Genomic DNA, 71090 nt, shown 5'->3' with positions numbered 1-71090 from the left:
GATCACAACCCCTTTCACTGGTCCCCAGAAGCCGACAGGGCATTTAAAATCCTAAAAAGGAAGCTGATGGAAGCTCTAGCCCTGGGTCTGCCGGATCTCTAACGAAAAGGGGTGGCCCTGGGAGTGCTAACCCAATTGTTGGGGACCTGGAAACGTCCCGTGGCTTATTTTTCTAAGCAACTGGATCAGGATGCAAAGGGTTGGCCGGCATGTTTACAGGCGGTTGCAGCTACTGCCCTAGTGCTTGAGGAAGCTGAGAAGCTAACGCTGGGAGGGGATATGCAAATCTATACTCCCCAAATGGTCCGAGCCCTGCTAGACACGAAGGGTGGGCTCTGGCTCACCCAGGCTCGGATTGCTCGGTATCAGGCTAAGCTGTTAGAGAACCCCGAGGTCACCCTGCAGCCTTGCCCCTCCCTTAACCCAGCCACCCTGTTGCCAGAAACAGAGGAACAGGAACACAACTGTTTAGAGATCATAGATGGCCAATACTCCAGCCGCCAGGACTTAAAGGATCAGCTGCTCCCAAATGCAGATTATCAGTGGTACACTGATGGTAGCAGCATTGTCATGGAGGGGCAAAGAAGGGCGGGTTATGCTGTCGTGACCCTCCATGATACCGTGGAGGCCGAGAGGTTGCCTGCTGGGACCTCTGCCCAGCTTGCCGAACTAGTAGCCCTGACCCGTGCACTTGAACTGTCAAAAGGGAAGCGAGTCAATATTTTTACTGATTCAAAATATGCTTTTGGTGTGCTGCATGCTCATGCTGGCCTGTGGAAGCAGAGGGGAATGCTGACAGCTTAAGGCTCTCCAGTAAAGTACGGGCCCCAAGTTCTCCGGCTTCTAGAAGCAGTGCAACTCCCCTCAGAAGTGGCGGTGATACACTGTAAAGCCCATCAGAGGGAGGATGAAGATGTGGCCAATGGTAATGCTAGGGCAGATAGAGAGGCGAAGCGTGCTGCCACCCTGACGTCCCCCCAGACTGAGAATGCCCATATGCATGCCCTTAACCCATCAGTGGGGGAGCTTCCGACTCCTCAGTACTCTAATGAAGAAAAAAAATTAGCTGACAAACTCGGTCTTCAGGAACAGAAGGGATGGCTCCATTCCCCGGAAGGGAAGGTCCTTCTACCAAAGGGCCTGATCCGGCCAGTATTGCAGAAACTGCACCAGACCACTTACGCTGGCAGGGAAGCACTTATCCAACTGATGGGAAAATACTTCCTAACTTCTGGACTGCCACCCCTGGCTACCCAGGTACAAGCTGACTGTTTAGTCTGCCAAAAGAATAACCCCTGACCAGGACATCCAGTGCCACCAGCTGCCCTGGAACCCGCTCCGGGCCCCAGACGGGTGTGGCAAATAGACTTTACCGAGTTTCCCCGGACCCAAGGGCTCAAATATCTCCTTGTCATAGTGGATCGATTCAGCGGATGGCCAGAAGCCTTCCCCTGCCGTAATTGTACTGCCAGAACAGTAGCCCTCAAGTTTGTTAGGGAAATCATTCCCCGCTTTGGACTCCCCCAGTGGATGGAATCTGACAACGGGATGCACTTCACATCAGAAATCATTCAAAGCATCTCACATGCCTTACAGATCCCCTGGAAACTCCATACGCCCTGGAGACCGCAAGCCAGTGGGGTAGTGGAGCGGACCAATCAGACCCTTAAACGGCATCTCTCAAAAGTGTGCCAAGAAGCCTCACTGCGATGGCCTGATGCTTTGCCCCTCGTCCTGCTCCACATCCGCGCTCTCCCTAAGGGTAGATTAGGGCTTAGTCCCTTTGAAATTATGTTTGGAAGGGCATGGCCTATGAATGGGACACCGGTTCTGGCAGGGGAGTGGGAAATGGGGTGTGGTTTTTTTGTCTCAGTACATGTGCTCTCTGTCTGCTGTTCTCTCTTTTCTCCACAGGTATACCAAAGACTTCCAGCCTCATCCCTTGGATACCCCGTCCATTCCTTGCAGCCAGGTGACTCTGTGCTTGTTCGTACCTGGAAGGACGAGCCTCTCCAAGAGAAGTGGAAGGAACCCCACACCGTCCTGCTGGTTTCCCACACGGTGGCAAAGGTCAAGGGACACAAAAACTGGATCCATTACTCTCGCCTGAAGGTGGTGTCTACTCCTCCACCAGTGGAACAGTGGACCGTCCAGCCCATCACCACATCACCCTCCGACGATTTTGGACTCAAATTATTGTTTAAAAAGACATAAGCACAGGGGGGCGGGGCTACAAGGGCATATACACCATGAGGTCCCTCATAGTGGGTGCCATTTGCCTGGTATTCCCCGTCTCTCTTTCTCTGAAGAAGGGATGGATGGGGACGGTTAATTTGAATGTAAATACCTATGAGGCCCTCAAAATTGCCTTTGCCTGGGAATTTAATCTGGCCCACTGCTGGATATGTTCCCAGATCCCCTACCATGCAGCCAGCTTCCCTTGGAGGGCAACCCCCCACAACTGGTCAGACCTCTGTGAAGGGTGGATAAAAGCAAACGCCACTCGGTTGCAAACGCGGCCCACCTCCCATCAGGCCGTCCCTGACATTAACAGTCCCTGTATGCCACCCCCGAACCCATTAGTGAGGAAGATAGATTCGGTATGATCCTCCTCCCAGCATATGGGGTGGGTAGATTAGCCAAGCTCTATCGCCAGCTCTCTGTATTCCTCACCAAGTTCGCCAATGATACCTTGGCCATAGAGAGGAGCCTCAACACGGAACTGTATCAACTCCAGTTGTTGTCCCTGCAAAACCGCCAAGCCCTAGATTATCTTTTGGCTGCACAGGGCGGGGTGTGTGCCCTGATTGGGGATGAATGCTGTACGTATGTCCCAGAAAATTCATAGGATATTAACAAGCACATCCTGTCAGCCGAACAGGCCCTTAACCAGTGGAAAGCCCAGGAAAGAAAGCCCGCTATCTTTGCCTCACTCTGGGGATGTCTGCCCGACCGGGGGGAGGCATTGTTTGTCTCCTGGTCACAGGTGCCGTGTTGTGTATTATCATTCTCCTCTTGCTTGCCTGTTGTAAAGCACTCATATACAAGATATGTGCCTCCCGCTCCACAGAAACCCCATTATATCCTCTTGTTGAGGATTCTAACGCCTCAGCGCCGAATCACTTATTGTCCAGGGAATATGAGCAGACTCAGTTGCAAGCTTGTTGAGTATTCTCAAAGGAGGGAGTTTTTGGGGACACTGGGCACTACACTAGGTAACTCGGGAGGGTGGAAGACCACGAGTGTCGATGAAGCCCTCCTGCTCTAGGCCCGGATAAACCAAGGTCCCTTTGCTTCTTGAACCCTCTGTGATCCTGCATAACACTGAGGAAGCTAGCACACAAACAGACAGGTTTGCACACGGCTCGCCAGCCAAGGCCAGCTTCGGCCTGGGAAATAGATAGATAAGGCAGAAATGTTTAGCAAAAACTAGTAACAAATAGGACCAAATAAGGCAAGGCTCGGGCAATGCTACTGAGGAAAAACACAACTGGCTGCTTTAGCTGATTGGCTACGGTATTGTACGGGGCAACAGGTAATTGGTTGCATAAGCTTGTGTAGTGAAGTAGGAACAGGTATAAAATGTATACTGGAATCTGCTACACTGGGGCAGAATTTGAGACAGCTCAGTCTCCCTGCGCCCTATTTGGAGCTCCAAATAAATCTTTCTGCTTCTCCACCCCGTTCTGATTATTGGGTGACGCATACCGGGCAACGAACCCCTGCTGTTGCTTGCCTCTGGCACTGGGTGCCGGCAACATTTCGGTGCATCGGAATTACACACACAAAGCAGCTGACGTGTACATGCATGTTTGGGCTTCACACCCACAAAAGGATTTCTGTGCATAAATCCCAGTGTAATTATTGGGGTTACTCTGTACCCCAGACCCAAGGGTGCCAGTAGCATGCCCAGTGTACTACATTTTGGAGGCAAGCGTAAAAGGTGCTTTAGCAGCTAGGCTTTGTAGGCACTAGCCCTGGTGGGTCCCAGTAACCACTCAAACACATGGCTCAGGGCAAGGTTTTATTAAGGCTGGCAGGAAAGGGAAAGGTCGCAAACATGCTAGGTACAGCGGCTTAAACCGTTGCAATTCAAGGTGAGCAATAGCCATCCCTGTGTGGGTTCTTAGGACAGACCCATGGAGAGTCATGGCTCTGCAGGCCTAATGCCTGGGGTGCTCTCTCTAGTCCAGTCTTTGTTCAAGCAAATAAGCATTTATGAGTTTCCAAGCCAGGCTCAGTTAGTGTCTCTCACTGGGGCCCCTTTGCACTGGCTCCCAGCCCAACCGCTGCTGCTCCCCATAAATCCCACCCAGAGCTGCACCCAGCTGTGGTGTCCAGCAGTCACAGTCTGTTCCACCTGCAGCTTTGGCCACACTTCTGGGGCGTCTCTCCAGCTCCCTGCTGCCATGTGGCCCCCACTTCCAAACAGAGCCCTGGGCACTTCCTGGTTCAGGATCTTTCCCCATACCTGACCACAAGGACTGGGAAGTGTAATTGGGAGGGGGCTGAAGGGAAACGTAATCCCTGTTTACCCAGTAGGAACTGGATGTAGAATGGGGAAGGGGCTGATGGGAGTTGTAGTGCCCTGCTTTGCAGAGCCACCACACCAGTTTGCACATATACGCATCAAGTGTCTTGTATATCAATAATAAGACAGAAAATACCATACTGCCACTATATGAATCCATGGTACACCCACACCTGGAGTGCTGGGTGCAATTCTGGTCACCCCATCTCAGAAAGGATATATTAGAATTGTAATAAGTACAGAGCAGGCAACAAAAATGATTAAGGGTATGGAACAGCTTCTGTATGAGAAGAGATTAAAAGGACGGGGACGGTTCAGCTTGGAAAAGAGAGGACGCAGATGGGATATGATAGAGGTCTATAAAGTCGTGACTGGTGTGGAGAAAGTGTTTTTTACCCCTTCGCATAACACAAGAATCAGAGGTCACCCAATGAAATGAATAGGCAGCAGGTTTAAAACAAACAAAAGGAAGTATTTCCTCAGACAACACACTCATTGCCAGGGATGTCATTAAGGCCAAAACTATAACTGGGTTTTGAAAGAATTAGATAAGTTAATGGAGGACATGTCCATCAATGGCTGTTAGCCAAGATGGGCAGGGATGCAACCCTACGTTCTGGGTGTTCTTAGTCTCTAATTGCCAGAAGCTGGAAGTGGACAACTGGAAATGGATCACTCAGTGATTGCCTGTACTGTCATTCCCTCTGACGCACCTGGCATTGGCCACTGTCAGAAGATACTGGGGCTAGATGGACCTTTGGTCTCACCCTGCATGGCCATTTTTATGTATACACTCTTTACAATGTGGGCCTCCATAGCAGAGCTGGAATTAGAGTTCAGGATCCCTGTCTCTCACTCTAGTTCTGGACTCTGCCGGCTGGGGACACAGGAACTTTGTGGAGGTGATAGAACAGGTGTGATTTTTCTGCAATTTGATTTTTCATTCAGGCTTGATTTTTTGGCCTCCAAATTTTCCTTCCACACCAGGCCCAGACAGTCTGCTGTGGAGACCAGCTCTACGCATAGGCACTGCTGCACGGTTGCTCAGCTGGTTGACCGGCCAGTGCAACATTAAGTGGTGCAAAAGGCCTTGTACCAGGCCTCAGAACCAGGGTATGACTTCAGCTTTCACCTCACTGGAGGGTAAGGTGCACAAATACTATGGATCACCTTATGCTCAGGGATGGGAAGGCCCCCTGAGGATTCATGCAGCTGCCCAGGGTCCTGAGTGGAATGAACCATTCAGAAATTCTGTCCATGTCTAGAATCTAACTCAGCCCGAACTGTAAACAAGGTTGGATCAATGCTTGTTATCACTTCTGATTTCCATTCCACACCAGAAGCAAGAATAGTAAAATATTGCGGGATCCTGTTCTCACAATATCCCAGCTGAGGCTGGTAGTGGGAGCACTGGAAATCTCACAAGACATTCTGTTCTTGCCAAATGCCTATCTGCAGGGCAATTGGCCATCCAAATTTTTGGAGGTTCCATATCATTGCAGGAAGGGAGGGGAGGCAAAGGTTCTATTGTGTATTGTGCTACCCAGCTACATTAGAACATGATTTGGGTTTGTCAGTGCAGATAGCACCATCGGTGCTCCATCGATGGGACGGGAAGATGCTGTGAGACTGGACAAAGCTGTACAGCGGTGACTTTTCCCAGTTGCACCAGGGTTTCTTTAACGTAGCATCAAACCACTTTACAACAGTCTACACAGGCAAAGCCAGTTACAGTTAGTGACATGGTAGTGCACTGTGGCCCCAATCACAATGGAGACTCCATTGTGCTAGGGGCTATACAAACACAACACGGGAGGAGACAGCTCTTGCTCCAAAGAACTTACACTCATTGAAACAAAAATACAGAGAGGGGAAGCAACGTGCCCATTTCACAGGGGAAGTTATTGGCAGAATTGGGAAGAGAACCTAGTTGTCCTGGGTCTGGGTCTAGTGCTGTTCCCACTAGAACCTGCTACCTCCTGCTGAGCCCTGTTGTTGGGGAGCCATGCTATGCCCCAGCCTGACTGGAATTGTAGACAGGACCAAAAGAGGAACCCTAGTGTAGGGAGCAAACTTAATTGCACTGCACCCCCCTTCTGACAACAAAAATTACTACACGACCCGACGATGGGGGACTAGAGCTAAAGCCTGCCTGAGTCCCGCCACCCTGGTGGGGGTCCTGAAACCTGAGCCCTGCCACCCAGAGCTGAAGCCTTCAGGCTTTGGCTTCGGCCCTGGGTGGCGGGGCTCAGGCTTTGGCTTCAGCCCTGCGCGGTAGGGCTCAGGCTTCGGTCCTGGGTCCCAGCAAGTCTAAAGCCAGCCCTGGCGACCCCATTAAAATGGGTCTGAGAACCACTGCCCTAGTAGTTGAGGAAGGAGCTGTCAGCTGAGGCTAAACGCAAGTGGCCACCCCACTTTGGACAGCTGTACCCTAATACTGTAATAAAAAGTAAGAGTCTGGGTTCTTTTTGCTCCCCCTCCCTCTCCTTTTCCTTTGTATAAAAAGCCCTAAAAAGCCCTTTCCTAGTGAAGGAGTCCATGCGGGACTGTCAAATAAACACATATCCAGGAAACGTGCCAGGCTTACATTTGCTTTTTGTTTTTCCTCGGGCCACAGGGGGCTGCTTTAATTCTCTGCGTTGAAAGCTCTCTGACTTCTTCATTTGCCGGGAGAAGACATCCCCTCAGCCCGCTGTCAGCAGCGGGGGAAGGCAGACAGCTGTTTTCAGCCTATTGGGCAGGAGCACTGGCTTGGAATCCTGTGCAATAAAAAAAAACACAACATATTTATATATACAAAAGAAGTAAGGACAGGAAAAAGCTCTGCCACCATCATGAATATTTCAAGGTGCCTGAGACGCAGCGGGAGCATGGCTGCTCCCCTGGGCTGGATGCGCATGGAGCTATCAGTAATGAATTTCTGTGTATAAATGCTTTTAAAAATACCATTTCTCTTCTCATCCCGCTGCCTTGCAGCAACATGCTCACCTCACCACCTAGAAGCGCACAAAATATTCTCTTTGCAAAGGGCAGCAGCTCATCCAGTATTCCCCCCCAACCAAACAACCCCCCGACACCCCCAAATTTCAAATTGATTTTCCAGCAAAGGGAATGGAAACGCTCAGTGCAATGTGGTTTGTTTGCTGAACGCACGTTCACCCACCTCCCTCTCCCCCTTGCTGTATTAAAGAAGTAATTAAAGGAACCAGCGTACCCTGACCATCGGTAGCTAGCAAGAAAACTAAGTAGGTCTGTTTGTTTGGCAGCACAGGTATTTTGGGGGTCTGTCTTTTGCAAACTGCTTGTGCTGTTGCTTTTTGCTGCTGACCAGGTTGGGATCCAGGCTAAGCTTGGCTAAGATCAAGGCAGAAAATAAAATGTTGGCAACCAAACATTTCTCTGAAGGGGATGCTGCTGGGTGGAAAATGCAGCGAGAGGGGAAGTTGCTGGTGCAGGGAGACAATGAGGAAGTAGAATTCTGGATGCTGACATACCAGCAGGGCCCACAGCCGTGCAGAGCTGAAGCTGTGTCTTTCTGCTCCATGTAGGAAAATGCATGTGGGACAAACCTATATCTCTCCCTTCTCTGTACATAGCTATATTCTTCTCCAATATATCACCTCCTCCAATATCGTGAATGTTCAGCAATTTTCCCCCTGGTGGAAGCTTACCTTTTTTATGGGGAAGGTTTTCCTTCCTGTGTTTAAAAAAGCCCTTCTCTAGCACTGGAGGATCCCAAAGTGCTTGACACACATGAATAAATTAAGCCTCAATGGCCCTGAGAGGAAGGGAAGTAGTATCTGTCTTTTGCATATATGGGGAAACTGAGTCACAGAGGTGCTGTGGTTGGCGGAGGTCATACAGAGGGCGAGTAACAGAGTCAGGAACAGATCGCAGGACTCCTGCCTCCTGGCCTGTCTTTGTCATAAGACCACCCAACTTCCGTCATACGGCTTTTCGTTCTTGTGGAAAAAATGCGATGGGAGCAACAGAAATGCCCCACTTTCTGCAGAGATGGGCTTTTTCACTAGGAGGGTGGTGAAGCACTGGAATGGGTTACCTAGGGAGGTGGTGGAATCTCCATCCTTAGAGGTTTTTAAGGCCCGGCTTGACAAAGCCCTGGCTGGGATGACCAGGGGGTAGGACTAGATAACCTCCTGAGGTCCCTTCCAACCTTGATATTCTATGACTCTATGATTCAAATGCCGTTGATTTGGAAAGTGGATGTTTTTCTCTACACAAAGGGAGGTATTGGGGAGGGGGGCATTTTAACTTACCTGCCTGGGGTTCTGGTTCCAGTCCGTCTTCAGGGTCCTCCTCAAGGGTTTCTGCAACCTAGTCCTCTGAGCACAATTGCAGAATCCCTTCCTCCTGGTATTCAAGGGTGTCCTTGATGGTCCCAGCTGCATCAGCAGCCTTGTCGCTGTCCCTTCGGGCCCAGCAGTGTTCGGCAGCACATCATGAGCGATCGCAGGCTCCATACTGGGGGCCTTGTACAGTCAGATTCCTCCTAGAACGGGCATGTGGCAGGTGCATTCTCGGACTGGGTGTTGGAATCTCAGGCCTTCCTGTACACATACTTCGGGTGCTGCATTTGCTCCCTTCACTGAATGTCAGTACCCTGAATGTCCAACTCCTCCAGCCTGCTGGATATTTGCCTGTACAGGTGCGTGTTCCTGCTGCTCCTCATGAAGTTGTGCTGGCTGCTGTACTCCACCCAGATATTTATTAAAATCCGGGTATGCGCTTAGGGCTGACTAGCTGCTCACTGAGCTGTTGCCATTGTCCCCTGTAGTAGCAAACTTTGCAGCCTGCAGCAGAAATCCAGCGAGATGTGCAGCACACGACAACAACTGCATGCTGGGGGAACGGAAAGGTATTGAAACTTGAGACGTAGTACCTGCTGCTTACCCACATCCACACTGCAAAGCAGGCTGGGTACAGAGCCAAGCCTCAGCCCTTACCGACACCCCTTAGGCAAGCTAGATGGCTCTGCATCTGCTTGCTCTGCGACATGTGCTATATGGCTTTCAGGGTGGACCACAGGATTTTGTTTAGCACAACCGAGGGCCTGGACCAGGGGTGGGCAAACTACGGCCCGTGGGCCACATCCAGCCCGCGGGACCCTCCTGCCCGGCCTCTGAGTTCCTGGCCCGGGAGGCTAGCCCCCTCCCCCACAGCCTCAGCTCACTGTGCCGCCAGCGCAATGCTCTGGGTGGGGGGCGGTGAGCTCTTGCCGGGCAGCGCAGCTGCAGAGCTGTGGCCTGACCCGCTGCTCTGTGCTGCGCGGTGGCGTGGCTGGCTCCAGCCGGGCGGCACGGCTGCCTGTCCTGGTGCTCTGGGCGGTATGGCTGTAGCGCCGCCAGCCACCGGTGCTCCAGGCAGCGCGGTAAGGAGGCAAGGAGCAGGGGCGGGGTTGGATAGAGGGCAGGGGAGTTTGGGGTGGTGGTCAGGGGGCGGGGGTGTGGATAGGAGGCGGGGTGATCAGAGGGGGGTTGAATGGGGGCAGGGGTCCCGGCGGGACAAGTCAGGAATGAGAGGAGGGATTGGATGGAGCGGTGGGGGGGCAGTCAGGGGCGGAGAGTCCGGGGGCAGTCAGGGGACAGGGAGCGGGGGTGGATGGGGCAGGGTGGGTTGGTTGGGGCAGGAGTCCCCGGGGGGGGGCCGTCAGGGGGCGAGAAGCAGGGGGGGTTGGATACGGGGCAGGGGCCGGGCCATGCCTGGCTGTCTGGGGAGACACAGCCTCTCCTAACAGGCCCTCCATACAATTTCAGAAACCCAATGTGGCCCTCAGGCCAAAAAGTTTGCCCGCCCCTGGCCTGGACACATGGAGAGTCACCAGTGTAGACATAACCTTAGAACACCCTCTGCTGGCTGCTCTGTGGAAGTAGCACCAGCAGCCGTGGTGACCGGTCTCTGCAGATGTATGCAGGCTGACTCAATCTCCCCTCCCCTCTCTGTGGAGACAAGAATGACCATGAAAAATAGGAATCAGTAGGTGTAGGAAAGTGCCATTTTTTTCTCTTCCTGCAGCATCTGGCTCTCCCTCCATCCCTTCATGGTATACATTGCTCACCTGGAGACCTTTCAGAAAGAGGCTCTGCAACATGGACAGTCAACCCTAATGCTGACACGGCTGAATTATGGAGAGCTGAGATGCTGAACTCTCCTTCCTTCTGTCTCTGCTGGCCATGCAGTCCCTGCCATGGGAGTATATGTACATCAAAGCTCTGTGGGAGGCCATGGGTATGGAAGGTGCTATCAGGAACTAAATTCAATCCGTCCTTGTCTGGGAGACCATTCAGGGCTGGTCCTTGGGTTTGGGTTACTAATTCATATCTGGGCTGGTCCATATAATGAAGTACACCTTGAACTACACACACATAAGGAAGTACACCATACTTCTTTACAAATTGGTTGCCTTTTCCATCTTGTGCCTAGACTCTATAGTGATTGAGTACCATGTAAATGTCAAGGTTAGATTAGACACACTGCTCGATCTGGAGCGACTTGAGAGGGTCGGATTATCTATGCTATTGGGAGGAAGAAAATCCTTTACTAGCAGTTAGAGACTCTTAAGCGTGGGGTGGGGGGTGGGAGGTAGTCCTGCTCCAGCTGAAGTCAATGCGAGTCCTGCTATTGACGTCAGTGGCTTGTAGGGATTGTCAGCATTGTGCTGAGCTGAAAGGTAACCAGGCCTGGTAAGGAAGAGGAAAGGTAGCTCAGAGGGCTAAGTGGGGAGAAATGTTCTCGTAGTGCTGGGTTTATTGGCAGAGCTGGCATGCTTTGCTTGGGGAGATGTAGGCATGGAGTGAGAGAGAGGAAAGGTGAAGGAGAGGGTACATACTCCGTGGGAGATGGAATTGAATCCAACTCCCCTTGGCAATTCTGCTGGGGAAATTAGCATTTCTTTAGAGCCAGGGCAAGGGCAGAGCCTGGTTGCACAGAGATAAGTGTGCACAGCAGCCTCCCAGTGGGATTCTGCAGGTTGACAATGGGCAAAGTGGTGTTTAACAGTTTCAATGCCAGCCTTTCACAGGGAGGTGATGCATGGGGTATCACAGGTGGACGGGGGCGCGGGTGACGAGGGCCTGTGATCAATGGCATGGTACTGACACTAACAAATGTCCAGCAGTGATTACCCAGATGGGGAAGGAGGAGGAAGGATGTGAAATAACAAGAGGTTGAACAGGACAAAGGAACATAAGCGTAGAGTTTGGGAAAACAAGAATTCCTAAACCTGAAGGGGTGGTGAGGGAGTCTGACAGGAATCATTCTCCAAAGCAGCCTGCTGCATACCATGCTTGCCTCTCATTGGGGCCTCTCCATAGTTGTCCTGCCCTGCTGGCCACACTGGCAGTCCCACAGATTCACAGGAGAGATGCTCTGATGTATAGTTAACAATCCCTTGAAGGACAGAAAATCCTTTTCAGGCTGCTATCCCATTACACACAGAGACAGCCCTGCCATGATGACCCTCCTCTGAGACTGCTGGGTCTCCAGTCTGGGATACTCTTGCAGCAGCAGTTTAAGCTGCTGCCCTTTACAACTGGGTGACTCCCTGAGGCCTCACTTACAGGCCTTCTCCCTCTTTCCAGACCCCAGTGGGTTCCTCTCCACAGCCCCATGCTACTGATTGCTGAGATTTGGCCTTCTCTATGATCTATGACTTGTAGTTTCCTCCAGTTCAGCTGGGCTGCTTCTGTGATGGTGACCTTGGCTGCCCACTGACTTCCAACCTAAGTACCATTCACTAGCCCAGCCTCCTCTGGCCTTGCATTTCCTTGGGCAGCCCTGCATTGTCTGTTCAGATCTTCAAGCCAGGCAAGGTCCTCGGGGGTGGGAGGAGGTTTGCTTTAGGGCTGAGTAGACTCTAAGCAGGAAGACGTCTGCTGGGATTGAATTTTAAGGAGCCCTGGGATCTTTGTGGTCAGGAGGCAGCTGATCCCCTTCTCTCCAGAGGTAACCCTGGATAATTCAGTGGGTGGGGGAGCAGCAGGGCACCAGAAGGCTCACTCTGCTATCCCTCTGCTGCTGTCTCCTTTTTCGGAAGGACAGAAAGCTGCACCCGCTCTTTGTTTGTGTGTCAATCCTGGTGCCAAGCAGTGACCCTAGACAGAATTTCAGATGCCAGCATCATGGTTACCTGAGGAACATCTCACATAAGGGACACCTTTATATATGACCCTGGGATTTAACAGAGAAACTTTGGAGCTGGGGGAGAAATGTGCTTAAAACCAACATTTAGTTTAAACCAGTTTTATCTGCAATAGAGTGCTGTGAAAGGAAATGAAAAGACAAACAGATCTCTGGGATAAATACCAATAGGTGGATTGCATGCACTTTTTTCTATTGAACTGCCAGGCAGTATTGACAATGTGAGGTTAGCTTGGGAAAAGGAAATGAACCATCAAATCTCTCCAGAGGGCTGGAGGGATATAATGCTAGCCACTATAAGCAATACAAGTTCCCTGTCATAGAGCGAATACCAGTGGAAAGTTACGATTAGATATTTTCACACAACAGCCTTGAAAAAACAACTTAGACACACAGTTCACAGCAAAATGCTGGCAGGGATGCCTTGTTTCTTCCTACCAATCTTCATGTTCTTTGGGATTGTACCAAATTTGAAGGCTGCTGTTAGAAAATAGACACACGTTATTTCAGAGATGTAACCCCCAAGTTCTTATTACTATGAATGTTTGGAGAATGTGTTGGTTTGCTGCAGTTAACCAAAGATACCCGGTTAGAATTCTGTGAGTGCAGCCACTGACTGTATTAAATTACCATGGTTGCAGGAAAAAAATACAATCCACAGAAATAGGGTTGGCCAGAATAAAATGAAAAGAAATGGGGAGTCACTTATTCCCTCCTTTAGATTATCAGATGAGCCTTTTGAGGAACGATCCCAGATGGGATGAACTGATAAAATCGAGAAACCATTGATCTAACTTTAATAATCTATTCCACCTCGCCTCTGTTGTCTTCTCTTTTATGTCTGTGACCCTCTTTCAATACTTACATAAGAAAATAACTTGCAAAGATTCTGTAGGTCTTTAATAACACGTGAGTAACATTTAAAAGTTGCTTCTTGGAATGGTGCTTTTCCCAGCACGATTATTCTCTCCTTGACATTGAAATTCTGTATCATGTTTACATAATTCACATGAGTTCTGTAAATTTCACGCCCCGAACCCCCCTGCCCCAGTGTCATTATTAATCTCCTCTCCACGCAGCTAAAAATGGATCTTAAAAAAATCAAGCATTATTCTTCCGTTGTCTGGCCTGCCTGCGAACATGATCACCAATAATCATCTGCATAGTAGCAGCTTGTTTTCTGCTATCTGGCTTGTTGGAGATGATATATGAAGTATAAAGAATAGTGTGAGATGGTTTTCTTAAGCTACGTTAAGCCCACTGTGCTGACAGCAGCAAAATAGAACGTGGTTTGACAGGGAGCTGAGCTAATGTGACACTGAAGCGCAACACAGGAAGGATGGGGCATCTATATAGGGCTGTGGTGGTTAATTTTTCATTGTTAGGGTCACTTTAAAAGGTGCATGTTTGTTTGGGTTTTCCCCCCCTCGGTGCCCAATGCCTGTTCTTTGAGAGTTGTCACCTGCTCCCACGTTTATAAGACACTCCTGATTTTTTTTTCCCGTTGGTCCGTTTTGCTACCAGGACAACTTAAAGAAGCCTGGATTTATTTTCTGCCTTATGACAGAGCATCACAATGTTGGTGACATTGCATCTTTCTGTCGGGGTGAGGTGTCAGCAGGAGATGTTGCTTCATAACAGATTGGTGCAATGTGATGGCTTGAAGACGGTGTCATGACATGGTTCTTTTGTGCCTCAGAGCATATGCAAAGAATTAGGAGCCCTACGTGATTCTCTTGAATCAATAATCACCCTTCATCTTCTCTCTGCAAGGGAGGAATTAGTCTTCCCCAGGAGCATGGATCAGTTATGGCTTTATTTTGCTAGAGTCCTCATGTGGCAATCACTACCCCAGGAGGTCATCAAGCCAACTATCATCACCAGAGTATTAAAAGAGCTGGATTATTTCTGAGCTAACTAAATCTCAAGCTTCAGCATACAGTATAAGCTGACCACCTTGCTGGGGTCAGGAAGGATTCCCCCTCCACCCTCATAAACACATGCATTATGGGGTTTCCTTCCTCTGAAGCATTAGGTATGGACTGCTACAAGAGTCAGGATGCTTAATGGACCAAGGCCCTGATGACCATGACAGACCCTAAATCCCTATACAGAGGCTGGTCCCATGAATGGAGTCGTGAACCCATTAAAGTCAATAGGAGTTTTGCCATCGATATCAAGGGGCCAGGATTTCACCCCGCATTTGAATTCTGTCCTCATTTGTGTATCGGACAGTGGAGGATCACAACTGCTGTAGTGCATGCAGCAGAAAATCCATAGCGGGTAAAACTGCTAGTATTTAAGCAATAAGAAGCCACCTAAATGTTCTTCTGTCAGTCACAAAAGGACCACTTGGGGCGGTTGAAGGTGAGTTGAAAAGCTGTTTGCCTGCTAAGGCTTGAGTTCAGAAAGCTGTTTCTCTTGACACTAAATGAGATTCAGTTTAGCTCAGCCTCAGGGCTGTAGTAACTGAAAGTCACTCACTACCCCTGCTGCTGCTTGATGAGGGATGAAAGTCCAGTTCCCAATGGCCAGAGGTCCACATAATGAACAATCACTGCATGGGTAACTGAGCCATCTCACCAAAAAGGCTGAAAGGCTATATGCAGTATGGAGGCCTCAGCCCTTTCTGAATGAAGTTGAGACATATTGTAGTGGCGGGGGGCTGGGAAAATATGAGGGAGCATCCCCATGTGGCAATGTGTACTAAGCCAGTGATGGCCAGTGATGAGCTGCCAAAATCTTAACAACCGGTTCCCTATAAAAAGTTCTGATTTAAGGGATGTGCCCCAGTATGTATTTTTTGTACCAACAGGGTTACCATACGTCCTATTTTCCCGGACAGCGATTTAAGAACCAAAAAGCCTGATCTGTCCGGGAAAATATGGATGTATGTTAACCCTGCCTAAAGTTCTTTTTTTAAAAGATGGGCCTGAACTAGAAATGAGCTCCGTTTCACATGTGTGGGTCCCCCCCAATCCCTGGGGGTGTGCTAGGGTGACCAGAGGTCCCGATTTATAGGGACAGTCCTGATTTTGGGGTCTTTTTTTATATAGGCTCCTAATACCCCCTACCCCCGTCCAGATTTTTCACACTTTCTGTCTGGTCACCCTACGGTGTGCACATGTGTGGGTCCCAGCTGCTCCCTGCTCCCTGCCCCCCTCATTGAAGCAGGTGTGAAGGGTCACTGCCCTGGGAACTGCAGGGCACCAGTGGACGTGGAGCCAGCTGCAGACAGGGGCGTGGGGCAGGGCTAGCTGGAGGCAGGGGGTGCAGGGCTGGCTGCGGACAGGGCAGGGGGTGTGGAGCTGGCTGGAGACAGGAGGGTGCGGGGTTGGCTGGAGGCAAAGGAGTGCGGGGCTGGCTGCGGGCAGGGCAGGAGGTGTGGAGCTGGCTGGAGACAGGAGGGTGCGGGGTTGGCTGGAGGCAAGGGGGTGTGGAGCTGGCTGGAGTCAGGGCAGGGGCTGACTGGAGGTAGGGGCTGGCTGCAGGCAGGGCAGGGGGGTGCAGGGCTGGCTGGAGACAGGGGCTGGCTGCGGGCAGGGGGTGCGGCAGGGGCTGGCTGCGGGCAGGGCAGGGTTGAGGGGGTAGCTGGAGACGGGCTGGCTGCAGGCAGGGCAGGGGGTGCGCGCGGCACGGGTTGCTGGATACAGGGCAGGGGGTGCGGCACAGGCTGGCTGCAGGCAGGAGGTGCAGGGCTGGCTGGAGACAGGGCAGGGGGTGGCTGGAGACAGGGGCTGGCTGGAGGCAGGGCAGCGGGTGCGGCAGGGGCTGGCTGCGGGCAGCGGGTGCAGGGGTGGCTGGAGGCAGGGGCTGGCTGCAGGCAGGGCAGGGGGTGCGGCAGGGGATGGCTGGAGGCAGGGCAGCGGGTGCGGGGGTGGCTGGAGGCAGGGGCTGGCTGTGGGCAGGGCAGGGGCTGGCTGCAGGCAGGGGATGTGGGGCTGGCTGCGGGCAGGGGGTGCGGGGGTGGCTGGAGGCAGGGAGTGCGGGGGTGGCTGGAGGCAGGGAGTGCGGGGGTGGCTGGAGACGGGGGCTGGCTGCAGGCAGGGCAGGGGGTGCGGCAGGGGCTGGCTGCGGGCAGGGCGTGCGGGGGTGGCTGGAGGTAGGGGCTGGCTGCGGGCAGCGGGTGCGGGGGTGGCTGGAGGCAGGGGCTGGCTGCAGGCAGGGCAGGGGGGTGCGGCAGGGGCTGATGTGGGCAGGGCAGCGGGTGTGGGGGTGGCTGGAGGCAGGGGCTGGCTGCGGGCAGGGGGTGCGGGGGTGGCTGGAGGCAGGGGCTGGCTGTGGGCAGCGGGTGCGGGGGTGGCTGGAGGCAGGGGCTGGCTGCTGGCAGGGCAGCTGGAGGCAGGGGCTGGCTGCAGGCTGGGCAGGGGGGTGCGGCAGGGGCTGATGTGGGCAGGGCAGCGGGTGCAGGGGTGGCTGCAGGCAGAGGGTGCGGGGGTGGCTGGAGGCAGGGGCTGGCTGCAGGCAGAGGGTGCGGGGGTGGCTGCAGGCAGAGGGTGGCTGCGGGCAGGGTGGTGGGTACTCACGGGGAGAGCGGCTTAGAGCAGCCCGAGCAGCAGGACGCAGCCCAGGCCCAGCAGAGCAGCCGGGGACCCACCAGGCAGCAGCGGGAGCCCCAGGGCCAGGGGAGCAGCAGCAGCAACAGGGCTCGGGTGCAGGGCCAGGCGGCAGCCCACATGGCTCCACCAGTGCAGCGCCCCCGGTGGCCGGAGGAGGAATTACATCACTTCCCGGCCAGAGCCCATCAAAGCCTCAGCGCCCCCTGCAGGGAAGAGGGTTAACAACCGGTTCTAAAACTGCTTCAAAATTTAACAACCGGTTCGCACGAACCGGTGCGAACCAGCTCCAGCTCACCACTGCTGCTGGCCCAGCAATACATTTGCTAAAAGCTGTAGTAGGAAGCAGGCCTGAAACATAAGCCCATGTATCAGGGGCCTGGTATGAGGCCTGAGGCCTGGGCTAAAGTAGTAGTCAGAACTTTGCTGATACAAAGCAAAGTTAAGTTGTGAGCAAGGAGTAAACCCTGCTCACAAAATCTGGCAAGAACAGGGCTGATAGTGCAGAAACACATATTTCTAAGTAGTGCTAGGCACAAGAATATACATGCAAACACATTCCAGAAAGGTACCAGAACACCTTGATACAAAGACGCCGACTTCCCCTCTTTTCCGTCGGTGCTCAACCCCCGCCCCGGCCCTGGCCCTGCCCTCACTCCATCCCTTCCATGAGGCCCTGCCCCTTCCCCGCCTCTTCCCACCCCTTCCCCAAAGTCCCAGCCCCAACTCCGCCCCCTCCCTCCCCCTATTCCAACTCCTTCCCAAATCCCCACCCCGGCCCTGCCTCTTCCCCACCTCCTCCCATGAGCACGCCACGTTCCCGCTCTTCCCCCACTCCTCCCAGAGTGTGCTAATGCTGCCAAACAGCTGTTTGGTGGCGGCCGGGCAGGAAATGCTGGGAGGTGGGTGGAAGAGCAGGGACGTGGCACGCTCAGGTGCCGGGGGAGGAGGAGGTGGGCCGGGGGGGGAGCTTGGCTGCCAGTGGGTGCAGAGCACCCACTAATTTTTCTCTGTGGGTGCTCCAGCCCCAGAGCACCCACGGACTCGGTGCCTATGCCTCGATACCAAACACATTCCCCAAAGACATGCTGACTTATTTTAAATATAAGGTCAGGATGACAGCACAACGAGTAGAGATGTTTTGATCGAACCAACATGTATAAGGTCAGGGGCAGCCCCTGGATATGTCAGAGGGGCAATACATGACTTATTTGTATCAGTATATAAAAAGATATCTCAGAGGAAGTGTCTTTGGCTGGCCTAGGGGATAATGGAAAGTCCTGCCATTAACTAAGCTAGTCCATTGCAATGGGCATACATGTGTTAGTGTACCTGTAACGGTTGAGCCAGGGCATTAGGACCGTGCTTCATTGACAATAAACCTAACCAGGTGCCTTCGCTATGAACCGAGTCTGTGGATTTATTGAGCAGTTTGATGGGAGCCTGCAGTTTGGGCTATCTGGCCAGAGTCAGTACAGCACGTAGAAAGAACGCACACATGCAGCCAAACATCTGACCACAAAAGCCATCAGTGTTTGTGAAGCACTTCGAAGCTGTATGTGGTAAGTACTAATATCATTAATAAAAGAATTTAGGAAGCCATCTGACCTTCCTAACGCCTAGCCGCCATTCTGCTTTCATGGACATCAATAGCAAAACTCCCACAGACTGCAGCATGTGTCTATACCCAGCTATATTGCTTGTGCAGCAATGTCAAGGAGTTGCTGCTGAAGAAACACTGTAAGTTTGGGTCCTGGCAGGCAACTGCAGGAGGAAGTAGGTTTCCAAGATATAAAAATAATGTTGTGAGTTTTAGCCCTTTCATGACTTAACCAGGTTGTTGGAAACCTCCTTGATTCACCGTTCCAGGCTCAAGTTCCCATGACAAAGGAGCCATAGAAAGGAATAGACCTCTGCGTGGAACGAGCCATTAGTTCAATGTAAACTGTTAGGAGCTCTCAGTGTCCCTCAGTAATGGAAAGAGCCGATACAACTACAACTTGGATCCAGCTTAAGAGCAGAAAACACGTCAGCCGGGTAAATGCGCCCGGGATAAATGGGCCCAGCTCCGTTCACCTGAGTGAAGTCACAGCCATTTACAGCAAAAGATCAAGCTCTATCTTGTGCTAAGCCTGAGGCCTGATATCTACTTCTCAGGGAACGCCAAAGATTTTATTTTCTCTCCCTCCCCTCCCTTCTGACTTGCCAGGGGCCAGGCTGAGCACCCTTCCAGTCCTATGATTTTATGTCAGTACGGATGTGAGGAAGGGACAGAGATGGGAAATATCTGGCTCTGATAGCAGTCAGTTTGGCTCAGAGCTGGTGGAAAAAGACAAAAGCATGACCAGGTGGCTTCCCTTCTCTTCTGTGTGTCGGTTTTATGTAGCTCTAGTCTGGCTATTATCCTGTACCACCTGCTCCACAACCCTATTTTGTAATAACAATCACACAAGCGCTCTGTGTTGTGCCCCAAGTTTAGAAACAGGGCTGGTATTTACCTCCCTCTGTCCTGTTCTCTGGCACACCGAGCAAAAGGCACAGAGATCAAGCTGAGAAATTCCCTGGAAATCACAGGCACTTTGCGGCTGTGGTTACTAAGCTCAGGGTGGGCTCATGCAGGAGTGGGACTGTGGAATGCTGCTGTAGGCTCTTAGTGGACTGCATCAATGACACTTCTTTATGCTCCCTAGAAACCAAGCAGCCCTGTGGAAAAAGAGCAGAGCTTTAATAGAATGAGGCTATGTTAGTAGCCCTTTGTGAGTGTGAGAAGGACAGCTGATCCCCTCCACCCCCAATCAGTATGGTGGCTTCCCGGTGAGTTTTCTATCAGGGTTTAAAATACAGAAAGGAACCTAGCTGCTGAAGGTTACCGGGTCCTTTCCAGCACAGAAGAGGTAATGTTGCTGGGATGCTACTGAGATCAGACAATATGGCCTGGCCCCAATCAAAGCATCGGAGGTGGACGCTCTTTGCCGTTGCTGAATTTGGCCCAAAGATTGCCAAAGGTCATGCACACCAGATCTGAACTAGGCCCAGGGCATCCAATTCACCAATCCCCTGCACTAGTGTTTCACATTCACTATGCGCTGGTCTAAATGGCTACACAAGGGAAGGCAGGGCAATAGTGAATTGGGGTCAGCATGTTTAATCTCTCCAGGGGTTTCCTTCCAGACTCTCCTGCATTGCTACATAAAGATCACAACCCAAGGCTGCAGACAGATGTGTACCATTGTGTACCTGTATAACAACCTTCCTATTAATCAGTCCAACGCAGGGTTTAAGGCTTGATGCTGACTCTGGTTCACATAGAGGCTCATTGATCCCTCCTACCCAAGAGCCAAGTGGTTAGCGGGGTCCTGCTTTCACACTGATTTCCACCCCTTTCACAGAAGCATTACAAACAGAGGCAGTGCCGAAGAGCATGTGCGTACAAGAACAGGCGGCACTGAGTTGCATCTCCCGCCCCGCTTGGAGCTGCTAGTGCTGCACCAGAGTTTGACACTTTAATAATAGATTTCTTTTGTCAGCTGAAATTAATCTTGGATTATCTGCTTCACCAATCCAAACACGGGCTCCTGCATTAGCATCCTCTTTCCTTAGGCTTGAATCTTTCAGGGAATAGATGCAAATTGCAAAGGCTGCATCAGCTAACAAAACCTGTAGCATTCCCAGCTACATCACGAGCGAGTCCGGGAGGTGAAGAATGTTTTTCAAACTACTCACTACAATTTGAGAATGAATGTTGCATTCCAGTGAATTTTATTAAAGCTACAGCTTTGGAACCAAGTTTATTATTACAGGGGTCCGGTGCTTGCAACCAGCTGCCTTAATTCTGGGAGCAAAAAGAAATGCCACCTACCCCCGCACAAGGCAAACCAAATCTGCTTGGCTTCTGCCCTTTGTAATTGGTACAAAAAAAATCTTTGTTTTGAAGCATTTAGCATTGCTTCACACACAACAGAGCTGACACCAACTCAAATACAAGGAAATGTAAAGTTAAGGCAGTTTTAGGTGTCTCTTCATTGTGCAGCTAGCCTGCATATTTGGCCCTGGGTCTGAGCACCTAGCCCAGCCTAGCGTGGGTGTGAGCAGACACACCCACCCCACTCTTTTCAGTGTGCTAGTTTGAGCACCCCTAGCGCAAGTCTGTTTACCCAGGAGGGGTGGCTCACTCCCTGTGGCAGTGTAGACGTAACCTAAGAGCTTGTCACCTCTGGTCCTCCTCCCCAAGGTGCAGGTACAGCGGGAGAAACTCTACACCACAGGTCCTGCACAGCAACCTTCACTTGGTGATATTTACACTTCATGTTACAGATGGGAGTAGTCCCGTCGAGTGAGCGCATGCAGAAGTGTTTGCAGAACTGGAGCCTAAATGCCATGTCATCTTTATTCCGGAAAACAACGATGTTATTCTGGATTGAAGGTTCAGAGCACATGCCAGGCATTTAAGGGTTAAAAAGTATCACAGGAACATTTAATTGTCCAAAGAACCAAGCCTTAGAATCCCAGAAGATTTAGGATTCAAAGGAAGGATTAAAAGAAATCTGACCATGTTGGTGTATGGAAATGTTGTGCCAAAGCATCCAGCCAACCCTCACTCTGCCCTGCAGTGATGCAATTATGAAAATTTAAAAAAAAAACTTAATCTATCTTTAGAAATCATCATAATCTAATCTGGTGCTTAACACACTAGCATCATAGAATCTACAGAAATGCAGGGCTCAAAGGGACCTTGAGAAGTCATCAAGTCCAGCCCCCTGGGCTGTGGCAGGACCAAGTAAACCTAGACCAGCCCTGACAGGTGTTTGTCTGAACTGTTCTTAAAACCCTCCAGTGATGGGGATTCCACAGCCTCCCTTGGAAACCTGTTCTGAACTATCTTTATAGTTAGACAGTTTTTCCAAATATCTAACCTAACTCTCACTTGCTGCAGATTAAGCCCATTACTTCTTGTCCTAAATTCAGTGGAAACAGAGAACAATGGATCACCATCCTCTTTATAATAGCCCTTAATATATTTGAAGACTGTTATCAGGTCCCCCCTCAGTCTTTTCTTCTCAGGACTAAACATGCCCAGGTTTTTTAACATGTGCTCAGAGATCAGGTTTTCTAAACCTTTGGTCATTTTTGTTCCTTTTCTCTGGACCCTCTCCAGTTTGTCCACATCTTTCTAAAGTGTGGTGCCCAGAACTGGACCCAGAACTCCAGCTGAGGCCTCACCAATGCCAAGTAGAGCAGGACAATGACCTCCCGTGTCTTACCATGAGACATTCCTGTTCATATCCCCCAGAAAGACAGTAGCCTTTTTTGCAACTGCGTCACGTTGTTGACCCATATTCAGTTTGATCCACTCTAACCCCCAGATCCTTTTCAACAGCACAAGTACCTAGCCAGTTAGTCCCCATTTTGTAGCTGTGCATTTGATTTTTCCTTCCTAAGCGAAGTACTTTACACTTGTCTTTATTGAAGTTCATCTTGTTCAATTCAGACCAATTTTCAATTTGTCAAGGTTGTTTTGAATTCTAATTCTGCCCTCCAAAGGCCTTGCAACACTTCCCAGCTTCGTGTCATCTGCAAATTTTAAAAGCATACTTTCTACTCCATTATCCAAGTCATTTATGAAAATACTAAAGAGTACCGGACCCAGGATTGACCCTGCAGGACCCCACTAGATACACCTTCCCAGTTTGACAGCGAACCATTGATAACTAGTCTTTGAGTATGGTCATTCAACTAATTGTGCACCCACTTCATAGAAATTTCATCTAGACCACATTTCCCTACTTTTCTTCTGGGAATGTCTTAGTCCTAACTGTATGGTTATTTCAGAAACTCCAACCTGCTTTGCAGTCCTAAACAACTCACTGAATAATGCACACCTCTCACATTTCTGATTAGACAAACAGCTTAATAATGATGACAATCAGTGACCATTTCGCATTAAGATTCTGTGACCCACAATTATACAAGTATCAATTAGAAAAATGCAGATATACTGTGTCTAAATATACAAACCACCTAGGCTTAGATGATAATAATTCCAAGATCTTATCATGTATTATGACATTACAGCTTTTACACGAACAGTAAAGGCAGTGTGGTGATTAAGCATAACCCTTACATGTGTCATGTGTCTGTACAAGTGGCACAAATTTAGGCCCCAATATCCTGCAAACTCTTAACTTGACTTCAGTGAGACTAAGACTAATGGGAATTAGGCAACTACATCGCTTTTAAGAATCTGGTCCTAACCCATTTGCTTAAAGTTAAGCACCATGTATAAGGGTTTGCAGGGCCAGGGTCTCCTCAAAATTTCCGATTCCTTCATCTGTAGGATGCAAACATTGTTATGGGGAATCAACTGACAAAGATAAATTAAGAACTTGGGAGTCGGCTGCATACTTTTTAAAAAATTTAGAATATGCCCAGCCAGACATGAACTTGGTCTGAAAAGTGTGTGTGTTTGTGTGTGAGGAGGTCTGTTATCACCCCCACATCTGCCCACCCCCCTGCCTAGCAATTAATTTCACCCCAACCCCCAGTCAGTTCTGCATCTCATCCCGCCATCAATTCTGCCCCCACATCTGTTCTGTCCCACCCCCATATTTCTTAAACAACATGGTTTTTAATTAATTGTCTGAGCAAAGCAAGGTCCTATGCTCAACTCAAAGGTGTTTCTCTGTCTCCAGTGCAGTAACTTTGGAACATAGCATCTGCCCAATTCCAAAGTTTTCAGGAAAGGCATCTGTAGGCAGAACAGGCAGACGAGGGGTCAAGGGCTGTCGGAGAGTCAGGCAGGTCTCCTGGCTCTCAGTCTAGTGCCCTGTCCACTAGGCCACCCTATTTTATAGGGGCCTCCTAACCTTGCTGTGAGAGTTCTACCATGGACATCCATGGGAGGAACGTTAGACCAGTGCTGAGTGCTTTGGAGGAAGGAAGGAAATTCCAGTAGGTTGCTGTACACCTACAAACATTCTTCCCAGGTCACTCATAAGGCTTGGCCCTTTGCAGATGAGGCACATACGTACACCTGCAGTGCACAGCTGTACTGCACACCTGTCTTTGATCACGCTACAGGTGCTTTGTTTCATTAGTGTCTGTGCTGCTCTAATCCAGCGACACTCATTTGGAAAGCATTCACTTTTCCTCTTGACAGCGTTCTGGAAGCCATATTTTTTTTATAGCTGGTATAAGCTGGAAATTGAGTCCTTTTGGCAATTTTCTATAGTCACATATAATCCTCGGTGTTCATTCATGCCACTACAATTGGCCTTCAGTCTGTCCAGATCCAATTATTTCAAGTATCTCCAGGTGAAGCATCATGTCCTTTTATTTTAAAACCAAAAAAAATCACCACCCAAAAGTGATTGTTTTATCTCTCAGGAGCTGTGGGTTCAGCTCCTGGCTTTGCCCCTGATTTGTTCTGTTACTTTGTCAGCCACATTATTGCTCTGTGCCTCGGTTTCCCCATCTGTAAAATAGCACTAGTGCTCACCTGCCTTTGTGAAGTGCTTTGAGATCTGGGCTGTGCCCTCAGTGAGGGGAAAGGCAGGCACACCTGGCCCCAGACCAGTCATTGGAATAAACTCTGTAACGCCCATCATTTTCCATAGCCTCTCCTGAGTGCAAAAGGTTATCTGGAAAGGATAAATCACCACACCATATCCTTCTGCAGCATGAGTAGTGGGCTCTGAGGCATGAAATGGTGAAGAGTGGCCAGAGGGGCATGAAAAGTTCACTGGAAATTCACCATTTCCACTACTGCTGGAAATTCATAAAGTCAGGGATTCCCAGGCCTGAATGGACCATTATATTCATCTAGTCTGACCTCCTATATGGCACAGGCCAGAGAAAGACCCCAGAAAATAATTCCTAGAGCAGATCTGGTAGGAAAACATCCAGTTGTGAGATTGCCCAGTGAGGTTTCCAACAAACTTTGTGACAGACTCATGGGAGCCCCTGATATTATCATAATGGGCTGAGCAGGAGACCAAACCCCAGAGGAGAATTTTTCAAGGCGTTATGGGCAACTGAGTACAAGGTTATCCTGGAATTCCACAGATAACCTTAACTGAAGGGTCTGCTACTTCCAAGGCTTCAGTGCCCTGCATGTTGCTGAAACTAGCTGAGTGGTGTCAGGCTGGTGACCTTTTATTGTAAGTCACAAAATTTTGTGGCTCCCTTACTTATCCTATAAAAGTAAGCATAAAAAACTCTCGATAACAATGATAACCCTATGTAATTGATGGGGGGGGGGGCAGGCGGGTGTTCCGAGAACATGACCTTGAAGGGTCAGGATGTGTGGGGAGAAGGGGAGCAAGATTTTATTTGCTTTAGTTCAGCGTCTTTCAAACTTCTTTGATTGCCCCCCTTTTGTGTCTGTAGTAGTTTACATGCCCCTCCCCCCCCCAAGTACATATACCAATATAATACACTTCACTTGAATCAGTTTTGGCTTCTTTGTTTTTCACTTGAGTTGTTTTTTTTTTTTCCTGTTGCACGAATGAGCCAGTGATCTATTGTAATAAGAGCAAAAGCAAAACTGCGATTGCCGTCCGTGCTTACCATTAAATGAGCACACCGCATCATAGCAAACAGATTCACGTCCAGGTGGCCATGACTTTGTATAATGCTAGGCAAGCTTAACAAATCCGTGAAAATGCACAGCGCCATCTAGAGTCGAATGCGCAGTGCCACATGCGGACCTGATCTATCTGGAGGAAGCAGCTGTGGGTGAAATATGCACAGTTAAGTTTTTTTTCCTAAAGCTTCTCAATCCCCTCCCCCAATGCATTCTCCCCCCCCCCAAGTTTGAGAACCTCTGCTTTAGATTGTAATAACATTTTCAGTGCCTTACAACCCCCAAGCACTTTTGTAACCCTCTGACCCACCAGCTGAGAAACGCTCATTACTGAGTCATGACTTCCTATGAACATGGACCTGAACAAACCCCCTGGATCTTAACATCTCACATCTCTGACCCTTGGAAAAAGTCCCTCGCTCTCTATTTGATCAAATCAGGTGCACACCCTCCCCCAGCCACATGTGAACATCCCCCAACCTCGGGGCAGACTGGCCTGCAGTTGGCTGCTTGGAAGATTGTGCTGAGGAGGAGCCGTGCTATTTGAGTGTCCCACTCTGTGCATCCCACTCTCTGGGCATCATCACGTAGGCCACAGACAGTTTGGAAACTCCTGCCCTAAGGCAGCTGGTAAGATGTCAATCCTAAAGTGTAGCTCAGCAATTCCAAGAGAAATCAGACCTTAACACGTGTGTGTTACAGGGCTGAACATTTACGGACCTGCTTGTCCACTACCCTGCACCACATGTAGCCACTTAGCTCGACCACAATGGTAGCATTTTACATCCAGTCAGTCCGGGTGTGAATGACTACAGAAGATGCAGGGCAACAGAGAATCAGGCCCCTCATCTTCACTGTGTAGACAGAGCTCTGCAGTGAGAATTGCACTAGCAAAACCACAACCCATCCCAGTGAAAAGACAACATCTTAAAATGGGCCTGGAAATCAGAGCCTTTCTGGGGAGAGCTGGCGTTTTGATGTGAATGTTCCTGCTGGTACTTGGGGTCTGTGCTGGGATGGCAGAAGTAGGAGGGACTGACTGGCTTGACACTGGAAATGGAATACAAAGGATTTCACCGCTCCTGGTAGGTCCTGGTTTTGAATGTAGCCGAGGTTAAGGTGACCAGCTGGTGGCTGTTTGCTGATCCTTAGGAAAGAGGTATGTGGTCTCAGTCCATCACCCTGCAGACAGCTACCCCTGTCACAACTGCAACTGCAATTGGTGCTAATTGCTCCCCTTCCCATTGCTGGAAGTCTCAGCAGACAAACCAAGGCTGGAACTGGGCCAGAGACACTCAGTTACTCTCTCACCCCTGGATCTAGTTCCTCCAAGTCTGGCAGACAGTGAAGGGAGTCCACACAGCCATTGCCAGTGCCAAGGGAGGAGAGCTGTCAGCCGGCACCTGCATTGGGAAAACAACAACATCTTTACAGAGTGAGGAGCACTGTGATGGGCTGGAACTGGAGAGCCGGGGGAGAGAAACTCAGCTACTTGAAACACTAGCACCTCCTGCTGGCTGATTTCACCAAGGACACTTGCCTGAGAGCAACCACAAGAACAGCCCAGAGCAGGGAGCTATCTGCAGGAGACACCTGCCAGCCCTGAAAAGCCCAGGCCCACGAAGAGTTAATGCCGGCTGTTACAAATGAACCAAGTGTATTTGCTGGTTTCAGAGAGGCGAGGGTGGGCGTGAAGCACTGTAGCATTCCTATTAACTCAAGACGGCTTCTCTAAGCCCACAAAGAAGGGCCCAGAGTTTTTAGTCAATATTAATTTTACACTTGGCACCACAGGCCCATGTGAACTGCTGGGTTCACAAAGGGGCTGTCTGATAAACAGACTATAGAAAATCAGCACAGTGAAGATTGAGTTCACATTCCCTGGCACTGAGAGTATAATAGCAGCGGGGGCTGCGGAGGGCAATTGAAACTTCAGAGCTGTAATGAGGGATAAGAGGGCTGTGTGCAGCGGAGGGGAATTCGGGTCTCAGGTGGATATGGGTAAGGGGGAAAACAGAACATGGGATAGTCGCAGGGTTTGTGCAGGGTGGAGAAGAGTTTGGATCTGGAATGAAGGACAGATGAGAGGATTGATATAAAGCAGCAGGGGAGTGTGGAACTCAGAGACAAAAGCCACCGTGCTCCCTGCAGATGCACTCTAACCCCGATTCCCTCTGAAGTGGGGCTCTGAATTTGAAATGGGACCTGGCCCCCCTGCTACCTGTCTGTAGCACTGTCCTCTTTGTGTCACCTTCCTGGCTGTATTACACAAGAAGACCATGTTTCCTGGTGACTGTGAGAGAGATTTCCCACAGAATCTCAGACTTCTGGCTTATCTCTTTCAAAAGTACTGCTATTAGAAAAGCAAATACTGTACCAGGCAGAGCAGACTTTCTGCCGAAGAACCAGAGACGACTGGATTTCTAATAGATCTAGAGGAGGTTCTCCTGGTGCTCAGGGTAACTGCAGTGGAGGATCACCTTGGCTGACATACTTCTCTGTTCACCCCAACCTTAATCAAGGGAGTCTGCAGGAAAATATCTCGCTTTACTCAGCCTTGTTGCCGGCACTAGGCATTCCAGTCATATGATCGATTAATTTCAATCTCCTTTTATTGTAACAAATCTGTAGGCACTTAGGGCCTTCACGGTTGTCACTGTGCTGCACACTTTGGAGACTCAGCTTCCGATGACAGCAGAGACGGAACTTGTCTCAGAAATTATTGGCTCCCCCACCACCACCAGAGCAGAAGGAGTCTGTTAGCAGTAGAGCTGGCTTAAAAACTGAGTGCATTGTGTCCACAACTTTCCCAAATAGAACCATTTTTAATTCTTTGGATTTTTCTGCAGAAACAATTATCACATTTATTTTCATTTTCTATTTTCTAAAGACATTTTTTTAAAAATTTCATTTATGAACATTTTTGATTTGACAAGATCCCCGCCTGGGGATTGAATAATCATTACTGATAATGCAACCCCTGCAGAGTCAGAGCTGTGCAATCCCAGGCCCGGCTCAGACCCCTCAGTCATCATCATGTGCCTGCTTTTGGGGAAGATGTGTTAAATTAATGCAGAACTGGAAAGAAACCTTTTGGAGTCCTGGCCCATACCAGCCCTTGTCAGGAATTGAACCCACAACCTCTTGAACTGAAAGTTAGCCATAGACAGAACATCAGCTAGCCAGCTACTGTGCTGCTGAAGCCTTCTGAGTGAAAGGAATTTGTAAATTAGGTATCAAGCTTTTCTTAGTCTTTTGGAAAAAAGTTAACAGTACTATAATTTCCCCAGCTCCTGTAATGCTTTGAAGCTGGGACTTTTCACAGCTAAAGCAAGATGCCTTTTTTCTATGCCAATATTGTGAGCTCAGGCCCACTCATCCTGAGTCTAACTGCTACACTTGGCATATTTTGTGACTCCACAGTGTTTAAAGTTCATCTGTGCCTGGGTTCTCCCTATATTTCAGGAGCATGGTCCCACAGAAAACCTGCAGTCCATGGTGAATGAACAAACCTCAGACCATCTAGATAATTTCTCTTCCCTTCTGTAGCTCTGCATCTCTGTACAATAATTAATGCAACCTAATCATCCCCCTGCCAATGGGTTGAATTTCTCTTCTTTTAAAGAGAGGGAAATGGGCATTTGGAGGGGCTAGGTGAGTGGCTTACAATTAGACAGCAAGTTGATGGTGGAGCTGGGTTTTGAACCTTAGCCAGTTCTCTGACATGCCCGTCTCATGCTTTAACCACTAAATCCTATTCCCTTCCAAACAGAGAGGGTCTTCTCTAAACTTCTTTGGACTACATAGCTCAGGGGTTCTCAAACTGGGGGTTGGAACCCCGCAGGGGGTCACGAGGTTATTACATGGGGGGGGGGGGTGTCGTGAGCTGTCAGCCTCCACCCCAAACCCCGCTTTGCCTCCAGCATTTATAATGGATATTTAAAAGTGCTTTTAATTTATAAGGGGGTTCACATGCAGAGGATTGCTATGTGAAAGGGGTCACCAGTAAAAAAGTTTGAGAAGCACTGACACAGCCGGTCTGGAAAAGCACATGAAATCAGGATTTTGTTGGTAGGTTTCCAACCAGGCTGGCCACTAGCCTCTAAGCCTTTCTCTCAGTGCCTTCGTACATCCCATTCTGTTTCCAGACAGTCCCCAGGAGTGCAGGGTTTGTGCATGCACCCTGCCACCCCCAGCAACATTTTCTGGAGTTTCCAGAAAGCTTTGGTTTGCATTTTGGACCTGTTCTCATTTTATGCAAAATAGCTAACTGAACTGTAGGTACTGTGTGCCCAGCCCTCTGTCCCCATCCCCCCCAGGCCAAGCATTTCCTTCAGAGCACCTGTCAGTGGAACCGGTCCTCCGGCATCCTGGTGGCTCAGCTGTATGCTTGCAGGGGGTATCAATAACATGAAGGCTGGAGGAGTTCCTGCAATTCCACTGCACAGGTGCCTGCTGAGGTCTCATCCTGAGAACGCGCACCCCGGGGCGAGCCAGCAATTCTCTTGGCTGCTGCCTCTCATTTGATTTCGGCGTTGCCCCGAAATAGCTGTTTAAAGGTAATTTTATTTAATTGTAACTTTTTCCTGCGGTTCTATTTTTAACTGCGCTTGCTGCAGCACTGGCTTGGCGCCTAAGTGGTGAGATAATAACCGGGGCGTGATCACTCTTGCAAAAGCCACACCAGCCATTCTCAGCTCCTGCGGGGAAAGGCCTCACCAATCATCCAGCCACTCACTGAACAACCGTGCTATCGCTGTCCTTCCAGAGTGAAGGCCTCATAACACAAACCCCGCGCCTGCCGAGCTCTCCTCAGCCCAATGCAAAGAAAAGGCTTCTTCAGGGCCTTCCCTGCCCATCCATCTGAGCCACTCACTCAACTGGCTAGGCAGAGACCTCTCCCGCAAGGAGAATATATTGGCAGAACCTTGCCAGGCTAGGTCAAGAGTGAATTTGAGATCCATCCACTCCAATGCCAAACCAGTGGGGCATTCACCGTTACAGGGGAATGAATAGCTCATCCCTTTAGCGCAGAACTGGATCCCAACAGCCGTCCAGGGGCTTTGTCGGTGTCTATGGTGCCTGCACAGTTCAGTTCAGTACATGGGAAATGCCTCTTGCTTTTGCTGGCTGCCTCTCTAGCGTCATTTGTCTCATGCCCTGGAGAGTTGCTCCTCTGAGGGATGGATTCCCCTTCCAAGGGTGTTCCTTGAAGAGTGGGCCCAAGTCCTTCCTTAAAGTGATTCCTTAGTAGCTGATGGAGTCACACTACGGATAAACCTGTCCCAGTCTCTGAATTTCCACACAGGTTTGACTGTGGAGGGAATGTAGCCAATCAGATGGGCTGCCTCACTATTCTCTATGGCCAACATCCTTCCTCAGAGGTATTTAGGCACCTCATTCCCATTTAAATCAATCAGCCTTTGAGGAGCTGAGTACATATGTGTTACCATCCCTTTGAGGTCTATAGCCTTCCGGAGTCCTTTTGCCTCGCAGTTAGCAGGCAGCCCGACCCCCCAGAACGGGTAGACAAAACCGGGAGATTCCGACCAGCAAAAGTCTGCTGATGGTCCATGTGTCCTCCTTGCCCCACAGTGCTCCCATGCCTTATTTCCAGCTCCCTCATCCCCCTCTTTGCAGCCACCATCATTCTAATAGAGACCTGTCCAGGAGACCCACCTGCACAGTTTTGGCTTTTGCAGCACAAGGTCTTTGATGCGATGAGGGCAGGCTACAATGGGAAATGAAAGGAGTGAGATGAGGAGCTGTTGTTCCCCAGGTTAACATGGCAGTAGCATTCCATGTGGGACTCAACCATCAGGGCAGGCTGGTGGAAAGGGGTGTCAGAGCTGGGGTCCTGTCTAGCCGATCCCTCCTTTACCGTCAGCTTCCCTTGTCCTTCCCTCTCTTTAACTCCACCCTCTTCTTTTGACCTTGGTTAATTCCAGTGGTGGGGTGGGAGGAGTTGTCTTGGCCTTTGTCTACACAATAGTTTTCTGATGTTCCCAGGGGGGAATCCTCTCTAGGGAAGCTCCAGAGGATAAACCTTGTGCTGGGGTTCTGTGCAGAGTTGCAGGACCTGCTGCCAGAGATTAAACCTATTCCCGTGGGTTCCTATATCAGAGCAGGGTAGTCATGGGGACTGAGGAGATGGATGGAGCCAGAAGCCTGGGGCGGGAAAGAGGTGATGGAGCCAAATGTGTGAGCGGAGGGGTCAAGATGGCAGAGCGATGAAGGAAGAGGACATGGAGGCAGATGCCTGAGGGGACAGCTCTGAGAAATTAAGGAGAGGGCCTGGGTTTTCACCTAAAATATTCCTGGCATTTAGCCTCTGAGAGCTCTGAATTAGCTAATACTTGTACTATTAGTGCCTGTGTTGGGATTCACCTAGCTGCACCCCTTTCACAGTGTCACTGTTTGCAGCAGGGGAGGTTTCTGAAGACCTGTGGTCACGTTTACACTTGCAGGTGTTATCTTGACAGCATATAGATGTGAAATTCACCTTTGCAAAATGTGGTGGGAGGGCCCCACCATGTGGATAAAGGGAGAACTTCACTTAGTGTTTTCCACATGGAGGTCCTGATGCAGCGCCTACTGAAGTCAGTGGAAAGACTACCCCTGACTCCCATGGGCTTTGGATCAGGCCCTGGGTGACTCTCCAAAGGGTAGATCAAGGGATCTGTTCAAGGATAAAGGAACAGGGAAGCTTCAAATTCTTCCCCTCTGCTGTCCTTCCCCCTTCCTTTGCTCTCTCAATGCCCTTTAGCCAAATCTAAAGGTAGGGGAAAATGTACCCCAGGCCTTGCTCTGCAGAGTCCATGGAGGAATTAATTCGGTATTGTGATGTCTCTTTTCAAGGGAAAAGGAAGATCAGATAGAGAAGAGCAAAACAGTTGTTAGGTTCTGTCAGAGGGTACTCTACCCCACTAAGGAACAGCGGGTCGGGGGCCAGCCAGCCCTGTCCAGAGACGGACGGAGCCTCTTTTGGAACAGGTATCTGGGCCAGGTAGAGGGGATTAGCAGCTGCAGCTGGGAAGGGGTCAGGTGATTACTATAAAGGTCTGAAGGAGGAGCTGTAGGAAGCAGGGTGAGTTCTGTGGCTGGTTCTCTGTAGGTCCCTACATCCTGCTTTGGCCAGAGGAATTGCTTGGGTTGGGTGTTGCTTTGTGAGTTGTTTGAAGAATAAACTGTGCGTGAAGGAAGGGCCTGAGCCAACTGTGAGTGTGGTGGTAGCTCTTCCTGGCCTGGGGAGACAGGCTAGCAGCATGTACTGTTGGTCTGGTCCCCCAAACCATCCTGCAAAGTTATACTTCAGACTTGGACTATACTGGTCCTTGGTCCATTTGGGGAACTAGAGTCGTGCTGTCTAGGGAGCCAGCTCATGTAGTACTAGTAAGTAGCTCTCGGCTCCCAGAGCTTGCCTCTCCAAATCAGCTCTAGGTCCTTAAACATTTGATGTGTGGTTGAGGAATATTTGATTTGGCTTTGCCTTGGGGAGGGGAGCATTTTTCCCCAAGGTTCATTGGTTTGTTATAAGCTGATTCTGAGGAGAGAACCAAAGTTTGCATTAGCCACCTTCCCGTCAGCATAGCCTGCAGTGAGCACGGTGCTGCCCGGGACTACATACTTTGCACTGGGTTCCCTTCAGACTCTTTGTTTCTAGACAGCCTAGTTTCACGAGCTCTCCAGCCTGACCTCAAGAAACCAGCTGCCGTTTATCAATTGCTCAAACTGACCTGGCTCTCTCCTGTTTCCTTGTCACTATTTTAATGCTTATACTAAAATATTTAGAAAGCGAGTGTGGTGCTGCTTGCCCACTCCAGTGTGAGAGAAGGAAGCAGCAATGGCCCTTCACCATGATGGGAATACAGTGCTTGCTGGGAGCATGAATCCATCCAGCCTATATCTAAAGCAAACCTGCTCCATTTGCACCAGCCTTTGAGGTCTATGGTCCCTTTCCACAAAGACCAAGGAAGGAGACAACTCCTGCTGAAACCCCCAGGAGATTTGCTGTGTAGTCCTCTGAATAGTCTCCTCAGGAAAGGGGTGGGGGAAGGTTTGTCATCCAGTATGAGCCCCAGAAATCAGAAGTACCCTGACTTCCTCAGGGAAATCCTCACCCTGTTGGGGCATCTCTGGATGACTGGGTCAGTGTCGTCTTATGAGGTGCCACTGCGCCTGCTTTCCTTCCATATATGCCACTTTAGATACACCCACTCTCTGCCTCTTCTTCTGGGTTAGCTAAAAAGAGAACCTGGTCCTACATCTGAGACCCCCAACCTCAATGGTTGGGGATGTCTGGCCCCACACCAGGCACTCTGTACCCACCTCCTTTATTCGCAGCAACTGGGGGACCCCATACAGACCCTCCTGGGGCTCTTAATTATTTTTGTTATTTCTTTCAAAGATGCAGCTTTAGTTCTATTAAACTACAGACCCCGCCACGCTCAGATACTAAAGTGCCTGGAAGGTGCCTGTATAGACCCTAGTACTGGTCCCAGTAAGACTCTAGAACTGGTCATAGCACTGGTCCAAGTATAGACCCCAGAGCTAGTCATAGTAATTGTCCCAGTATTGACCCCAGTACTGGTCTTAGTAAAACCTCAGTAATGGTCCCAGTACTGATCCCAGTAAGATCCAATATGGGTCCCAGTATAGACCCTACAACTGGTCCCAGTTATGGTCCCAGTATAGAGGTCAGTAGTTGTCCCACAAAAACCCCAGTACTGGTCACTTTACTGGTCCCAGTAAGACCCGCAGAACTCGTCCTGTGACCAGCACTGAGTTCTCTACTGGGACCAGTACTGGGACAAGTAGTGAGGTCTATACTGGGAACAGTACTGGGGTCTTACTGCAAACAGTACTACAACTAGTACTACCAACTATACTGGCATCAGTACTGGGTCTATACTGGGACCAGTACTGAGACCAGAACTGGAGTGTATACTGGGACCAGTATTGGGATCTTACTGGGACTAGTACTGAGGTCTGACAGGGACCAGTACTGGTACCACTACTGGGGTGTATACTGGGACCAGTGCTGGAACCAGTACTGGGATCTTACTGGGACCAGTACTCGGAACAGTACAGGGCTTTGTACTGGGACCAGTACCAGTATTGGGACAAGTAATTGGGGGTATTGCTGGGATCAGTACTGGGATCTTTCTGGTACCAGCACTATGACCAGTACTGGAGTCTATACTGGGCGCAGTACTTGAGTTTTATTTGAACCAGTACTGAGACCATTATGGCTCATTACTGGGGTGTACACTGGGATGAGCCCTGAGACCAGTCCTAAGGTGTACACTGGGACCAGTACTAGGATCTTACTGGGACCAGTACTATGACCAGTACTGGGGTCTCTTTATTGGGACTGGAGTTTAGGACCAGTACTTGGACCCATACTGGAGTTTACACTGGAACCAGAACTGGGGTCTTTCTGGGACCAGTACTATGACCAGTAATGGGGTGTATACTTGGACCAGTACTGGAGTCTTACTGTGACCAGTTCTGGTATCAGTAATGGAGTATTACTGGAACCACTACTGGGGTCTTACTGGGACCATTACTGGTTCCAGTTTTTGGGTCTCACTGGGTCCACTATTGGCACCAGTGCTGGGATGTACAGTGTTACCAGTTATGGGGTCTTACTGGGACCAGAATCGGGACCAGTACTGGGGTCTCTAATCAGACCAATACTGGGACCAGTACTGAAGTCTTTCTGAGACCAGTAATGGGGTCTATAATCGGATCAGTACTGGGACTTGTAATGCAGTCTGTACTGGAACCAGTACTTTGGTCTTACTGGGACCAGTACCGAGACCAGTCCTGGGGTCTTACTGGGACCAGTACTAGGGTCTTTCTGGGACCTGGGGTGTACACTGGTACCAGTACTGGGGTCTTTCTGGGACCAGTAGTATGACAGATACCGAGGTCTACACTCAGACCAGTACTGAGATGACTACTGTGCTGTATACTGGGACCAGTACTGGGACCACTCTTAGGGTCTATACTGGGACCTGTACTGGGACTAGTACTGGAGTATTACTGGGACCAGTACTGGGGTCTATACTGTGACCAGTTCTGAGATCAGTATTGGGGTCTTGGACTAGTACTGGATTTGTTACTGGAACTAGTACTGAGACCTGTACTGGGGTCTTACTGGGACCAGTACTGGAGTCTTAGTGGGACTAGTACTGGGATAAGCTCTATAAGTAGGGGCATTGCCAGCACCTCGAGGGATGTGATCATTCCCCTCTATTCGGCATTAGTGAGGCCTCATCTGGAGTACTGTGTCCAGTTTTAGGCCCCACACTATAAGAAGGATGTGGAAAAATTGGAAAGAGTCCAGCGGAGGACAACAAAAATGATTAGGGAGCTGGAGCACATGACTTAAGAGGAGAGGCTGAGGAAACTGGGATTATTTAGTCTGCAGAAGAGAAGAATGAGGGGGGATTTGATAGCTGCTTTCAACTACCTGAAAGGGAGTTCCACTGTTCTCAGTGGTACCAGATGATAGAAAAGGAGCAATGGTCTTAAGTTGCAGTGGGGGAGGTTTTGGCTGGATATTAGGAAAAACTTTTTCACTAGGAGGCTGGTGAAGCACTGGAATGCGTTACCTAGGGAGGTGGTGGAATCTCCTTCCTTTGAGGTTTTTAAGGTCAGGCTTGACAAAGCCCTGGCTGGGATGATTTAGTTGGGGATTGGTCCTGCTTTGAGCAGGGGATTGGACTAGATGACCTCCCTTCCAACTCTGATATTCTATGATTCTATAAACACTGTGGTGTATACTGGGACCAGCACCTGTGTCTTTCTGTGATCACTACTGGGGTCTTTCTGGGACCAGTAGTATGACAAGTATTGGGTTCTACACTGGGATGAGTATGAGTACTGGACTGTATCCTGGTACCAGTACTGGGGTCTATACTGGGACCTGTACTGGGTTCTTACTGGGACCAGGACTGGAACCAGTACTGGGGTATTATTAGGACCAGGACTGGCACCAGTAGTGGCATATATACTGGAATAAGTAGTTGGGTTGTACTAGGGACAGCACCGGGACCAGTACTGAGGTCTATATTTGGACCAGTATTTGAGTCTATACTGGGACCAGTACTACAACCAGTATTGGTGTCTGTGCTGGGACCAGTACTAGGCTCTATAATGAGACTCGTACTGGGGAAAGTACTGGGTCTATAATGGGACCAGTATTATGGTTTTTCTGGGACCAGTACTGAGATCAGTACTGGAATCTGTACTTGGGACCACTGCTGGGAACTATATGGGAACTAGTAATAGAGTCTTACTAGGTCCAGTACTGGGATATATTCTGGGACCAGTACTATGGTGTTATTGGGACCAGTACTGATCTCTTACTACCAGAACTGGGAACAGTAATGGGGTCTATAAAGGGACCAGTACTATGGCCTCACTCGGATGAGTATTAGGATGAGTTCTGGGGTGTCTACTTGGGACCAGTACTGGGTCTGTATTGGGGTCAGCCCTGGGGCTAGTGTTCAGATCTTACTGGGAGCAGTATTGGGGTCTATACTGGTTCCAGTAATGGGGCAAGTACTGGGGTCTTACTAGGACCAGTACTGGATCCAGTGCTGGGGTGTATACTGGAACCAGTAGTGGGGACTTGCTGGGACCAGTACTGGAACCATTATTGGGGTTTCTTTTTGGACCAGTACTGGGGTGTAGTGGGACCAGTACTAGGACCAGTACTGGGTCTGTACTGCCACCAGTGGTGGGATCTTACCGGGACCGGTCCTGGGAGCGCCGCCAGCCAGCACCGGAAAGGTTAAACACAGCCTCCGGGCCCAGCTAGCTCCGCCCCCTTTCGCCCGCAGCCAATGGCAGGCCTGGAGGGAGGGCACCGGGGGGAGCCTCGCTCACTTCCGCAGGCTGGGGGGGAGGTGCCTGCTCCGGTGCGCGCGCGGCCGCCGCCGGCTTTCGCCTCCCTGCGCTGGGGGTCCTGCTCCGCCCGGCCGCGGAGGCGCGCGATTGGCCAAGCCCGGGCCGCTGTGGGGCCCCGCCCAGACGCTGGTAGGAAGTAGCCCGGGGCACTGGGTTAGCCTCTCTGCCAAGCGGGTCTCCGCCGGCCCCCCCTCGCCCCGGCCTTACAGACTGAGGCCCGGCAGGGGGCCAGAGGCTCAGGCTGCCGGGCCCGCCAGGCCGCCGTAACAAGGGACCCGTGTGGGGGACGCCGGTTCCAGTATAGACTCCAGCGCTGGTCCCAGTGGTGCTGGTGTCGGTTCTGGGCCCGGTGCTGCCGGCTTCCTGGGAAGTCACTTAGAACGGCTCGGTAGTGCTGGCCATGGAGGAAGGGTACACGGCTGGCCCATGGCTTCAGTGGGAGGAGGAAAAAACCGAGGAGTCCTTGTGGCACTTTAGAGGCAAACCCATTTATTTGGGCCTAAGCTTTGGTGGGCTAGAACCCACTTCATCGCTTTTGTTGGCCTCTAAGGTGCCACAAGGACTCCTCGGGTTTTTTTGCTGATACAGACTAACACAGCTACCCCTCTGAAACCTGTCACAGCGGGAAGAGGGTCTGTGACAGTGTATTTTATGCCCCAAAAAGAAAGGGGCATAGCAAAAGTGTGTAGGGAGCTCTAAATTAAATTTCACCACCCTCTACTTTAATTTATGCTTTCTTACAGTGCTGTCCAGTCTCCTAGCATGTAAATTACACCACTTCACACTCCCTCAGACTCAGATTACTGTCTGTGAACCTAGCTATCTAATACTTAGCCCTGATCTACACTACCAAATTACTTCGGTATAACTACGTCAGTCAGGGGTGTGGATTATTCACACCTCTGAGTGACGTAGTTATACTGATCTCAGCACCCATGTAGACAGCGTTATGTTAGTGTGAGAGCTTCTCCTACCGATGTAGCTACTGCCTCTCCTGTTGGAGGATTAACTAAATTGACCGGAGACGTGCTCTCTCTCATCATTTTAGAGCAATGGCTCTCAACCTTTCCAGGCTACTGTACCTCTTTCAGGAGTTCGATTTGTTTTGCATACCCCCAAGTTTTACGTCACTTAAAAACTACTTGCTTATGAAATCAGACATAAAAATACAAAAGTGTCACAGCACACTGTTACTGAACAATTGCTGACTCTCATTTTTTACCATGTAATCATAAAATAAATCAATTGGAATCTAAATATTGCACTTACAATTCAGTGTATAGCATAGAGTCATAGAATATCAGGGTTGGAAGGGACCTCAGGAGGTCATCTAGCCCAACCCCCTGCTCAAAGCAGGGCCTAATCCCCAACTAAATCATCCCAGCCAGGGCTTTGTCAAGCCTGACCTTAAAAACCTCAAAGGAAGGAGATTCCACCACCTCCCTAGGTAACGCATTCCAGTGCTTCACCAGCCTCCTAGTGAAAAAGTTTTTCCTAATATCCAACCTAAACCTCCCCCACTGCAACTTGAGACCGTTACTCCTTGTTCTATCATCTGGTACCACTGAGAACAGTCGAGATCCATCCTCTTTGGAACCCCCTTTCAGGTAGTTGAAAGCAGCTATCAAATCCACCCTCATTCTTCTCTTCTGCAGACTAAATAATCCCAGTTCCCTCAGCCTCTCCTCATAAATCATGTGCTCCAGCCCCCTAATCATTTTTGTTGCCCTCCGCTGGACTCTTTCCAATTTTTTCCACATCCTTCTTATAGTGTGGGGCCCAAAACTGGACACAGTACTCCAGATGAGGCCTCACTAATGCCGAATAGAGGGGGACGATCACGTCCCTCGATCTGCTGGCAATTCCCCTACTTATACAGCCCAAAATGCCGTTAGCTTTCTTGGCAACAAGGGCACACTGTTGACTCATATCCAGCTTCTCGTCCACTGTAACCCCTAGGTCCTTTTCTGCAGAACTGCTGCCTAGCCCTAGTCTGTAGCGGTGCATGGGATTCTTGCGTCCTAAGTGCAGGACTCAGCACTTGTCCTTGTTGAACCTCATCAGATTTCTTTTGGCCCAATCCTCTAATTTGTCTAGGTCCCTCTGTATCCTAACGCTACCCTCTAGTGCATCTACCACTCTTCCCAGTTTAGTGTCATTTGCAAACTTGCTGGGGGTGCAGTCCACACCATCCTCCGGATCATTAATAAAGATATTGAACAAAACCGGCCCCAGGACCGACCCTTGGGGCACTCTGCTTGATACTGGCTGCCAACTAGACATGGAGCCATTGATCACTACCCATTGAGCCCGACAATCTAGCCAGCTTTCTGTCCACCTTATAGTCCATTCATCCAGCCCATACTTTTTTAACTTGCTGGCAAGAATACTGTGGGAGACCGTAGCAAAAGCTATATTGAGCAATGTAAACAAGTCATTGTCTGTATGAAATTTTAGTTTCTACTGACTTTGCTAGTGCTTTTCATGTAGCCTGTTGTAAAGCTAGGCAAATATCTAGATGAGTTAATATACCCCCTGGAAGACCCCTGAGAACCCCCAGAGGTATGTGTACCCCAGGTTGAGAACCCCTGGTTTAGAGCATTTTCATTAAAATGCTACTGCAATGTGGCTGCATCAATGTGTTTTAAGTGTAGACCTGCCCTTAGATTATGCTCCTCGCCCTGATACCTGACTGCTGGACCCATTCACCTGAATCTGGTTCTTTGCTTGCAAATCACAGAATATCAGGATTGGAAGGGACCTCAGGAGGTCATCTAGTCCAACCCCCTGCTCAAAGCAGGACCAATCCCCGATTTTTGCCCCACATCCCTAAATGGCCCCCTCAGGGATTGAACTCACAACCCTGGGTTTAGCAGGCCAATGCTCAAACCACTAAGCTCTCCCTCCCCCCAAAGTTTGGTTTGATTCCAATTCCTAGTTGTTACCTAAGTTATCAGAAACTGTCTTTTGCCTGTCATTTATCATCGCCAAGTCCCTTCCCTAGAAGATGGAAGTTGGGAGCTGAGGTTTTTGGTGTCTTGTGTTGAGAGAGTTAATTGTGGAACCTGAAGCTGGTGGGCAGCTGCAGATTGAGGAGCTTTATTAAGAGCGAGCGCTAGATTTTATAATGTTAACTTATGCAAATTAATATGCAGATTGGAGACATCACTCATTAATGGAAGCTCAGGAAGTTTTCATTTAAAGGGGATTAATCTAAACCCCTCGCAATCCTCCTTCAATCCTCACTCAGAACAGGCAGTTCTCAGGATTGTTTTCCTCCAAAGTTTAATGTAGACTCTTGGACAACTTTCTGAAAGGATGCATCCCAAACCAAACGTTCAGCTAGGCCAGGGGAGGGCAAACTATGGCCTGCGGGCTGGACCCAGCCCATCAGGGTTTTCTGTCTGGCCCATGGGATTGCCAGCCCCATGATGCAGCGGGGCTAAGGCAGGTTCCTTGCCTGCCCTGGCCCTGCGCCGCTCCTGGAAGCGGCTGGTACCATGTCCCTGCGGCCTCTGGAGGGTCGGGGGGGGGCAGAGGGCAGGGAGCTTGCCTTAGCCCCTTTACTCATCGCTGCTACCCCGGAGCCGCTTGAGGTAAGCAGTGCCGGGCTGGAGCCTGAACCACTCCTGCGCCCTGAACCCCAACCCCCTGCCCTGAGCCCCCAAAACCCCTTCTGCTCCCATCCTGCACTCCAGCCCCCTGCCCTGAGCCCCTTCTCATACTCTGCACCCCCTCCTGGACCTCAACTCCTTGCCCTGAGTCCCCGCCCACACCCCACACTCTCTCCCGCACCCCAATCCCCTGCCCTGCATACAATTTCCCCACCCAGATGTGGCCCTCGGGCCAAAAAGTTTGCCCTCCCCTGTGCTAGGCAGTGGGGACTGAGGAGAGTGCAAGGTCTGGGCCATGGCAGAATGTGGCTCGATCATTTCCACTGAGGCTATCATGGCTCTAATGTAGAATAAAGAACCAAAAAGGGGACAAGAAAAATTAATATTGGAGCGCTCTTAAAATGATGTGAGAATAACATCTTTAGTATAAATCACCATCTTCTCCAACATCCTCTCCATCAGCCCAGATGCGTGAGTTTATTTCCCCAACCAGCAGGTGGAGAGAAGAAAAACCAGATGTGCGATGGCGTAACTTCCCTTATGCGAGGCATTGGCTAGCTCAAGCAGCTAAGTCATTTCCAGACCCAAAGTTCCTGATGGTGCCCTGAATGGCAGCATTTAAGCTCCCTTTTTTTGCTGGCCTAACTCTGAAATAGATGTGCTGTTGAGTGGAGTTCAGATGTTGAGTAAAGAATCATACATTTCTATGAAGAGTGTTAAGATGTGACTCTGTGCATGTTTTAATCTTGTAACTGAAAACGGCTCATTGACAAGGAGGAAGGATGGTCCAGTGGTTCGAGTGTTAGCCTAGATCTTAGGTTGGATTCCATGAGGAGGCACAGAGGATAAAGAATGACCTGTCGAAGGACAATCGGAAAGGATGCTGCTTTCATGGAGACTACGTACGACAGACTCAGACGGTAGTGGGGAAAATGGGTTGTCACAGGTGCCACTAGAAACAGGAGAGTCTAAGGCTAAATGAGACTGGAGAGGCTTGGGTTCACAACTCTGCCACTAACCTGAACAGTCATTGGGCCGGAGAGAGTGAGTGTGGGAATGACCCTGTAGCCCAGTGGTCAGGGCAACCGTGGGTCGAGTCCCCCTTTTCCCACCAAGTGAGCTCCTTTAGGCCCTCTTCCCTCCACCCTTGTTATTTCACTTTGAAATGCTGTCGCCCTCAGCACTGAGCAAATCCTTGTTATATCTCTCAAGCCCTTGTTCCACTGTGGGGTTCGATCAGCATGCACAGACAGGCTGCTTCGACTATCAAAGAGCCTGTGGGTTTGGAGGCTCTTAATGGGGGCTCTGGGTTTGAGCTCCTCAGTGGCAGAAAGAGGCCCTGCACCGATCTGAGCTCAGAGGTGCTTTAGGAGGGCCTCACTCTCTTAATTATTAAACCCTTGCTACCTTGTGGGAGTGTTTTGATAAAGAGACCTCTGGACTCTTGAGCTCTCCTGGAAGAGCATTCACATATGCATGCTCTGGAGGAAGACGCAACTGGAAGGTAATTTTAACCCCTCATCCCCTGTGACAGGGTGTACAAGTCATTCGGTGCCTCCAGCAGGGTACCTCAGCCTTGCCGCCTCTCGTCCCAGTGATGGCCCAGCTCTGAATCAGACAGTGGTGTGGTTTTCCTGGGTGAATTCCCTGCAGGGAGAGGCTCCCTGTGTCGAGGCAGCCAAGTGTCGCTAAGCCTGGCTGGGCTCAGATCCTCAAAAGGCTGAGCTACTCTCACGAGAGGCAGAGACAAGAGTTTTGCCAGCTGGAACCCAGAACAGGGCCTGCTTGAGACAGAAGAACTGCCATGTGTCCATTGTTTGGGGTTTACTAATTGCTAAACTGCATGAGGGGAATTTGGCCAGAGATGTGGCTGGGTTTTCTGGTTTTGTTTATCTGGGCCGCCCGTGAATTTTCCCTCCAGCTGCTCACGCCCCACTCTTTATTGTGTTGGGGAATAAATTGTCCTTTTTTTTTTTGTTGCCCCTAAATAGAGACCATCTCACAGAATAGGGTGGCCATTTCCTGCGTGGGATCTGCCCCTGAGTGTAGTCAGGCTGATGCTGTCTGGAAGAACTCTGCCTGTTACTTTCCCTGTTTAGTGGGCCATTGTTATTTCTGGGCTCTTGTTGGCACACCACGTTACTTCCGTGGCAAGCTGCGGTGTGACTCTACAGCACACGAGTGTGCTGCGCAGCAACTTGCCATGTGACCACTGCCATAGTCCAGTGAAAGTCTCAGAGTGCTCCCACCCAGCAGAGCTGGGCTTATTTCCCAGCTTTGCCACAGGCTCCGTTTGTGACCCTGGGAAAGTCACTTAGCTACTCCATGCCTCAGTTTCCCATGTGTAAAATGGAGATAATAGCACTTCCTTGCCTCACGGGGATGTTATGAGGTTACATTAATTAATGAGTGTGAGGTGCGTAGCTGCTGTGAAGATGGGGGAGGCGGGGTGGCATATAAATATATAGATAGGTTATGCGTGAAACAGGGTACTTTCTAACTTCCTCAGTGTACTGACGTTACAGGGGCCCTCTGGTGTTTGTCAGACACACGCAGCTGCAGAGAGTTGATATGGCTGCTCGGTGCTGTTCTTCGAGCTCCAATGACAGCTGCGCTAGCAGACCGTGCAGTGTGTTCATTCATCAGACCTTGATGTTTGCAAAGAAAGACCACAGGCTTGGTTTGGTGGCGGAGGCACTCGGCCAGGTTTATTGTCAGCAAAGCGCAGTACTTGTGCCCTGTCTAAGGTGTCACAGGGACACTGACTCATGTATGCCTGTGACAAAGTAAAGACTCAGTCAGGACACCAGGATTCTGTCCCCTCGGCCAATACAAAGCTGCCCCTCCTATAATTTCTCCTTTTATACCTCGATCCAAACAAACATCGCTCCAGATGATGTTAGTTACCACCCTTACACCTTGTACCTGCTAATTCGAACAAAACCTCTTCCTCTGTTATCCAGTCATCCCCACCTTATCTTATGGGGGTTTTGGTGTGTGCCTGCAAAGTCTCTTAGGAATTGGTTTACGTAGGTACTTGAGAATTCTGGGTGTTCTTGTACCATCCTCTCTGGTCAGGAATGTGTTTACTTGGTTAGCCAATACCTGGTGTGTTACTATTCTGCCAAGGCCAAGCCTGCTTTGGTTTACAGCCTTTGGTTCACACTGCTAGTTATGCCTTGGGCTCCAGCAATGCCTACAAAAGCCAGTTTAAGTAGATCAGTCTGTTTAGTTTATCAGAGGTGTCAAAGTACCTTTCCAGGGAGAAAATACCAGGTACTAAAAGCTCTTTAATCTAGCAGAGAAAGGCACAAGAACAGAAGAACCCATGGTAGGAAGCTGAAGCCAGAAAAATTCATATTAAAAATTAGGCACACATTTGTAACAGTGAGTTAACAAGCTACCAAGGGAAGTTGTGGGATTCTCCATCTCCTGATGTCTTCAAATCAAGACTGGATGTCTGGAAGATCTTCTCTAGTCAAGCATACAAGTTATTGGGCTTAATACCCCTGTGCTGATGAGATGGAGTCTCCTTCCCAACTTGACTGTTACTGAATGTGACCGAAATGTTTATAGTAGACCAAAGCCCACCGTCTTTACACTGAACCGGCCGGGAGTTTTGCCTGGAGGAGGAGCGCAGGATTTGGCTCTGTAAGCATAGAAGCCTGTCTGGTGTCTGAACATGATTTTAAAGAATGATGTGCCATTAATAAAGCCAAGAAATTGGAGCATTTTTCTGTCTTCAGTTGATTTGCTTTTTATTGTGAAAACCCCCATGACTGGCATCTTCTGACATAACCATCATCAAGGAGTTCAAACAGCACAAAGATGCTGAGCCTGTTATTTTACCATAGGCTCCAGCAGAAACTATGGGAGGGAAACGAGTAACTAACAGTGAATGATCTTAGATGAGCTTTGGGATACCACAGTGATGAGGGGCTTCACCCTGGCTAAAAGCTGGGCTGGAGGCTATGGTCTATCTGAATCTTTCCCCTGAAGGGTAGAGAACAGCCTCTGTTGTTGGGAAGTCATTAAGAAATGAGCGAGTCAAAGTAATGGGCAGTCTGTGAAATCTACAATGAACCTGAAGTTAGCCAGCAGATGTTCAGCCCTCGCAGGGGTTTGATGGGGTTGGAAGAAACATCAAGGGGATGAGGGGAGCTGCCATCCAGTTGTCTGACTGTGAACCTCCCAAATGGCAGAAGTCTGAAAATAAAGGAAATATAACTGCTATCGTGCTGTCTCAGACTACAGGGGAAGGGTGTGCACTGCAGATGTGGGTAGCATAATGGATTTACCTGTGCTGGGAAGCCAGATTTCTATACTATGGGCCAAATCCAGAGCTTCTTTCTTAGCTCCTACTCCAGGCAAACACTCATTGGCTTCTGTGGGAGTTTTGCGTGAGCAAGGCTGAGTCCTGTATTGGGTTCACAGCTTGCTAGCTCGCCACTTTCCAATCAAAAGCCCACCTCTTGCTGGCTGAGTAGTTAACCATTCCTTCCCCTTGTTACAGGTTGGATACGGCTGGCTGACCAACTGCTAAGAGACAGCGTGGGCCAGACATGACCTCAGCTCTCAAGGCCCTGCCCAACGTCCATAGAGCCTGCATGATCCCAGCCTGTCAGGGCCAAGCATCTCACCCGCGCAGTATGTCCCTCTGGGAGCACGGGCTGCACCTCTTCCGCAGCGCCGTGGGTGTCGTCCTGCCGGCCCCCATGCTGAGAAGGGCCATGGCGCTCAAAACAGACGGATGCCCCAGGCTGGTCGTGAGGGACAGGGCTTTCCCTGTGAGGAGGAACCTGTATCTGGTGGGCTTTGGGAAAGCTGTGCTGGGAATGGCGGCTGCGGCAGAGGAGATCCTCGGGGACCACCTAATTCAGGGGGTTGTCAGTGTCCCCCATGGCATCCGGGCATGTCTGCAGCAGGCGGGAATGGAGTAAGACTGCTAGTGCCCAGATAGTCCGGTGGGAGGGTGTAGAGAAGGGTTGGGGACAGGCAAGCACAAAAACCTAGGCTCCTGCAGAAATGTCTGACTGCCATATATTTTCCCCTTGGGGTCACTGCTGAATCCCTCTTGGATCCTCTCCACCTGTCCCAACTTTAACCCTTGACCATGGGATCAAGACTCATAGCTCAGCCTTGACTGGTCTCCATCCCCTTTCGTGGGCCATCGGATCTGTCCTTGGGGCTGTGTATGCTGCCCCCATAGTGTACCAGGCCCCATGGAGGAGAGACCAGGATCAGCAAAGGAACCTTGTCCCCCAAATCCCTGTTGTGGGAGTGGGGCTGCCAGGTGGGCTGTGAATAGGTGTAAGTTTCAGTGGCCTGATCACCTTTCTAACCCATGCAGGGAGATGCTGCTGAAGCCTCACAGCAGGATCCAGGTCATAGAAGGAGCTAAGCACAACCTCCCTGACAGAGAGGCTTTGAGGGCAGCCAGCGTGATTCGGGAGCTAGCTGAAGGGCTGACAGCTGATGACCTCCTCCTTGTGCTGATCTCAGGTAACGTCTGGAATCCCAGGAGCGGGGAGTGAGTTCTTGTGGAACTGCCGTCAGTTGTTGCCCTCCCTTCTCCTGCCCCATCTTTCCTCCCTTTATCTCTTCTCTAGCCTGGCTTCTGCCTTTCCTCGTGCATGCAGGAGACAGATCCGGAATCATGCCTGGCAAACTAGGTCAAGTTGCCTGTTGCAAAAGAAGATGAGGAGAGGCGTAAAGTGGGTCAGAGCTGTTCCTAATGTGACTCCCACACCGGTGGCAGCTCACTGCATGCGTTCACATTTCAGTACCTGGTCTTCTGGCAGCAGCTGTGAGTTGGCAGCGTCTTGGGCCCCGGGCAGGCACACTTCTCTCCCAGTCAGACCTCTCAGAGGAACTTGTCACAAGAATCCACTATTGATTCCTTGGTCTAGAATCTCCCTCCTCCACCGGCTGTTGCTTTGTGCCCTCCCACATAAGAGGTGGCTGCATTCCAGCAGGGCTGTGTGTGAAGAGTCGGATGCGCTCTGGGATGGGAGACGCTATATTATTCATTAGAGTGTTGGCACACCAAGTATTTGGGCCAGCCAGTTGTGTTGCTGTTTCTCTCCCTCCTCCCACAGGCCTTGCCCTGTGGTTCGCTGCTGTCCTGCCAGCAATATCAATCCACAGTACTTGCAGTTTGAAGCAGCAAGGCACCATTCTTGCCATGTGGTGGTGCCAGGCAATCAGAAAGCGCTGCTCTGCAAATATAAGCCCATCCCAAGGCAAAGCACTGAGGAGAGGCATCCTGAGCTGTATGGAGGTCTGGGTCCTGGGGCCCGAGTCTGCTCTGAGTTACATCAGTTTGACACCATGAAGTCAGTGTAACCAGTGTCTTGTATTTCCATGTTTGTAATTGTAAAGACAGACTCTCCTGGGTCATCTGACCACACAGCCATGTAGATGCTTTCTTCCCTCAGAATGGGAGGTACCCCGTGCTTAAATCTGGGCACGTAGGCTAGGGCAGGGGTTCTCAACCAGGGGTACATGTATCCCGGGGAGTACACGGGTCTTCCCAGGAGAACATCAACTCATCTAGATACTTGTCTAGTTTTACAACAAGCTACGTTAAAAGCACTAGCAATATCAGTACAAACTAAAATTTCATGCAGACAATGTTTATACTGCTCTATATACTATACACTGAAATGTAAGTACAGTATTTATATTTTTATTTTATAGTTATATGGTAAAAACGAGAGTTGCAATTTTTCAGTAATATTGTGCTGTGACACTTGCATTTTTATGTCTGATTTTGTAAGCAAGTAGTTTTAAGTGAGGTAAAACTTGGGGGTACGCAAGACAAATCAGACTCCTGAAAGGGGTACAGTAGTCTGGAAAGGTTGAGCCACTGGGCTATGGCAGCAGAGCTCAGAACAGCAGGTACAGGAGGTGCAGGTGTTTGGGCATCAGTGCGTGCGTTGTCATGGGGGACTAACATAGGTACCCAAGTTGGAAAAATGAGGCCCTATCTGAGACTTGGAGTCACTGAGGGGCTGATCCTGCAAGGGGCCAAATAGCACGGGTGAGGTGCTCTGCATTCTCACGCACACACCCCCCAAATCAAAAGGAGTCACTCAGTGCCATGTAAGAGGTGCTCTGCACCTTGTAGGATCAGCCCCTAAGCACGTACATTTGAAACTCGCAGGCTTCTCCAGGAGCGATTGCCCCTTTAGTGCCTTATTCCCCCATTCCTAGATAGCGGGACACACAATGAAGGAATGTGCTCTGTTTTGAGTGCATAAGCAATGCGGCAGTGCACTTGTGGGGTTTATTTAATTGGGTGGATATCCAGCTATATACATGCCCCTGTGAGTAGGTGTCTCCAGTCTTGCACTTGGAGCTGCTCTTTAGGGATTTTGTGGGGTTCTTGATTGTGCTCCTCAGCTGAGTAAGATCTCGATCGAGATGCTCAGCTGGCTGCAGTTTATTCTGCCATGGTTCAGAGAGAATTTTGCAGGATTATCCAGACACGGATATAATTGGATTTGAATCATGTCTGGTGGGGATTCCCTTGAGTTTCCTCTTGTCCTCTGGCTACTGATATTTTCAAGAGACTCCTAGGCCCCTAAGTCAGCCATCCCAAGATTTGCTGTCGGCAGCAGCTCCCAAAGCATGCATACCTCCACGCAGGCCCCTCTGGCTGCTTCTGCCTCTCAGTCAGATCCCTACTGATTGCCTGAAACTCAGGCAGTTTCATTTGTTTTTCTTGTTCGTCATATTTTATTGATGGTGCTTTTTCTCAAACCTCAGAGCAGGCTTTGCCCTTCTATGGTAGTTTTCTGATACACTTCTATACATACTCACCCTCTATTTTCCCCCTTTAGCTCTCTTTCCCCCTCCTTTTTCACTGCATTTCAAGGGCCCAATCATGCCCTCAGCCGTGCTCTGCCACTCCCATTAATCAAATCACTAATGCACCCATCACTATAGTATCCAGCCTGATTTTTGTTTCCTCTGTGACTCTCCCTCCTTCTCTCTCTCTCAATAAGCTTTTTGCTGTAGTGCAGTTCTATATTTAGGTTTAGACATTGCTATATTTTTTTAAACACCGCTCATTATGAATGAGGTCAGTGAAACGATGAAGCCAGAAGTGTCTCTCTTTCCCTGCAGCTAAACACTGAGTGAGCCATGGAGTCCGCAGTCCCCTCTCTCTCAGACAAGCGGTCACTGAAGTCAGATTTGAGGCACATTCGCAGGGAAGCGTAGTGAGAACAATAGCACCTGGGCCTGATTCTGTCCCGCCTTGCACCCTGCATTCTCATTTATGCCAGGCAAAGTAGGTATAAAATGCAGGCACCATTGTGAATGAGCTCACTGAGCACAGGTAAAACTGACTGCCATAGAGATCCAGCCTGCTCTGTGGAGAAAGAGAAGACATCAGTCTCCAGGGCTGTTAGTCTGGCACCTTTCACCAGCACTAAATTCCCTTACGACAAAATGCTGAGGGAAGAGAAGAAGGAAAACTCCAGCTGTAGGATGCCCTCGCTTAGCCCCTTGTCTGGGGGAGGCCAGCCTTTGAGTGCTGGGGGGGTTCCTCCCACCCTGCTACACACGTGCATTCACTCACTGCAGTTTCTCCTGCATTATAGGAGGCGGATCGGCCCTACTGCCTGCTCCTACTCCTCCGATCCTCTTGGAAGAGAAAGAGAAGGTCACCAAGCTTCTGGCTTCCAGAGGAGCTACCATACAGGAGCTCAACACCATCCGGAAGGCCCTTTCCTTGTTGAAGGGTGGAGGGTTGGCCCGGGCTGCATACCCTGCACAGGTGAGTGTGGGAGACTTCTCACTTGCCCAAAGCTTCTGCTCTAAGGCAGTTTTAAAGAGACACCATGAGATTAAAAGTCATGGCCAAAACAGACCTCACTAGAAATGACCTGATGATTAGATCAGTGGTTCTCAACCAGGGGTGCGCAGAGGTCTTCCAAGGGGTACATCAACCCATCTAGATATTTGCCTAGCTGTACAACAGGCTACATAAAAAGCACTAGTGAAATCAGTACAAACTAAAATTTCATACAGATAATGACTTGTTTGTACTGCTCCATATACTAGACACTGAAATCTAAGCACAATATTTATATTCCAATTAACTTATTTTATAATTATGTGATTAAAAATGAGAGAGTCTGCAATTTTTCAGTAATACTGTGCTGTTACACTTTTATATTTTTATATCTGATTGTGTAAGCAAGTAGCTTTTAAGTGAGGTGAAACTTGGGGGTATGCAACAAAAGTCAGACTTGTGAAAGGGGTACAGTGGTCTGGAAAGGTTGAGAACCACTGGTTCAGATGATTTCAGCTCCCAGTGAAGTCAGTGGGAATCAGCATCTGTGGTAATCACACTGCTTTTATTTAGCTGCCTGAATATACAGTTAGGAATCAACTATAGGGTTCAAAAATTTGGTCCATATTTACAAAAACAAATTTAAAAAAATCATTACTTACCTTTTTCAGTAGCACATGAGATTGTTAACACAGTTTGTGTTGTGTTTTGTTTTTTCACTGTGCAATCTGGTCACTCTCAGCATTTCTTGTGGCTTAGGGAATGAAAATTAGCTGGTCAGTTTCCTTTTCATTTCTAGTCAGTTTCACTTTCTGGCTCTCTAGCACAATGCTGCAATGATGTTTGGGTTGAAAGCAGCACCGGGCAGTTTTCTTTGTTTAAAAAAAAAAAAACCCATTGTCACTTGGTAGCAGAACAATAGTGGAAATGTTTCTATTGAATTTAGGTTTCATTCATCTTTTCAAAACCTACATTTGAGGCCAAATTTGTCCCCTTTAAACTGTCCAATGAATGTGTGCACAGGTTCAAATGAGAGCACTGGCCATGCTAATGACTGCAGCCCCCAGTTACTGTGCACATGCAGAATGCTGACTCCCCACCACAATCTGGACTGACCAGCGTTGTGGTGTGAAGGAAATTCAGACTCCTTATTTGTTCAATAGCAGCCTTTCCCTCACTGCTGCACTACCATTATCTGATGGGGCCACTTGTCTGGAGTAAGTGGGCTGGAGCCTCAACTGAAGTAAATCAGCAAAGCATCCTTGATGTCCACAGAGCTGTGTGGATTTACGCTAGCAGAGGATCTGGCCTTCTGGGCTTTCTCACTGTATTTATCAGTGGAGCTCCAATTCAATCTATACCAGGTTAGGAGCCTGAGAAGAGTCACATAAAAACATCCTACTCTTTCCTATATTATAGTCCAACATGAAATATCATTTTGATTCCATGGGTTAGAGCCCTGAGAGCTCTTATTGCATTATCTTAAAACAGAATGGGCCAAATTTGCCGTCATTTGCACCCATGCATCTCCATTGAGATCCGCTGGATTGCAAAAGTGTAACTGAATGCAGAACTTGGTCTGATCACTCTTGCATGTCAGTGAGTCTCTGCTGCAGGCACTGCATTTATCTGTCATCCTTTCTGCTTCTAGGTGCTAAGCCTCATCCTCTCTGATGTCATTGGCAACCCAGTGGACATTATTGCGAGTGGCCCCACTGTCTACAGTTGCCCCAGTGCTCAAGGCTGCCTTCAGATACTGACAAAATACAACCTGCTGAGCATCTTGCCCAGATCTGTGGAAACAGTGCTGTCCAGTTCCGTCTCAGATCCCAGTGGTCCGAAAGACTATTCCCACGTCTACAATGTTGTCATTGGCTCAAACAGTTTAGCTTTAGACGAGGCCAAATGCCAAGCAGAGGATTTGGGCTACTGGACCCTGATTCTGAGTGCAGCGGTGTGTGGGGAAGTCAGTAGAGTGGCCAAACTCTACAGCCAGCTGATTCAATTTGTTTGCTTGAGCACAGCTGGACTTGGAGAAGGTCCTCTAAGAGACCAGGTGAGAGGAGATCTTCTAAAGCTGGCAGCAGAGCTAGAGATCCCAGGTTTGAACCTTGTGGATCCTTTGAAGGCTTTGCAAGGATTGGAGTCTGAAAGATCAGTTTGCCTGCTGGCTGGTGGAGAGACCACTGTCCAGCTTCGAGGAAATGGGAAGGGTGGGAGGAACCAGGAGTTGGCCTTACAGGTGGCATTGGAGTTACACCGAGCTAAGGCCACTGGGGCTGGCTACTTCCTTGAGAGATGTGAAGTCCTGTTCCTCAGTGGTGGGACTGATGGGCAAGATGGGCCAACAGAGGCAGCTGGTGCCTTCTCTAGCCAGGAGCTGGTGGACAAGGCTGCTCAGGAAGGTCTCGACGTGGAGACCTTTCTGAGCAACAATGACTCTTACACATTCTTCAGTAAGTTCCAAAATGGACATCACCTTTTGCTGACTGGTTTAACAGGCACCAATGTCATGGACATCCAGGCTATTTTAATTAGGGCTAGAGACAGATAAGGAGAGCACCTCTACGAACTCCTCAGTTGTTTTTAATTAGAGGCATTGGTGAAAAATGAGGGTACCAATGTTCTGGACAAATCCAGACTGCTTAAATTAGGGACAGCTGGCAAGGGCGCTAATATCATGGCTGTAAAAGCTACATTAGTGAGGCATATGGGTGGGTGACCGTGAGCATGTTCAATCTGTTAATTAGGATCAGAGAAAGATAAGATAGCACCAGCATTATGGGCATTGGGGCTGCATTAACACCTTCCAGCTGAAGAGCCACTAACATACTGCATTTTGGCTGTGGTTACAAAGAATTCAGGAATGCGGGGCTGATGACTGGCAGGCAAATAAGGCTGGGATTTATAAAGGTGTCTTAGGGAGTTTGAGTTCAAGTGGGGTTTTTGGACATCTGACACCCAGCCTGAATCTCTAGGTTGCCGTTGTAACTCTTATTCCATACAAAGCTAACAAGGTATATTAGACTAGTCCATAGGACCCTAAATCCAGTGCACTCCAAGTTCAGCGGAGATGAGCACATGGCGTAGGTTGAACCTTTGGTCTTGGATACATGGCGAAAACACACCGAGCTGTGGCATTAACATCATGTGAAGTGAAGAACGGTGTGAACCATGATTCAGATTCACTGGTGCAAAAACCATCGGAACACGAGAGCTTCTCCCCCACTATGTAACCTCCTCTGCCCTGGTGTGGTGACATTTCTGCCCCATGGTTGATGTTTCATGGGGTAGCGTGCTGTATTATGTGTGTGTGCTACAAGCATTTGGGGTGCTACCACCAAACCGGTCAGAAAGCAATACAGCCTCCAACCTGAGTCACTGACCTTTTTCCTGGGTAAAGTCAGTAGTCCCTGTCGTGCTGATTAACTCCTCTAACTCCATAGAACAAAAGGCCACAAAATCCGTAAATCCAACTCTCCTGACCCCTGTTGCTGCACTGATCAAAGGGCAAAGCAGCTGGGGCTATTGCTCTGTCAAACAGCAGGTCCCTCCAGCCTCTGGGACAATGCGGAGCACCAGCTACTTCAGCTTTGTCATCAATTAAACTCAGATCCTGTCTTGTCATATTCAGCTCAGTTCCCAGCGTGACACCTGGGGCCAGGTTTTCTAAGGAGCACAGTAATCAATGTCTTCGTCTCTTATGAAGATCTGGCCGCTTATTGCGGTGCCTAAATGGGAGCTGAGCTCGCTTGAAATTCCAGCCCTGATTTAAACGGCCACATTTGATGCAAACAGTTTGCAGACAGATGTAGCCGTGCCGTGTGGCTGATCTAACTTTGCAACGTAAGTACACCATCCTATTAATACCGTAAACAGTGAAGTCATTGCACAGTCATGCTCAGCAAGATTCAAAGAGGGACTGGACATTTATGAGGATAACAAGAATATCGAAGAATAGTTAATGCTAATAACGCTTTTGGAGGGGATATAAAACCTCATGCTTTTTGGGTTTAAGTCAATCCCTATGCAATAGAGATTAGAATCGGACCTACATGTTTACTGAGGGGTTTCTTGAGTCTTCCTCTGAGGTATCTGGGCACTGGTAACTATTGGAGATAAGTTCCTGGACTATATGGATCTTGAGTCTGATCCAGTCTGGCAGATCCTATGTTCTGATGTGTGATCTTGTGGTTAAGGCATAGATTTTGGAACTAGACAAGCTAGATCCTATCCCAGCTCTGCTAACACTCCCAGATATAAGCTTGGGCAAGTCACTAACATTCTGAGGCTCAAATTCTTCTATAACATGGGGGTGACCATCTTTACCTACATCCCAGGGGTTTTGTGAGGCTAAATTTGCAAGTGGTTGCAAAGTGCTGTGAAACCCTCTGCTGGAAGGTGCTAGAGACCTATGACATATGGTAATTTGGAGGCATGAATACAATGTCAGGGTGCAGACTGTGGAGGGAAGTTTGTTCTGTCTTGTGTGTGTGGTTTTTGAAGGTTTCTCAGTGGAGTGGAGAATGCCATTTGAATTTCCCTGTGTGTATGGTGCCTGCCATAGTGGGACCCTGATCTGATTGGGGTCCCTGTGCATGACTGCGGTGTAAATAGCATGAATAAACGTAAAGGGAAAATGAATATGTTCAAAGAGCTTGTTTATGGGTCAGGACGATTGGTTGGACAGCCATATTAGTTACTTAGCACCTAATCCTGCTCTTTGTTCAACCTGTGTAAATCTGGAGTCACTCTGGAGTTGTTGGGTTAACTACCATGAGTACAAAATTTAGCCCTTAACCATTTTGTTGCTGGCACTTTACTGCACCTGCTCTGCTGTTTTTGTCCATTATCATTTAATAGACATCAGTGGAAGGGAGGCTGTGCCTGGTAGATCTAGCAGCAGGGTAGGTGTGCTCCATCCGGATCTATCTGAAATGTTCAGCACTGCAGCCAGTGTATATGAGTTATGGGCCCCAATTGCCTTTCTGCCTGGAGGTACCTGGTACATTCTGCAGTTGACCAGGTGATTTCTACCTGAAGGGCCTTGGAATGCTCAGCAGCCTGTGTGTTCAGTGTGGATGTAGCTGGTACGTTTAGCAGCATACAGATGTATTATAGAGGAGATCTCGGAAATATGTGGCATCACGCGAGTGGTCAGCGGCACAGAAAAATGTTTGAGGATTTGTGCAAAATAAAAAGCGGGGAGGCAAACCTCAGAGCAGGAAGGAATAACATTAGAGGCCAGATCCTCATCTGGTGTAGATTGACACAGCTCCTCTGACATCAATGGAATGATTCTCATTTACACCAGCTGAGACTCTAGCCCCATATTCCCTCCCTTGCACTCAGAGCCCTGGAAAAAGAATGTCTTTTTTTTAACTCCAAGCATTGCTTGAGCCCTTGGAGATGCTGATCTGAAATCAGTTGCAGTCGAGTTCTGAAAACTTTGGCTGGCATTCACTCCTCAAGGCAAGTCCCTGAGCTGTTAATAAGACACTCACATCGGCCCTGCTTTTTTAAACAGGAGTGTTTCACTAATGATTAAAATGAGCTCATCTTGTGGAGGGGGAAGGCTGATAAAAGGTCTGATGAAAGCATGCAGCTGTTTGAAGCACATTTCACATCTTCATTCACTTGGCTTCCTTTCCCCTACAAGTTTTTTCAACTGTTCCCTTTTGTTTTAATGAGCAAAAAGTAGGACGGGGGGCATTGGTCAAGGACGGTGAGGTTATATTAACATTTTTACTCTTCAAGCAGTGTAGTCTAAGCTTCATCTCTGAGCTGACCTCAGTGAGGGGCTTGCATGTCCTCAGTTTAGGAAAGAAAGCTTCATCACCATGCTGCCCTGTAATGCCATGTGCTATTATCAATATAGTGCACACACCTGGGTTCCAAACCTTGCTGCCATAGAGCTGGAAAGAAATGTGATTTCTTCCTCCTAACTGTGTTTAGCACAGAACTGCAGCTACCTGTGTTATAACTCAGATTATAAAAGCTGGAAGCGGAAGATGGAAAAAGCTCCCTATGGCTCTAAAGCCATTCACCAGCAGCAGAAGACTCCAACAGTAGCTTGCTCTCCAGGCCAGATCCTGCTTTTACTCACACCAGCATGCATGTGGAGTCATTGGGCCGGATTCTCATTTTCATTAAGTCTGGGGCTATACCCACACTTTAAGGCCAGAACAGTGTAAAGGGGTCTTAGTGGATATGAGAATCTGGCTTGCTCTATTTAATTTGGTGGAGTTACTCTGCATTTACACAAATATGACTAAGAGCAGAATCTTTTCCTAACTGCAATTTGTGTAGCTATCGGGCCACCCCTGCTGTCCTGGGAGATAAATATTCCCCTGTGATGAAAAGCAGCATGGGAAAGGAGACTCAGGTTCCCGAGTTCTAATCCTGGCTCTACCAGTAATAAGATCAGAGGTAAGTTATTTAACCTCTTGCTGCCTCAGCTTCTGATTTGTACCAAGGGAATAGTACTGCCGTACCTCACAGGTTTGTGTCTGAAAATTGTTTGGATCATGTCTTGAGCCACAAAGTGGTATGTAACTGCTAAGTACTGTTATTACCTTCACCACATTCAAGAGAGGTTGGAGGTATCTCAAAGGTGTGATGGATTGACCTTCAGAGCCTTGAAGGCATCATTGCCGTCTTGGCAGTATAATGAATTTGTCTCCATGAACTCTGAGGGGAGGGGTTTTTATAGCTGGGCTTTGCCTATGTGATCCTGGAGTGATATTAGAGCCACTTCAATCTAGTCAGACAACTGCAAAGGCCGGAATCTGTTTATTATTATTATTTATTATTACAGTAACACCCAGGGGTTTCGATCCCCCTCCCCCGAACATAAAAAGACACGGTCCCTGCCCCAAGGAGCTTACAGTGTAAGACAAGTGACAGAATGGGGGAGAAGTTTACAATCGAATATATCTATCAATCTATTTATATACACAGACACACATTATTATATATACATTCTATGCACTGAAAAGGTAACGGATACCAGCCACTTGCAGTAGACTAAACAGACTGTCCTCCCTGGGATCCTGGAAGAAGTGGGTCTTGAGGAGAGAGATGAAGGTGGAGGAGTGAGGACAGTGACTTTATGGGACTCCAGGGAAACGTATACAGCATGTGTATGCGGAGCAGGCTCTGTGCAGCCAGGAACACTCCTAACCGTAAAGAAAGTCCTGAAGTGCAAGTGAGAAGGGAAGCAAAGCAGGGGTAGGAGTGGGTACGACTGCTGGGAAGATTTCAGTGGCTGTACAGCCCCCTCCTGCCTGTAAGGAGGCCAAAGGTGAGAGGATTGGCAGATGCAGCAGCTGGCCACGTGCTTTCTGAGGGCCCAGCTCACTTCTGTAAATGGAACACTTGTGGCCAAACAGTGATAATGTTCAGGGTAAGTAACCACATTATTAATGGGGGAAGCTTTTGGCAGTAAATTAAAAATCTTGGCTCCTGGCCTTGGCATTGCTCATGCCTCTTAGGAGACATTAATATCCCAGCTCCCCAGCACTCCCATTCTCACTTCATTAAGGAGCCAATAATGATACATATTGATGGTTTTATTCTGCGTGGAGGCTGCTTAATGGCTAATATTTCACAAGGTGTTAATGGAGGCCTTCCTTTATGAAGTGAGCGGAAGGGGTCCGCCTTTAATCTCTTTCACAAGCTGTGTAATTTTACCCATTTTCGCTACTGTGACAGATATTATGCAGACCTTTAAAGAGCCACAGAAGCCTCTTGAGAAACTTTGGAAAACACTGTTTAGAGGTAATTCTGCCCAGGCATCATAGTCTCGATCTCTTTCCCTTTGTTCTGGAGCCCTAGAAACATTTGATTAGCTGGAACTCTGTTTTTTAAGGCCCTGTCTACAATGCAGGTACAACTGTCTTTATGTAACCAGTAGAGTGCTTCTTCATTACTGAGTTAACTCAGGTGTTACCCATCACCTCCCTCTTCTGTCCACACATAAAACCCTCTCCCCTGAGGGTAGTGGTGCTTTCAACCCAGGCTAATTGGCCTGGCTGGGGATGTGGGTTAGAGCCCAGGTTCTGCTTTTACTCCAGCTGGCAATCTGCCTCTGTACAGTGAGAATGCACACTAGATCAGTTCTCCAGTGCCTCCCACAATTCCCTCCATATGCCCACAGGGGCAGTGGAGTTCTCCCACCATTCACCGGGAAAGAATTCTCCACCGACTCGGTTTATTGCAGCACAAAGGACCATGGGAGGTGCTCCCAGAAGTCCTAGTGGTGCACATGGAGGAGCACAGTTGGAGTAATGGGTAGGGCTTTGCAGTGTGGTTGCTCGCATCCAAGTGTCAATCATCCAGACTAGTGCCCCTTAACAGACCATCCCTGGCCCAGAGAGCTTCCAGTCTAAATAGACGAGGCGGAAGGGAAAAAATGGCATGCAGGGTGAAGTGAGTTGCCCAAACTCACAGAGTAGGTCTGTGGCAGAGCCTGGAGTACAAGTCAGGGAGTGCCCAGTTCCACTGGCCCCTGCTGGGACAGTCTTGTCTGAGCTGGTCAGAGCCCTCCAGCCGTGTTTTTCACAACCCTCCCATGTGCGCCGACACCTACCAGGCTGGCCAAGGCTCTAATCTGCCTCCATTGAAATCAATGGGAGTTTTGCCATTGACTTCACTGGGAGCAGGATCCAGTGTTTGTGTCAGTGTACTCCAGTCACCACCCTCCCCTAACCCCCTGGTGGTGGTAGCCTTTGGGTGTGGCCACTACTCTGTTCATTTCTCAGGTGCATTCCCCAGTGGGTGGTTTGGCTCGCAGCATTTACCCGAGTCAGGGACTCTGCGGGGCTGGCAGAAGCCAGGTGTGGGGTTACCATCCAAAGCAGGGCTGAGGTTAAACAGGCCCTGCTTTTTCCGGATGGGGACGACTGCACTGCACTCAGAGGGGTGTGACTGCAGCATGCGTAGAGGTACCCGAGCTCCCTAGATCAACGCCAGTTCAAGTAACAGGGAAGCCGCTGCAGCATGGATGGTACAAGCCCACTGGAGACCCTGGGGACGAACTCGAGCGGCCAGCCTGTGCTGACACCCCCGCTGCTGGGGCGTCACTGCTAGTGTTACTCAAGCTAGCTCAGCTATGATTGCACATGCTGCAGTCACCCCCTCACCCCCCTGATTGCCATGTGGACATACTTAGGATGCCCACCCTGGCATGGTGGCAGCATCTCCTGGCTGAGCACAGGCAGTTACTGATACTCCAGGACTCTCCTACAGGGGCTGCTCCAGGCCCCCGAGCGCTGGGGGCAGTGACCCAGTGCACCAGCAGCTCATTTTGGCGATAGTGGCCCTTTAAAAGCGAGGTCCGCAGGAACTGGTGATGTTCTCCGGTGGCCAGCCCCAGCGTATTGCACGGCTTCAATCCCTATATGAAATGAGCAGTATAATCACATAGGAATAAAAAGCCATAAAAGACAGTGGGACACAGGACACGTCTCCTCTGCTGGCAGCAGACAGGCCTCTGAGTGGCATGCCATCAGGTATGTCCTCCTATCCCCTCCTCCTTCCCTCTCTCTTCCTTGGGGAGGCTGCTGCTCCGATGCCTTCTCACAGCACATCTGGCTGCAGAACTGACCCTGGGGCAGGCTCAGATGGGAGCCATTCCCTGGAACATGATGCATGAAGGAGTCTTGATGGTCTTCATCGGGTCTGTGTAGGTGGAGGATGCTGGGGAAAGAGAAAAACATTTCAGGAAAGGAACAAAGAGAAAAAAAAGAGAGAGAGAGAGAGAGAGAGAGACTCAAGCAGAAGGGACCTAGGGTGGACTGGTTCCAGGGGGGGTGGTCTCTGGGGCAGAGTGCTTGTCCATATGCCCCTGAGCTCAGATCTCCGCTCCAGATCGTTAGGTAGTGATGAGTGTCATGCCCTTGTGGCATCAGCTTCTGGCTCCTGCCCAGGATTTTGGAACAACTAGAGAACTGTCCCCCGTGTATCCATCCCAGCTTTTACATTGACTCCACTGCACACTGGACAGGTCTTAGCCTGGGGCACAGGGGATGGTGAGGCTGGAAGGGTCTGAGGTTGTTGGACACTGATCTAAACGTGCCTGGCTCTCTTTGGTGTAGGACTGGGGCTGGAAATCCTGGCAGAGCTGCCTGCTCAGTCCAGTTTCTGGCACTGGTTGGTGGTGAGTCATTCGCAGACACTGCCCCATTAAGCCTACCTGGTAGGACTGCAGCCTCCATTCCAGCCCTGACTGAATCTAAGTGCACAGAAACGTGGGGGGGAGTTAGCTGAAATGTCTGGTTCCCGGGGTTTGGTTCAGGGCAAAGGTGAGAGTTTCAGGTCTCATTCCATCCTAGCCAGTTCACCCAGCCCTGCCTGATTTGCAGCGTGCCCAGAGAAACCTTGCACTCTCTCCTTCCCATCCCTCTCCCCTCCTCCATCCTGCTCTCCTCTGCCCCTCGCTCCTGCAGCTTTCCTTCTCTCCTATTTTAGCCTACCTAGAGTACACTGGCCCCAATAATGCCATGTGCTGGACATCCTCCCATCCCGGGGACTGTCAGCAGCATAAAACCCTAGATCTTCAGAGGATCAGCTCCTCTGCTTGGAATCCCAGGTGAAATCCTGGCCTCCCCAATGCAATGGGAGTTTTACCATAGATGGCACTTGGCCCACGAATTCACCCCTCGTGCCTGAGAGCTGTGACGCTCTGGGCCACTGTGTCTGATGCAGGGTGACAGAATAGAATCATAGAATATCAGGGTTGGAAGGGAGCTCAGGAGGTCATCTAGCCCAACGCCCTGCTCAAAGCAGGACCAATCCCCAACCAAATCATCCCAGCCAGGGCTTTGTCAAAACCGTCAGGGCCCGATTTCAGCTGAGCCTCTGCAGTTGTGCTCCTGATTGTGTGCTCAGTTACTACAGATTGGGTGTTTTCCTGAGCTCGTGACCGTAGACACGCGTATCTATCTGGGGGCACACCAGGCCCCGCATTGGGGTGCACGCACAGTACCTGTGCATTCAAAGCGGACTCATACGCTTGCATGCAGTTTTCACCAGCAATTGCGTGCATGCATTAAAAAAAAATTAGGCTATTTTTTGCCCCAGTAAGGGGCAAATCCTGACCTGCATGTGGCTGCATGGGAGAGAATAGTGCATAAGGAGCCTCTTCCACCCCACCCCACATGCAGAGTAAGATCTCAGCCTAGTGCTCAGTAATGGGTTGCAATGGGGTGTGGGCCTCAGCTTCTATGCTGGCTTGTTCCATTGCCAGGATCAGGGCGTGGCCAGATACCCAGTCAGCTCGGGTAGGTGTTGCAGCCATGGCTAAACGGGGGTGTATCCTTCCCCTTTGCAAAGTCTGCTCCACTCTGCACTGCTTCCTCCTGCTCTGCACAGGCTAATCTGTGTTGGCGTGAGGGCTCAGGTACCAGTGAATGGCCAGCACACGCCCTACCCACCCCCGAGGGGCAGGACTTTGCCTTACTCTAGAGAAGAGCACTCGCATATTATCAGGCTCATGTCATGAGGGCAGAAGGCAGCTGCTCACTCACAACTAAGCTAAAGTTGCCTCCCTCCTCACTAGCTCAGGCTGTGACTCATGGAGCAGGGGCCACGTTCCCTGCCCTGGTGAAAAGGAAGAAGAAATATTTGTAGTATGACTGCTGTGTTAACTTATAAAGATTCTCTCTCTCTGCCTCTGTGCTCACACTTAGCCCTCTGTACAGTGTTACACACCTGCATCTGCTCTCCTATGCCTGAGCACAAGCATGCCACACACCTGCTGCATGCTCCCGCGTAGCTGTGCAACCATTTCTTCACCCCTACTGATTTGGCTTTTTCAGGCTCCTTCGGGCCCTGGGGGAAGAAGCTCAAGGGGACCAGAGCTCATGTTAGTTTGGCCCCATGATAAATGGCTCCCCAAAGGAAGGATCATGGAAAACACAGAAACAGATTTGCATCTTAAGACACTCAGCTTGATCCTGACGCTATGTTGGTGGGTCCCCATGGTGCTTGATTGCATAGTCCTAATACTGGCTGTGGCTACTCCCTGATTTGAAATCAAGGGGAGCAGAAGGTTAATTGCAGCTCATCTTTGAATGCTGCAGCCCACACTACACTGCAAGGCCTGGGGTACTGTGCAAACGCCGATCAGCAGACATGCCAGCCCCGACACAATCTCTTGGCCCCACATGGCAACGGAAAGCTACAGAAGAGCGCATCGCGGTTCATCGTCCGCCACCTAGCCGCTCTGACAGGGTGAGAATGAGGGACCAATTTCCAATCCTGCGAGCACAGCGAGTCTTTCCAGCAAGCTGTCAGCACCTGGTACACACTCCTGTCAGAGAACAAATCCCCTGGCAGCCCATTAGAAGCAGCTCCAGGCTGGCTGCAGGATATCTTGACAGGAGGCCAGACAACAGAGTGAACAAACACAGATATTCTGTTAAGAAGGTGTACGTGGGCGGAATGAAATCTGGGATCTATTACTCTGTTAGAGGCCATTTGATGAATACTTACAGAGCTGCCTATCGGGAGGAGCAGAGCATGGAAAAACGCTTCCTCTCAAGCATTTCTCCTGCCTCCATGGCATGAAAATCACATGTATCGGCCTCTTTCTCTCTGCACCAAGCTTGGGCTTCTCATTAGTGTAAGTGCCAATAGTGGGTCACACAATTCTCTCCTGTTACTCCCGGCCTGTAGAGGGGTCTAGTCAGCCCTCAGTGGCGTGCCCTGCCTGTACAATAACAAGAGCCATCCCAGAACCCACCTTCCTGGATGTGCAGAGAGATGGGGTCTTGGCAGAATTGCTCGGGTTGTGTGCTAGGGCGGTTTCTATGCTGGCCAAATGGACCTGTAACTCACCCCCGGCTGTGCCACCAATGGCAGATGTTGTGGTGCAGACGGGGATCAGACTGTGGGTGAGGTTGGTGCTGCGGCCGAGCCCTGTCCACAGTACAGCTCCCACAGGGGGTGAATGAGGGATCTCAGCTTTGCCAGTGTGGAGAGGGCTTTGGAGGAGAGAGTGTGGGGGGGAAAGCCTCGGCCCGTAAGAGTAAGGGGCCCGGACGGCACTTTGTCACTAAGGCAGGACAGAGAGAATAAGTGGGGCTGAGAGGGACTTAATGGGGTAAGCACATGGCTGGGAACCAGGAACTCCTCTGCAACTGACTCCTTCTGTAACCTTGGGCTAGTCACTTGACTGCTCTTTGCCTCGGGGATAACACTACCTACCTGACAGGCAGGGATAGCCATTAGGTGCACAGCACTAAAGAGGTGGGGCCAGGCTGCATTTCAAATCATCCCCTTGTTGCTTCCCACAGGAGCATTTGGATCAGCCAGTTACCCAGGCAAGGATGAGCTGGTCCCAGCGTGCTGGATTGGGCCCAGCTTGAATGACACAGGAGGCAGTGAAAATAAGCCTGGGTGACCGTTTATTATGCAGCAGCGTGATCCCAAACTCAAAAGATTGGGGTCCCCAACCCTGCTTGAGAGCCTGTTGCAGAGGCGCTGCTGCTGGCTGTGGGGAGCCAGGAATGACCTGGGCTGGTAACGCAGAAGAGGTGAAATGGCAGCTAAGGAAAAGCACTTGCTTCCCCTTTAAGGAAAAGAAGTGGCTGGTGAGTACCAGAGTGGTTCCAAAAACGTTCTTCCAGCTCTCTTTCACAATTGCATTGTAAGTTATTTAGTGACAGCACATCCCAGTTTGGCTTTTCCCTGAGTGGCAAGATCGCAGGCTAAGGAACAGCCCTCTCAGACATGGAAAGAGAGTGGATCGGTTGGCACCCCCACTGGTGTATGCAAGGAAAGGGTTGTGTGTGAGCTTTGCTTGTCCTCAGAGGGATGGGCACAAAGAAAGTTTTAAAAATTAACAGGACACTAAACCATATTACAGTGTCATGGTCCTGGTCCTCCTCTTGTCAGATTTTCCTTGTGAAAGAAGCAGTAGAAAACCAGAAGAAAAAACTCCTTGGCACCGTAATACTTTAGGTTTAATTTCAAGAACATATGAAACCACTCCTCACCAGGTGGTGAGATTGGGCCATCAGAGATAATTCAGCCAATCCAAAGATTTTTATTAGGCCATCAGAGGTAACTTAGTTGATCAGCGTATGTGGCTGCTAATTTGCTACCAAACTGTTTGACTTTAATTAAGGGCAGATATAGGGATGAGCTGCAAGATTCAGAGTGGGATTTCAAACCCCTTAAAGTTCGGGGCTATTTGGATACCGGGTTTTGGTTCATACTAGTCTCTTGATAAAATGCTTTAAATCTACCTTGGGCTTTTCCCTACAGTTTAACTAGGTTTGTATTATTTGGTTATGATAGCTCAGCAGCAAAGAGCAGTCCTTTGATCACATCATAGATCTGCAACACAATCTCTTTTCCAACTGACTGTGGGATTTTCGCTACTGGTAGCTCTCGATACACACACGCATATGGAAGTGACGGCCATCAGTGTGATCACCTGCATTTATCATTCTGCTTTGGCCATCTCACCTGCACTTTGCTGGAGCTATTTCTAGGATTCCAAACCTCTGAGCCGCTTCAAACAGCTTTCACAAAAATGTTTTTCTTTCTTTCAAAACATGAGATTTTTGCCCTTTAAATTGTACTGAGCTAAGGAACAGGATGGGTGATTTTCAGACACTGTCACCAACCAAGGAAAGGTCAAATATTTTGTGGACCTCCAGGGTTAGAAACATGTGCTAAAATATATATCAGTGGAGAGCTGGGGAATTCTGAGGTTTGTTACTAGTCAATGAAAGAATGATCTGGCCTGAGATGAAACTTGGGGTAGCACCTCGGTGCAAGGAACGATAAGTGGTATTACGGAAAGTCAATACTATGTACTGGATCTGCTGACCATTTTATAAGACTGAACCCTCATTTATCCAATTTTTGTGTGGGAAGGAGGCATATCAAAAGCAGGACCCAGTGGATAATTATCCAGAGTGATCTTACTGAAATTTGGATGAAAAGAGGAGTTTGATTTAAAGGGGCTGGATAAATGGGCTTGTATTGTCTATGTAATTATAGGCCAATTAGAGAGCCAATGCTAAGTTGTGATGTAGCTGCATGGCTTTCTATACCCAAAGACTCCATGCCATACAGTCTGTCCTTTTAGCCACGCATACCTGAGAGTTGGTTTTTCCCCTAACTGCTAGTGCCACACACAAGCTCACGCTGGATCTAAGTCAGGCCTTTCCTTCCCGTGCACCAGCCCCAGAGCTGGCTGAACATTTTCTGTCAAAATGTTTTTTTCGGTGGAAACGGCTTTTTGACTAAACGTTGTGTTTTGTCTCCTGTTTGCATTACAGGTTCGGGTCTTCATAAAAAAACAGATCGGAAAAACAAAAACCAAGGATTTTTTCCCAGCTACTAGAAACTAAAATTGTTTTTGGTTTTGGGTTGCCAGAAATAGAATATTTTTCAGTGGTTGGAAACTGAACATTTTTGGTTTTCAGGTTTATGGGTAAAGCACGCACAATTTCAAAGAAAAAATGGGATGACAATGGGAAAACCATTTTTTGTTTTGTTTTTTTCCTCCCTTCCCCAAGAAGAAAAATCAGTTCCTGACCAGCTCTAGTAATCACCCATGATGCACTCAGTCACCCCACTGTAACCAAATTTCAGCCCTTGGTGACACCTATGTACCGCTATTACCATTGATGGGTTTGCACAGGGGTCACTGCCCAGAACTTTGTAACCAACTCTATGGATGATGCATGAGCAGCACTAAATTCCAACTCCCTCTTCCATTCTACCTGGGCTGGCTTTGTAGGGTAACGGGAGTAAAAAAAGCAGCAACTCCTTATTTCTATTGCTAAAGGGCTCAACTATGATGAAATATGCATCTACTGAGCAAGGAATGGCTATTTTTGACTCAGTCACTTTTCAGAACAGAACTGCACTTGGAAGTAACAAAGAGGGTTGGATGGTCAAGGAAGGAACCCAAAGAAGTATTTTCATTTAGAACATGGCAGCAAATCGGGGAGCAAGCCTCACGGTTTTCTGTTCAATGCAAAAATTACATTAGTGCAACTTGAGGGTTGTGTGGCTCATATCACAAAAAGACAGGAAAGCGGAAGGTTACCCAAAGCTGGATCCTGGATGCTTTTACTGCCTCCACGTTATGACATGAACAGTACTAAATTAAGTTACACAGGTAACAAAGAACCAGGACTAGGAAACAGGATGTTCTCTCTGCAATGTGCCTGAGTTAATGCCACCATTGAAACATTAGCATATGCATCTCCTGACTGTGATTTTTAACTGCAAGCCTCATGCTGTGACAATGCAGATTTTTGTATGTAATTTCCTTGGGTTAGATTGCCCCTTTCTTGCCCTCACCCAACAGAATGAACAGAAGTTTGGCCTATGCCCCAAGGATCTCATGGGATCTATCAGATGCCTTTTCCCATGTGTCCCTCACCACTGTCCCCTTCAAAAGCTGTCTGTTGCCACCAAAATCTACAATTCATCAGTCTATTAAAGCTGAGAGAAAATCGGAATTGCTATCCCAGAGGCCAGTTCTGAGAGTTAGACATTAGTTTCCATCCTGAATATAGGGATGAAAAGTCAAAATATCAATTTTTTTCCCAATCAAAACCATTTTGACATTCCTGAATCAAAATGTTTCATTCCGGATCCATTCAACATTGAACTGTGTCTGACATACGGGGTAGCCTCATGGGAGTTATATGTCAAATGCCTCTGTTAGCCTCTATGTGCTGGGCTCCCCAGTTGGACTACATTTCCCATGATGCACTCGTGTCACAGGACTCTCATTATGCAGTGCTTCAGCTAGAGGAGAAACCATGATGCATCATGGGCACCCAAATTATAACTCTCCGAGGTGCTGTGGCAGCTCAGGGGGACCTATCATAGTGTCAAATTGACCTGAAATGAAACCTTCTGATTTGGTTTGAAAAAGGGAAATGTTTCAGCTTCACAAAACTGCTCATTTCAATTTTCCTGATTGCAAATTAAAAAATGTTGGTGAAAATCAAAGTTTTCCCAGGAAAGACTTTGCAGAAAATGCATTTCCCATTGAAAAACATTTTCACCACAAATTCACGACTAGCTCATCTGTCTACGCTCTCTTGTACTGGCATGCATCCCTGTAGTGTTCGAATGTCTCCTAGAACAATCAGCATGGCATGTGTTTTATTATTATTACAGCAGAACTTTAACCAGCCCAGCCAGGGATCAGGACCCTATGGCACAAATAACGCAGAGCCAGTCCCTGCCCTTGGGTGTAGTAATCTAGGGCTTAGATAATATTCAGTGGGTAGATGCAGGTAGGCAAGAGGACAGGGTGACTGCAGGGACAGGTGCTCTGTGATTCCTGTTGCAATTGTAGTAGTGGTCCTGACAGCCATAGGTGGTCCCCAGCCTGAGCAACATAATCAGAGCACAGGCTGGTTTTCAGGAGGCATTTAAATGAGGCTGGGTGTGAATCTGGATGTGGAGCCCTCCCAAAGCATAAGGTGCAGCAAGGCCAGGATTTAGCTGATGATTCATGAGGCAGAAGAGAACTCAGCTGGCTGGCCCCTTCTCAGCTGCGCCACGTTGCAAGGCTACAGGACTAGGCATATCTCGAATGCAGCGGGAAGCAAGCTTTCCAGCCTCTGCCCGCTGGGCTCCAGCTAGTGCGCTAAAAATCACGGTGTGGACATTGCGGCTTGGGCTGCAACTCCAGCTCGGATGCCTTGGTGGGCTTGAGAACTCCAGCTGACTCGTCCACACTATTTTTAGCACACTAGCTGGAACCCTGCTGGTGCAAGTCTGTCTCCCTGGGCCGGGAGCTCTACCTTCTGTGGCTAGCACTGAGCTGCTCTGACCCTAATGCCTACGGGCTGCAGAGCTGCTGAGGAGGAAGGCGCCGGTTTTGACACAGCAGCCCTTTCTACCGTCAGCAGCTTGGGGACTTCGCTGTAATTAACACAGACTGTCTCTAAGCCGCTGCTTGCTGTGGGAACCTGAAGACACGGGCCACTGGTCTCATTTCAAGCCAACCGGCTGCGCCTTTGATGTCTGTGGAGATGATGACCCAGCTCAGGCTGAGGCTGCTCTTTAAAGAGAGAAGCTGCTATTTAGCAAAGAAAATGTTTTTCTGCTTCCTTATGGAGCCCGCTATGGAAATGGAGCAGGAAAAACAGATATTTAATAAAAGAGCGGGAGGGAAAAAGCCCAGCCTTGCTAGCTTCTCTTTCGAGAGGTGCCTCCATCACAGCCGCGTCCATTTCAAAGAGGCATCAAAGAGTTAGCAGCTCAGGTGCAGGCTTCAGATCCGAAGGGGCCTGAAGCCCGGGGGTTTTACACGCACAGAATAGTGCTTGACACTGTTTTTCCAGAACCTGCAGGCATTTAGCAAATCGCACTGGGACTGAAAAGCAGTTGGCCACCCAGCTCCAGTGTCTGTGCGCTGGAGCCGCGGCACGTGGCCCTCCCATGTGCAGATGGGAGAGAGGTTATCACCTGCTTGGGCTGGCGGCTGTGACTGGTTGGCCTTGGGGCCCTGCTGAGCTGCAACCCAGGGGGTGCTTTGGTCTCCCACTCTGGCAGCAAGGCTGGACCTGGAGCCAAGTCACTGCCTGATCTGGCAGTGGAAGCGGAAGCGGGGACTTGCTCTCTGGGCACCTGTTCTAGCAGCAGGACAGGAAGGAGAGGGGACTGAGGCCTGGATTCCCACCCCACTGCCCTATGGCAGTTCAGGGCTCACAATGCCCTGCGGTGGGGGTGAGGCTAATCTGGGGATAGAATATCTGTTCTCTGGTGTGAATCTGAAATCCCCAAGCTCTTCTCAGGGGTTATGAATAAGGACAGCCCAGATGTGGGAGACCTGCCTGGCCCGGGAATGCTAAGTACTGATGGAAACGATTTTAAATTGTCTGAATGACCCTCTTCACCCAGCCCCCACCTGCTGCCTCTACCTTTCCTAAGTGCTGTCTTGCACTCCTTGCCCTTCCTGGCATGGTCCCCAACATGGCACCGAGGGATGGGGGCTCTGCAGGAGCCCATTCTGCCCCCACTCTCCCTCTGCCGCTGCCCTTCCTCGGCCAGTCTCGCTGGTAGGAAACTCAGCCTGGTAAGGATTTGGGCAGCCAACCTCCTCTCTTCCCCACCTACCTCACTGCTGCCTTGGGAGGGGGGATCTGGAGCAGCACCTTTGGGCCCTTCCCTGCCCCAGTGGGACCTGTGGCTCCCCCGCCCTTTCTGAAACTGGTGTGAGCGGTGGGAATCGAAGGCTGGGGCGGCAGCTGCACAAGTCGCCTGCAGCAAGGGTGAGTCAGCGTCATGCCATGTTCAGGCTCTCCTTTTTACAGGGAGGCCACACAGTGCTGAACTGCAGTGTGGGGGCAGGAGGACCCTGGGGCACATCCCAGGCCAGGAAACAGCCCCACTTCTATGTCAAAGCATCATCAACCCAGGGCTGTGGGAGGAGAGCTCATGGGAGCCCCGAGCTCTCAGCCAGATCATGTTATTCGACAGATCCCTCTAAGGCTCTGTGGCTGGGAGTTGACCCTGAAGGGACAGCTGTATCTGGGCCATGATATGGCGGAGCTAGATTCATGCTGGCAGGACCTCAGGAATATCCCCTTTGATTTGATGCCAGCTGTGTGGCAGCTCCTCTCCTTCCCAATGCACCCGTGTCTCCCTCTTTGTGACATGCCCTTTCCTGGAGTCAGGGTTCCAGGAATCCTGCCATACGTGAGGGCCCTTGTGTGTGGCAAGGGCACCCGGGCAGTTCTGGTCCCAGATCCAGCCTGCGTGAGCCCAGCGGGGGAGTGGCAGGATTCCAGGATTTACACAGCTCCGTAATCACGGTATCATCTACTGCCCACGGGCAGGATGGGAGAAGGGCCCAACAAGGCACCACTGAGAACATGGCAGTTAGCTGCAAGTTCCAGCCCCAAGCCATGCCAGCCTGCATCAGCCAGCCAGTCCTGTGCCCAGACAGAAGCAATCACCTGTGTTATGACACTGATGGTGGCCAGCTATGGTCCTGTTGTGTCCTTTGCTTTTTACATAATAAACATAATATGAAGTAACCACACAGGCATCGGGGGAGAGGGGACGGTGTCCTGAAAACTGTGTTACTGAATATGCGCAGCACGCCAGGCCTAGATGCATCTACACTGCTGCCCACATCTGGAAGCAACGGGGAGTCTGATCCTCTGCTGCCCTGCATCTTTTGTGAGACGTAGAATGTGGTGATCACCACTAGAGAGCTCACATGCTAGTTAAAGGGCTATGACCCTATTCCTGTATACTCTGGGCTTGGTTTCACTGGGGAGAGGGGACCTTTCCTCAGATATTGTCTGTCAGTGAAATTTACCAAACCCCTATAAATGACCCTCTGGCTGGGGAACAGGATTGGCGCCCCCAGATTTGGATTCCTGTGTGGCTCGACGCTGAAAGGCAGAAAGCATGATTCGATTAGTACTATACTGTGTTTTCCAGCAAGCGAGGCGCCCAGCAGCACAGAGCGCTAACCCATGGGCCCCACCCCAAGACTCTGCTTATTGGGTCTCAGTGACTCCATAGCCAATTGGCTCCACTGATCAGTAATCGGACGTTTCCCTATGTGAGCCATCTCCACAGGGGCCAGGTACAATCACAGCCTGGGCAGAGAGAGAGCGTGTGGGCTATGTGAGCCAAGGCCAGGTCACCGTCTCCCTCCCTTCTCATGGGGCAGCAGAGTGCACCCAGCCAGGGAGGAGCACAGAGGCCTTACAGCCGCTGTGCCCTGGGAGACTTTGCATTTGCCTTCAGGAGCTCCTGCAGGGCACGTCTGGAAGCAACGGGGAGTCTGGTCCTCTGCTGCCCTGCATCTTTTGTGGTCATTTACACCAGAGCAAAGTGGGTATGACACACTGGCTAACTTGGAATGGGAGGGCTATGCACCCTCTCTGCACCAAGGAAGGGCAATAGGGAGTCCTATAGT

At 49.7% G+C, this 71090-nt stretch overlaps 1 protein-coding gene across 5 annotated transcripts; it reads left to right on the top strand.

The window, feature by feature from the left end:
- The first annotated feature begins 37711 nt into the window (after nucleotides 1-37711).
- GLYCTK (glycerate kinase) lies at nucleotides 37712-54805 on the top strand. 5 transcript variants are annotated; one of them, XM_007061835.4, is made up of 5 exons: nucleotides 37712-37873; nucleotides 45872-46294; nucleotides 46709-46860; nucleotides 49968-50143; nucleotides 51813-54805. In XM_007061835.4, the coding sequence occupies exons 2-5, from the start codon at nucleotides 45921-45923 to the stop codon at nucleotides 52713-52715; spliced, it is 1605 nt and encodes a 534-aa protein (XP_007061897.2). In that variant the 5' UTR covers nucleotides 37712-37873; nucleotides 45872-45920; the 3' UTR covers nucleotides 52716-54805. The 5 variants fall into 5 exon arrangements, with proteins under 5 accessions (XP_007061897.2, XP_043407588.1, XP_043407589.1 ...); XM_043551653.1 differs by having other exon boundaries at nucleotides 37737-37851; nucleotides 45871-46294; XM_043551654.1 differs by lacking the exon at nucleotides 37712-37873 and adding an exon at nucleotides 40085-40306.
- The last annotated feature ends 16285 nt before the right edge of the window (nucleotides 54806-71090 follow it).

This window comes from Chelonia mydas, chromosome 7 (assembly GCF_015237465.2).
Source record: "Chelonia mydas isolate rCheMyd1 chromosome 7, rCheMyd1.pri.v2, whole genome shotgun sequence".
Classification (NCBI taxonomy): Eukaryota; Metazoa; Chordata; order Testudines; family Cheloniidae; genus Chelonia; species Chelonia mydas.
This window is presented reverse-complemented; position numbering and strand designations above follow the sequence as displayed.

Coding starts and splice junctions, on each gene's coding strand:
- GLYCTK (XM_007061835.4), top strand. CDS start 45,921: ATGACCTCAGCTCTCAAGGCCCTGCCCAACGTCCATAGAGCCTGCATG. Junction 46,861..49,967: donor CCTCCTTGTGCTGATCTCAG/GTAACGTCTGGA, acceptor CCTGCATTATAG/GAGGCGGATCGGCCCTACTG. Junction 50,144..51,812: donor GGGCTGCATACCCTGCACAG/GTGAGTGTGGGA, acceptor TTCTGCTTCTAG/GTGCTAAGCCTCATCCTCTC.